Source organism: Adiantum capillus-veneris, chromosome 3 (genome assembly GCF_014529385.1).
Source record: "Adiantum capillus-veneris isolate H3 chromosome 3, ASM1452938v2, whole genome shotgun sequence".
Lineage (NCBI taxonomy): Eukaryota > Viridiplantae > Streptophyta > Polypodiopsida > Polypodiales > Pteridaceae > Adiantum > Adiantum capillus-veneris.
This window is the reverse complement of record NC_140933.1, coordinates 60164517-60236605: the sequence shown is the minus strand read 5'-3', so window position 1 is coordinate 60236605 and position 72089 is coordinate 60164517.

Sequence of the window (72089 nt, the reverse complement as noted above, 5' to 3'; positions counted from 1 at the left end):
AGATCAAAAAGATGTTGAATGTCATTCAGCAAAACATATTCCTTTTTGTTAACTTTGTATGTGAGAAATGTTGTTGTGCAATGCAAAGGATCAACATCTTCATCCTCAATGTCAACATTCTCCACTTTAGTGATGTTTTCTGCTTTAAATTTTGCAATGTCCAGCATCTCAGTGCTTTGTAGTTTCTCTTCCTCTTCATGGAACTCCATCTCTATCTCCTCTTCCTCCTGGTCCTCCTCAGCCTGAGAAATCTGCTTTGGAATCTCTTTGCCCTCTGGTGTTGGGAGTACACTGAAGAAAATGATAAGTCCAAGGTCATACTCTACCAACTGGCAATGCATATTACCATGAAATTTGCAAGGCTTTATGATCTTTTGCCAGTCTGGATGAAGGCTTGACCACTTCTTTACAATACCTGTCCTTGACAAGCTACATGCTTTGCATATATCAACAAAATGAACAAGATTGTCAAGCCTGTGGTCTCTGGTCAATGTTGTATATATCTCTTTCAAGTCACTAATTTGTGTGGAGAAGCCATCCACAAGTGCTTGAAGATCAAAGGCAGCATTAAAAATCTCTTTGACACTTTGAAATCTTGTAAGTTCATTAACTTTGTAAAGAAAAGACATCAGCCTGTCATCAGCGGTCTCTTGTATATCCTCTGTATCCATTATGAAAATCCACAAACGTTCAGCTGAGAAAGAGAAAAGAGAAGTCCATCAAGACATTAAGAAATAGACATGAAATCGTGTGTAAATTTCTTCTATGACTAAAATATATAAATAAACCACTCTTCCTATAATGGAAAAAACTAATAATGGTTTATAAACAAGTATCCAAGTTGTAAATCTAAGCAAGCAAGAAATAATTACATCAAATTGTGTCACATGCTACGTTTGTCACTTGCTACGCGAGTTGTGAGGGTTAAGAGAAAGTCGGCACTCACTAAATACGCGCATGGCGTGACACTTGGTACGCGATTTCCAATTGCTAGGAAGAGGTTGACAACTCCAAAAATCATGCACGGGGTGTCGCGGGGTGCTGCTTGGAGGGTTGGAGGATTTATTTTGAAGCCTTGCGAAGCACAATAAGCGGAAAAACGGGTTGGGTAGGTTGTTTTTATGGCCAAAAACGCCGCCTCAGGGGGTGTGCAAAGTAGTTGCCACCTCGAAGTGTGTGCCCAACGGCTAGTACTGCGCCTAGGGACTTGTGCATAGCGCCCTATATAAACCCACGAATCTCCTCAAAACCCAAATCAAATGCATTTTGAAGGAGGTTTTACCCGGTTCTTGCTCTTCCACAACCCGATCCTTCCAGCGCTTTGGCCGTCACCCCGTGCACGATCTTCGTGAGTGTGAGGACATTGGGCCCTTTGTCATTTTGCGTACGGGGTGTCACCACAATGTGTGCCACTATGTCCACAAGAGGGAGTTTACCATGTGTACCGCAATGTGTGCCACTATATCCACATGCAATGTGTGCCACTATATCCACATGCAATGTGTGCCACTATGTCCACAAGGAGGAGTTTACCATGTGTACCGCAATGTGTGCCACTATGTCCACATGCAATGTGTGCCACTATGTCCACAAGAAGGAGTTTACCATGTCACATGCAATGTGTGCCTCTGTCTACCGCTTGTCACTCCGTGCGCGAGTTGCTTGGACGGTGAAAACTTTCAGTGCTACTATTATCGCGCACGGGGTGACAAGCGGTAGACAGAGGCTTTTCTATTGTGCGTTGTGAAAGTAATAGTAAAAATTATATATACATCTTTTACATTTTTTACTAATGTTTGTTGTCTATTGTGAAGCAATCATTCCTATCCCTTTTGAAGATGGCAAGGACCAAGAAAACTGCAAGGAAGGTTGACAAGCCTCTATTCAAAGATGAAGAAGAAGTTCCTCAGCCTAGCAAAGCTTCAGCTGGTACTTTACCAAACCAACCATCCACTTCCAAAGCTCGTGGCAAACCAACCTCTGCTGGCACAAAGAAGATCACATCTCAGAGGAAGTATTCTTCTCTACCTGACCCTAAACCAAGCAAAAGGAAAACTACACATCAGAGGAAAGCTTCCAAGCATCTGCAGCTTAAGCCTCTCCTTACAAAGAGAAAGTTCAAGCAGGGGGTCAAATGTCTAAGAGAGATAAGGAAGGCCATAAAGGCCATCAATCTTGCAATTCCCAAACTGCCCTTCCAGAGACTATGCAGACAAGTTGCAGAGGAGTACAAGATTGAGATGAGGTGGACTAGAACTGCATTGGCATGTATCCATGAGGCTTCTAGGGACTTTGTGATTGAGCTTTTCCAAGATGCCTATATCTGTGCAGCTCATGCCCATAGGGTTACTTTGATGGACAAATACATGATCACTCTCAGGAGGCTGAGATATAGGTTTTCAAAAATGTTGGAGCCTGTCCCTATGCATGATATTAAGGCATTCAGTATTCTCAACATTCCTCCATGGAGGAAGCCCAAGGAGCCTGAAGTAGGAGTTGTTGATATTACTGAAGAAGAGGAAAAGGAAAGGAAAAAGAGAGCCAAGGAAGACAAGGAAATTGCATAGAGAAAGGAGCTTGACCTGTTGGAACCTTAGCTAGTGCCCCTCTTCAGGAGTGTCAATCCTACTGGTTTTGTTGTCACTCTATTCAGTGAGGAGGATCCTAGGGAGGATTACAATTCACTTGACTCTGAGACCTTGGAAATTCTCAAGGACTGGACCAAGGAGATCAATTCTCCACTCCTTATCACATGCCTCAGGTTGTTTTTGTTTTCCTCTGTATTTTTTTTATAGCAAGAACTCTTTATATAACAATATCTTGTACCAGGTTAATGATGCATACATATGAGCCAGACCTTCAACAAAAGGTGGAATTTTTAGACCCTTCTATCTCCCACTTTCTCAGGATAGAGACAAACATTAGAGAGCTCACAAAGTGGTTGACTCATGTGGACTTGGAAATCTATGAAATTTTCTTGATTCCTTATCATGAGAGGTAAGTTTCCTACCTACACCTTGTGAAGAGAATTTACTAATTCATGTTAGAAGGATAATTGAGGCTTGTTTTTATAGCTCACATTGGAGTTTAATTGCAATTGATATTGTGAAAAGAAAATGCTACTTTGTCAATTCTCTTGCTGGAGTACATGGTCAAGCAAAATTGTAAGTATAGCAGCAGACACATTTTGTAAACCACAAGCACATACTTTTAGTAAAGCAGAACCTCGTTTATAAAGAATTTTGGACAGTGCTGCTACAAGATTTATAGAGACACTGGAGAATTGTCCACCCATGCCAAAGATGCTGAATGAAATCCCATTTTCAGTTGTGAAGGTTGGAATTCTTTATGCTTTGTTCACTTCAATGGATTATCCTCAAAGATTTTTTCCCATAAATACATGTAATGAATTGCAGGTTCCAATCCAGCCTGAAAGCCATTCATGTGGATGGAGGGTAGTGACAAATGCCAAGCTCCTCTTGGACTTCATATACTGCAATGACAATCAGGATATAGAAGTATAGCATATTTCATATTTTATAGCTATATTTTTTCTCATTTTATTGTTCCTAAAACTTGCTTTCTATTGCCTTGTATAGATCAACAGAGAGTGCTATAGTGAGAACCATGTATGGTTGACAAGATCAAGGATTATCAAGTATATGATTGAAGCAAATGGAGAACTGCAAGAGGTATTTAAAGATGATGATGTTGAAGAGAAGGGGAAAGCAAACCTAGAAGAGGAAAAGGGAAGTGAAGAGGAAGAAGAGAGTGGTGAGTGGGAAAAGGCAAGTGAAGAGGAAGAAGAGAGTGGTGAGCAGGAAAAGGCAAGTGAAGAGGAAGAAGAGAGTGGTGAGCAGGAAAAGGCAAGTGAAGAGATGGATGATAAGAGAAAGAGGAAGCAGCCTTCAAGCCCTCCTGCCAAAGAGCCCTTTTCAAAAAGAAAATCTCCCAGGAATAAGAGCCCACAAGAAAATTTCCTGCAAAAGCACCAACCCCATTAAGGAAGTCCCCTAGGGGCAGGAAAACTCCTGGCAGAAAACTATTCTAGCTTATTGTAGCCCACTTGTATCAAGCTTCCCAGTTCTCTATTGTATCCAATTGTCTATTCTATAGCCCACTTGTAACCAATTGTCTATTCTATAGCCCACTTGTATGGACCCTTGTATGTAATTGCAAATATTTGAAATTGAATACATTTTGATCACCTTGTTTTAAGACTCTGTTACAAAATCAAATCATTGAAGTAAAATAAAATCATTGGATGTTTGGAAAAGTTGCATTTTAATAACAAAATAAAGATCCTTTTAGATCATGTGATACAAAATAAGATCCTTGCAGGTCATGTGTTACAAAATTGCCTTGAAGGATGTTTAAGGCACCAAATGTACAATGCCATCCAAGATGTCCTTGCACTGTAGCCTCTTTTCATTCCTTTTTTATACCTACAAAAATAGTCCAAGTTAAATAAAGAACCAATAAGAGAACAAGAGACTTTTAGGCATAGCAGTTACCTTTCCACCATTTATTTGAAAGCAAAATGTTGTGGGCAGTTCAATTTCATCATTTTGCAGGTCCAATCTCAATTGTTGTAAGCTACACATGCCTCTTATCTTTACAATTTATAGATGCTCATTATTTACCCATATATCAATGTCTTCTATTGGGCTGTCAATGAAGTCCTCCATGTCTTGATCAAGTGGAGTTAGCTGACCACCAACATAGTGCCATCTTCTGTAATAAAATGACATAATGAAGTTTTGTGTCCCTATCATGTATTTGCAAGCAATTGAGCCAGCTTGCACATTACAAGTGATTCCATTCACTGTTTTGGTGTTCCAACCCTCATCCACAAATTCAAGTACATTTACTGAGTCTAAAGTCTTCACTAAAAACATTGTTCTAGATTTTCTGACTTCAGCATTAGAGAAGAAGTCTACAAAAACTGTAATGGGCATGAATATAGAAATTCTACTCTGTTTGCTTGCTATGTTTGCTTTCAAACACTTTTGAATCTCACAAAACAGTTTGCACTTGTAGCCCTCACTTGTATTTGAGCTAGGGAGTGACCATTCTCTACTTTTGAAATCAGGCAAGTCTAGCTTGGTTGTGGCTCCAAGTTCTCCAGTCCTTCTAGGTGAAACATAATAATGGTCAAAGAAGAATATTCCATTCTCTGCCAGTGAACCCTTAGTCCTTCCCTTGTATATTTCTTCACCAGTTGATCCATGACACACATCTAGAATATTTATAACACATTCTATTGGCTGCCATTCCATAATGTTTGAAGGATACAAATCTGTACAACAAATAACCTTATACAACATGCATTACAAATAAGGATTTAAGTTAAGAGACTTACATTTTGGTCTATGTAATGGCAAAGCAGAACTCTCTGAGTCAATATGCAGATCTTTATGCATGTACACATGCTGCACCAACACCTCTTTGATTGATTTTTTGTTGTCGCCAAAGCTGAAATCTTTAACAATACCCTTCCATCCCGCCAAGAAAGAGTTTTTGGTGGAAGACTTTATTCTCTTGTTCTGTTGCATCAGTATCCACGTTCCTTTGTGTATAGTTATTGGAATCCATTGTCCATTTTGATCAGTCGTGTTGTAAGTGACAATGGCTTCAATGGAAGTTCTTGGTCATTTTGATCGTGATGAAGATTCCATGGTGAAAAAAGAAATGAGCAGAGAAGTCTAGTCTGAGTTCAAGAGAAGAATAAGCAGAATGTGAAAAAAACGGTTCAAATCTGGAAAAGATCATGAGATAGAATCCAAACGTTGTTTTCTGACGACGACGTGCAAAATGAAAACAATATAATATGAGAAGTACGTCTTTCTAAAAGCGACATCTATTGAATGCATTTGCACTTTTACTTGTTTACATTGCTATTTACCAGCTCAAAGTTGCAATAAAGATAGAATATTTTCTTTTTTTGTGAGTTTTCAAAAATAGAGGTTCCGTAACGGAAGCTCTTCAACCATTGGTTGAGACCTCTCTCTCTCTACACGCTAAAAGTCACAAAAATGACCTCAAAATTCCCCTAATGCAAGACGTATGTTACCGAAGTAGATCAACGCTCACAATGGGAAAAGTACTTACCTCTTGTAGAGTATGCTTACAATAATACTGTACATACTTCTACGGGAAAAGCACCTTTTGAGATCATTGAGGGAAGACCTAAAAGTCCCTTGCTACTCAAAGTACATGGGAAGATCTTCGCCGCCGATGAGTATAGTCGTGACTTACAAGAATCTTTTCAAAAGATTAGGGAGGCTATATCCATCTCTCAACAAAGGCAAAAAGCTATTGCTGATAAGGACAGAAGAGCCTTAATGTTCAAAGAAAATGATTGGGTCTTACTCAAGTTTCCTAAGGCTCGATTAAGGCAAACGACGGGCAAAAATCTTGCAGGCCATCAAAAGTATTGTGCTAAACTAGCAAAAAGATACTATGGTCCTTTCCAAATCTTGAAGCCCATCAATGAGACGGCTTATCAACTCAAGTTGCCCAACCATTGGCTCATACACAATGCCTTTCATGTAAGCCTACTTAAGCCCTATAAAGGAGAGCCACCAACTGAACCAATCATTGAAGACCCTCCTGAAGTTGAAGACCAAGAAGAGGTGCTACAACCCGAAGCTGTCCTTCGGCATGAAGACAAGGTACTACGACATGGTAAGATTATACGACGGTATCTTATTAAGCTCAAAAATTATCCTTTTGAAGATGCTAGATGGATGCAAGGAGTACAGCTTAAGGATAGTATGAACCTTGTCAATGCTTACAATGCTACATTAGAGTAAGAAAATGTACAAATTTCTTTTAAATGACTCGCGTTTTTGTCTTATAAGACTAGTCCTCTTTTTAATTGTGCGCAAATTTAATTAGTATGCATGCTTAGAATCATGTTTGTGATGACGACGTCTCTCAAACACCAAGTAGAATTTGTCACTCTACTTTGGGAGAATGAAATGGACTAAAGAGCAGACATGTTTGCGGCAGCTATGTCTCCCAAGCACCAAATGGATTAGTCATTCATCTTGGAAAGATGTCATAGGGTAAAAAGGGATCCTCTACCCGCTAAGTCAAATTGACTAATGACTAAGGCTTTATCTCTTCTACCTCATAGTCGAGGACGACTATGATTTCAAGAGAGAGGTAATGTCATAAAATCTAATATCTAACCAACCCAAATGATTTTCTCATATTAAATTGATCACTTAATGTGGGAGAATAAATGGGAACAAGTGTTAACACTAGGTTGGTAATGGGACACTTTTATGTCCTATTAAGTGACCATTTTCCTTGAATTATGTCAAGAGTTTCAAAATGGATTTTGAGGTGCTATCTATCTAGAAAGTTGTCTCATGAGCTGAAAAAAACTCGACATTTTTTTGGAATATCAATTCCATCTTTAACCTTGTCCTTGCACAACATTTCACAACCTAAACTGTGTGAAAAAACGGGTCCTGTTTTTGGCTTTTTTTAACTTTTTGCAACTATACCACTCTAGAATTCATGTTTGTGAGGTCTATAATGCTAGATAACTATCTTTAGTAGTCCTCAACATGTCCTGATGCTTCTAGGGAGAAATAAATGTTAAAGTTGTAAGTTATGACCAAATTACAAAAATTGTCAAATCCTGTTTTTTAGCCAATTTTAGCTCTTCTATGATTTTTTTGGTGGCTTTCATGATATCCAAATGTAGTTTTGATTTTCTATGTCCCATATTGTAACATAAAGCTAATATTCCTTGAGTTTTGGGGCACCTAATACCCTATTTTTCATAGTACACAACGATGGTTGATTTTTTCTATTATAGAAGAAAACGAAACATTCTAGTATATCAAGTATAGCTTTTTCAATATTGCTAGTTTCTTGTGAAAACTATATGCAGTTTGTAGGTAGTAACCATATCTAGTCATAAGGATCAAATTTTGCTAGATATTCAATAGTTTCTATGGGATTCTACAACTCATAATATTGAACCCAGTTTTTTCATGTTTGCTGAATTTAGCACTTCATCTTTGTCCCCAAGATTCCCGTTGGTAAGAGATGTATTATTCTTTTCACATGCTCCATGGCTCCTTATGAACCTAAAGGACAATAGGGAACTAAGAAAACATGCATATATTATTTGTATTCAGCGTGGCTATAGAAACTTTGACGATAGGTTTGCAGAATGGTAAAATTCAACTTTTTTGTACCTATTTCTTTTCGCAAAACAAAACATAGTGAGTGAAAAGCAATCATATGTTCTAATCACCAACCCATTGAAGTTAACTAGGGAATTTATCTCAAGTCCTACAAAAATCCCTAATCTTATTTTTATACAAAAAAACGTAAGAAATGACTTTTTTGACGAACATGTACTGGTCCATCAACTTTGGAGGCTTGGTGTGACCAAAAGATGAGAAATTTTACAAGTCTCTTATTTTTTCCATGTGTAGTAGGCCCTGAACTATAACCTCATGAAAGGATTTTACAAAATGAGTGGATCTACTATGGTTTTGGAGGTTTTTTTCAAAACCCTGAAAGGACACTTTTATGTCCTGTTAGGTTACCAACCTAGTGTTAAGATATAGATATATGCTTATAGATCTATCTCAACATGGGGCCAATAGTAAAGGGGCCCAAATGAGAGATGGTCTATCAAAGAGCAAGGCTAACTAATGGATCATAAGACCTTAGGGTTAGCTTCATTGAACACCTCCAATAATGTGTGTAAAACTCCTTTGACCTTAGGTAAGCTAGGGCTGAGCTTGAGGCAGGAACCCGGCCCAAGCTCAAAGTGCTTCTCTTGCTTGAGGTGCTTGTCATGCTTGAGGTGCTTGATTAAGGTTCTTGAGGTGCTTGAACTGCTACATGCTTGAGGTGCTTGACTTGGTACTTGATTAAGGTGCTCGAGGTGCTTTGACATGCTTTCCTGAGATGCTTGTGGGAACACCCCTAGTTCAAGTGCATTGTCATGCTTGATGACTAAGGTGCTTGAGCACAAAAAGTTAAAAGTATCCCTACAAGAGGGGGGGCAAACCCTTTTCCTAGGGGATAGAGAGAGAACACACACTCACACATACAAGGAAGGCCCAAGCTTGAAGAGGCAGCATGGACACATGTGAGGCCCTACCTATGTTACCTTCATGAAATGCCTGAAGCCTATTGGTTGGCCACCCAAGGGGTCCAATAGTAATTTAGGAGATTTAATTAATTGATTTAGCATTTATCAATCCCTCTCTCTCAAAGGGGAAAGGGGGACACTTAACCCTACTGCTTGTAATGCCTCCTGCTTATGATTGGCTAGGCCTGGAGGGGTCCAATGAGCTTCAAGCATGAGCTACAAGGAGGGGTCCACCCAAGAAATCTAGGGGGTTTCTTAGGGGGTATACTCACCCACACACACTCACAAACACTCTCATTGTGTGCTATGCAAAGTGCAAGAGCTCCCTCTCCAAGCAAGTAGAGGTAGAGAGCCTACACCAACACTCTTGGCTATGGAGTGCAAATCCAACCAAGAGCCATGCTTCAATGCTTAAGCTTGCCATCACCTTCTTCTTCATTACTATGCTATTATGTATGCTAGAAACAAGAGTATGATAAGTGAGGAACTAATTCTTTCTCCTACGAAATGTTTCTTCTTCCTTTTCCCTACCCTCATTCCTTGCTAGCTCTCTCCACCTTCGAAGGTGTTTGAGGTCTTGGGACTGAGGCTTGGGATAGTTAAAGCTTTCTTCAAGTTTATGTTATGTTTGTGATGCATGAAGTTTTCCATCTTCATTGCATCACCTAGGTCACAAGGAACACAAAGATTGTATTGTAACAAGTCTCTCCTAATGGGAGAAATCATAATACAAATGCCTATTGGAGGGGGGATCGGCTCCACATAAATCTGGTCCTCAACTGTTGTCATGTTCTCTAAATTCTCTCTCTTGCAAATGTATTGTTCATGCCAAGTTAACTAATTTCTATAATTATGTTACTATCTTCAATTATGTTCACCCGTTATGCTCGCAAAGTTATTTCTCAAAAGTACTCTCATTAATTTCCGATACTCTCAAGTTAAATAGGCCAATTCCATTACACTAAGGACCACGATTTTGGGTGTAGAAAACTGTCAAGCACAGATTGATTATGAGAAGAAGATAGAATCATATAATGAAGGGATGTACCCCCTTGGGTTGGCATTTGAGATAGGCCGGAGTCCTGTCTGAGTGTCGGTCCCAAGTGGGAGGGATACATGTAGATAGATCTATGTCATTTCTTGGGACGGTCTGGAGGAAGAAGGGAGCTAAGTAGGGTCGAGTCTGGGTATAGCCCTCTCAAGTGGTATCAGAGCCTAATTTTGAATCTTGGACCCTCGAATTTAGAATTTTGGATTTAAAATTAATACATGAGAGAAAACACAACTCAGTCTAGCACCCAAATTTCAATTATATTACAAAATGAAGTCTTGATGTTCCAATAAATTATTCAAAAGTTTTCAAGATGGCTTGGGATCTGCCATAAGAAATTCAACGGATTATCTATGAGAGGATGGAAATTGCGATGCTAGAGCGAAGGCTCGACTATGCTGGAACATTTTAGGAAGCTCATAAATGAGAGATTTATGAAGATTGGAATTTATCAGGATTGAAAGATTACATGGAATGGCAAGGATGGAATTTTTGTTTACATCAATACAATAAAAAATTGAGTACTTATACACTGAATTGAATAATTCTTGTTGAGCGCAAGAGTTGCGGATTTTACAAGTTTTCTATTGTTAGGACTTCATGAGAATTCAAGGTTACTGTAAATCGTACCAAGATAATCTTCAGACAGAAGGATTTCTTTGATCAAGTGAAGAATTGGATTGGCAAATTACACGTCATAAGAAAGAATCTTAAGAGTGCAAGTGATGACCAAGTGTTTTTTTTTTAAGTCCGACCAAAAGAAATGCCTTAAAGATAGGAAAGTGCAAGAGATAAGCTCACAAATTCTGCGGATCATTCAAAGACTTGAGAAGAATAAGAGAGCAAACTTATGAGTTAGCCAAGAACTCAAAGTTGGAATTTTTACTCAAGGCTATCATAGACAGAAGACCCTTTGTTGAAAGCACTAAATAGAGATTTCCTTAAGAATTTAATTAAAGAGGAGAGACTGACATTTCAAGACAAGGAAGTATGGACAATACTCAAATTTTTCAAAAAAAGGTTATTTCTTCAATTAAAGCCAAAAAGGATTACAAGAGAGGCAGGAAGTAATTACATGGAGAGGCAAGAAAGTTTACAACTCATGAAGATCTTCTAATATATGGTCACATAACCAAGTATCACAAGCGCCACACATGTTAGGACGCTCACCCTCTGGAATGGCTCTACGAGAAACAGCTTGAGCAATTTCTTGTGTATGAGCAATTTCTCCAGATGGTATTGAGGTACATCTTGGAATGGGGATAAACTGCACAAGCAAGAACAACCTTGCGGAGAACCCAGGATCTCGTGTCCTTTTGACGTAGTAGTATCGAGGGCCAAGTCTTAGAGCCTCTGTAACCATAGCAAGTCGGGTATTGTTGCGGAAATGGTCTCTACCGAGAGAGTCACTCTTGTGAGATGTCGCCATGTCTTCCATATCATCTGTCCAACATAAGAATTTGGCTGAGGGAAGAGGAGATCTTTGTATCGCTCTAAGAACTATCTTTTAACTGCCTCATCTGCACTCTTTAAGTGAGAGATGCATACAGAAAGAACCAAGTTTTCTTGGCAAGACGCCATCAGATAAGAAAATGACTAAGTTACAAGAGAGTAAAGATCGCAAAAATAGAGGATAACAAGTGCTGATAAAGAAAGGATTACCATTAGCTTATAAAGAGAAAGTAGCGTATGGAAGAATCCACAAACGCGATGACTTATTCAAGAAGATAGCTTACTAAGAAAGATTTCCCATGAATCCAATATTATATTAGCAGATTTTTGGGAATGAAGAACTGTATGAGAGAAGTCAAGTTGAAAGCATTAACAAGAAGTTAAGTCTCAAGACGTATCCAAGAAGCTTCATTGCTTACGTATTTTATTTGAGTTGAGAATAGCTCTTTTTTTTTTGTTGGGGAGAGATGCTGCCTTCAATAGACTCAAAGACCTCTTGACCAACAATCCTGTCCTCATCAACCCTGAGTAATTCACTCCTTAGCTCTTCTTTACCCGAGGAAGTTCAACAAGAAATTCAGGTAGACCCTATTTTAGACCTCTTCTACAAGAGATTCAAGCTCAGAACCCAAGGGAACACTTAACTGACTATACCTTAGCAGATGATTTCTTTATTACCCATAAAACTTCAGCCCCTAGATATTCCTCAGATGAAGTGGGAATTTCTGAGTATGGACTTTGTCACTGGTCTTCCAAAGACAACTGGAAACTATGATTCTATTTTTGTCGTAGTAGATAATCTCACTAAGGTGGCTCATCTAATTCTAGTCAAGCAAACAGCCACCGCCATCGACATAGCCCAAGTACTTGTCAAAGAGGTAGTAAGATTACATGGAATCCCTGCAAGAATCATCACTGATCGGGATGCCAAATTTACTTCTAAGTTTTGTCAAACTATGTTTCGATCTCTGGATACCCAGCTGAATCTGAGCTCAGCTTATCATCCGGAGACTGATGGTCAAACAGAGCAAGGAAATCAAGTCATTGAAGATATGCTTCGAGCATACTGCAACCAACAGTACCATCAACAATGGATCAAGTTTCTTCCCCTAATTGAGTTTGCTTATTGTATCCTTGAAATGTCACCCTTTAAAGCCTTGTATGGTCAAGAATGTTTAGTACCTCTTCGATTAGCTGACCTAGCTCTTCATGTTCTTGCCACTAAGTCTACCCTAGAAGAGATAGATCATAAACTTCTAGTCATTAGAGACAACCTGAAGAGAGCTAGTGATAGGCAGAAGAGCTACGCTAATCTTCACCACTTCGCTAGAGGCTTTAGCGAAGGTGAACAAGTTTTCCTCAGAGTCAAACCCAAACTCAGCTCCTTAAAGCTAGGGACATTCCGTAACCTTGCATTCAAATATTGTGGACCTTTTGGAATCAAATCAGTATCTTTCTTTTTGTCCAAACCCTTGATCATATTTTTGGTTGGTTCTTCGGAACAACTTAGAATTATTATTCAAGATATATATGAAACTTTTGATGTAATTTTTATGCGGATGTAATCAATCGTCATATTTATGGAATTCAAGCATCTCTAGTCAGTCAATTCTTTAGAGATTTAAATAATCTATGATGTTTTACAAGTCTAATTTGTTATGATACATGGAATATCTGATTACCAAGTGAAAGATGAGACAGTAAGCTATAGACAAAAGAGAAAAAAAGGATGGACGAAATAAATTGGGTACACAAGGAAGGAGAAATTGCAAGGTTAATTGAAAGATCAGTATGAAATCCTTTAACTATCAAGAACATGGTATTAGTTGGACGATATTAATAGAGATATGAGTCAACACTCAAAACAAAAAAAGTTAAAGTCTAGGTAAGAATGGTAAGATTTTTACAAAGCGTATTGAGGCTAGATAAAGAGTGAAGTGAAGAAATGACCTTTAGACCTCACAAGAGAAACACAATCCGGTCACACCAAAGGAAAAATACCTAGTTGAGTAAGATCACATTTAATAATTAAAGTAACCTCGAGTCATTAAGACTTCTTTATGATTAATACTTTTGAGTCAGCGCTAAAAATGGAAGAGAAGTGTATTATTCAAGGTCCATACCAGCTTCACTGTCCTTTAATCTAAATATCCTAAAGTTATCGATCATCTTCAATCATAAGTTTACAGAAGATTGAGTATGACTACTCTCTAAAGCATGCCCCGAGCTGAGGATAACTCTTTCTTTTTGTTGGGGAGTTTGTAAGGTCCCTCCCTAAATCCTAAAGCCATTCAAAACATTTTTCAACCTAGAAAATAATTTAGAAAAAGCAAGACTGACAAAGACGTCATGCGAACAACAAGACATTACTCCAGAATGAAAATACAAGGATATTTCGGATAAGAAATTACATCATCCCTATATTTTTCCAAAAAGATTAAGATTATTTTTATACTTCTTCGTCAAAAGCCGCATGGGAACTGATCTAGATCGAGAACTGGGGGAAAAGGGGGCTAACTTGATTGAAAGATAAAGTTAAGAGATAAGAATTAATAAGAAAATTGGGGTCCAATAGGAATTAAGAAGAGAATTGGGATCCAATAGCATTTGAGAAGAGAATTGGGGTCCAATAGCATTTGAGAAGAGAATTGGAGTCCAATAGGAATTAAGAAGAGAATTGGGGTCCAATAGCATTTGAGAAGAGAAATGGGGTCCAATAGAAATCGAGAAGAGAATTGGGGTACAATATGATTTGAGAAGAGAATTGGGGTCCAATAGGAATTGAGAAAAGAATACCCACCATTTCCTATATAAGCACCCCCTCTCCTTTGTAATTTTACACACATTATTGCTAAACTACTTGCATACTTGCCATGCTCAATATTATGCTTAAGTAAATCAAGGTCTCCATTAAACCTTGCTCTTGCTCTCTCCCTCTCTTGAAGGCCAAACCCTTGAGGGTTTTGTGAAGAAGCTTCTCTCTCCTTCCTCTTCATCCTAAATCCCTTTCCTTCCTCCTTGAGCCTCACATCTCTTCAAGAAGGACTTCAACCCCACTTCCCTCTTGTTTAGAGGAGGCAATCTTCATTTCTAGTAGGTTTAATTAACCATGTGTTTTAATACTATGAAGGTTTATGTGCATCATTTTAAGTTTAAGCTTTAATGGTAACCTTGGAATTAGGGTTAAGTATTCATGGTAGTTATGCATCATTAAGTTAAGCTTCAAAGGTAGATTTGCACTTGTAAGCTAAGTTTTAATGGAAACTTCACACTTAGGCATAAGCTTTAGTGACTACCTTGCATTTTTAGTTTTAAACTTTGATGAAAATCTTACAATTAGGGTTAAGTGATAAGAGTATCTATGCATCATAAAGTTAATCTTCAAAGGTAGATTTGCACTCATAAGCTAAGAATTAATGGTAACTTTGCACTTAGGTATAAGCTTTAGTGACTACCTATTATTTTAGGTTTAAGCTTTAATTGAAACCTAACAATTAGGGTTAAGTGATAAGAGTATCTACTCATCATAAAGTTAAGCTTCAAAGGTAGATTTGCACTCATAAGCTAAGCATTAATGGTAACTTTGCACTTAGGTATAAGCTTTAGTGACTACCTTTTATTTTAGGTTTAAGCTTTAATGAAAACCTCGCAATTAGGGCTAAGTGATAAGAGTATCTACGCATCATAAATTTAAGCTTCAAAGGTAGATTTGCACTCGTAAGCTAAGCTTTAATGATAGCTTTGCACTTAGATGTAAGCTTTAGTGACTACCTTGTATTTTAGGTTTAAGCTTTAATGGAAACCCCACAATTAGGGTTAACTGATAAGAGTATTTACGCATCATAAATTTAAGCTTTAATGGTAACTTTGCACTTAAATGTAAGCTTTAGTGACTACCTTGTATTTTAGGTTTAAGCATTAATAGAAATCTCGCAATTAGGGTTAATTGCTAAGAGTATCTATGCATCATTAAGTTAAGTTTCAAATGGCGATTTGCACTCTGAAGCTAAGAATTAATGGTAACCTTGCACTTAGGTGTAAGCTTTAATGACTACCTTGTAGTTTAGATTTAAGCTTTAATGGAAAGCTCAAAAACTCCTAAATTATAGGATGACCTTCTATCTTCTTAAATGGAAAGCTAGGCAACATAAGAAAAGAGTAGTTGTCCAAGCTCGATAGAAGTAATTCAACTTTTGGTATTAAAGAGTATTTCTAAAGTTGTCAATTTCAAGTTTGTTTGCAAATACGGAATGGGGGAGATAGGAGATAACTTCGCGGAATTGATCTCCGTGTTGTTTGAACCAAAAACTCTTCAAGCTTCCATGGAGATTCCCCATGGATGGCAAAGGATTGCAAAAACCTGGGAATCATATAAAATGGAGATTGAACTTAAAAAAAGTTATCATTTTCGAAGAGACATTAACCATCAAATGACTATGGCAAAAACTCGCTTGTATTTTCTAAATAAACTTGGCTGGTAGATAATTAATGAAAATAGGAATTAAGGTTGATAAATGAATGAACCTAGAAATTACCAACTAGGAGTTAAAAGGAATCTCGAGAGGTGATAGGGATAGCCCATGGCAAAACATAGATTTAACTAGGAGTTTTGAAAATTGTCTGGAAATGACCGAAAACCAAGATGGATCTTCTTGGGGTGAATTTGATTGAAAGGCCGGTCCATTGAGAGGATTCTCTTGGGGAACTTGACGGAGATTGGCCCTTTTTGGCTACGACAGCGTAACGGAAAGTTGTTATACCTAGGTCATTCATGCCCGAGGGATAAGGGATGAATGGTTTTGTTTTTATTTTGCCCGGCCGGGTGAAGTACTCGCAGTATCTTATTGGAAATCGGCCATAATCCGGGTATGGCCTGATGTCAATAGTTGGGTGAGAAGGTCATACTCAGGGAGGATGATGTGAATTTGATTGGGGAAATTTGTTCGACTTGGTTCCTTAAAAAGGAACTCGAAAAGCTAGAAATATAGGGGCTATCCTGTGCATCTGTCACCAGATGGTGCTATAACTCTCGAAATAAAATACTTAAGAAGGAATGATTAAATTACTTGATGAGCCTTTCCCAAACACTTAATTCTAGGAAATATTGTGAAGGTGTTGCCATTTTGATGGCTTGTAACCGATTATCTTGGCCTGAATGGGGAGGCAAGATGAATTGGTTGAAACTAAATGTGTTGTCTGATTAGTTAGGAAACTAGTTACAAGCTAATTATAGTAGATAAAGGAAAGGAAATGAATTAAAAGTCTCTAAATAAAGATATGATGGGAACAACTAGATGGATTTCCCCGAACAAGGGTATACAACAGATTGCATGCTGCTTGTTTTTTGATGATGTTTGATAGATTGCTCTCTTCCTAATTTTGTAGTAGTTAAGTACTACCTCGGGAAGGGATTTTCATTAAATGGTTTGGTGGGTGGGCGGATCCGGAGGGTCAGATGGACGGATGTTGATGAATTTTTTTTAATGTTAAATGCTAGGACTACGTGGGATAAAAATGGGTAATCGGGGACGAGCGAGACCAGGTAGGATTTCAAGATCCATCTTCTTAGCGGAAAGTGATAACTGTTGTGCCTGCTTGTCAGGAAAAAGGGGTTATCGCCATGAACCAAGGGAGAACAAGAAAGCAAGAACAGATCCTCAAGTTAAAGATCAAGAGAATCAAGACTAAGGACCACGATTTTGGGTGTAGAAAGTTGTCAAGGACAGATTGATTATGAGAAGCGGATAGAATCATTGAATGAAGGGATGTATCCCCTTGGGAGAACAAGAAAGCAAGAGCAGATCCTCAAGTTAAAGATAAAGAGAATCAAATCTAAGGACCATGATTACTGGTGTAGAAAGTTGTCGAGGATAGGTTGATTATGAGAAGCGGATAGAATCATTGAATGAAGGGATGTATCCCCTTGGGTTGGCATTCGAGATAGGCGGGAGTCCTGTCTGAGTGTCGGTCCCAAGTGGGAGGAATACCTGCAGATAGATCTATGTCATTCCCTGGGACGGTCTGGAGGACTGAGGGAGCTAGTAGGGTGGAGTCTGAGTATGGCCCTCACAAAATTGGTGTATTCCAATTGTAATATCACTGGCAAAGATATGCAGATCCACCAAGTCACACCAGTGGTGATGGCTATCGATGATAATCATCTTGGAGTAGTATATGCTATGCTTTCCATCTCAACACTCCCCCTCAAGATCAATCCCATATCTTGTATGCCAAGAGCCCTTCAAAAACTACCAAAAATTTGTCACTCTAAGGGCCTTTGTGAACAAATCTACACCCTCTATCTAATGACGTGGTGATGCATCTCAATGTCTTTCATCCTTGCATGAAGCAATAGGTTATGAGCCAACTATATGCTACTAACATTGTCATAGTAGATGACAATCGGCCTCTCTACCTATTCTCCAGATTCCTAAAGTAGAAATCCAAGCCATGCTACCTCACATGATGCCATTAAATCACCTATTTACTCTATCTCTATACTCAATCTTAGTTTGCTTTTTGTTTGTCCATGTGATAGAAACACTCCTAAGTGAAAACATGAATTCATTGATCTACAACCATATGTGCTACAAATCCAATCCGCCTCTATGTAACCATAGAGTTGCAACTCAAAATCATCCCATAAAAGAGTGCATGATCCAAAGTAGTAGTCACATAGTGCAATGTGTGCCTCACTACATCCAAGTGTGGCTTCCTAGGAGGCTATATAATTTGACTCACTGATCCAACTGTGTAGCTCAAGTCTGGACGTGAGATAGTTTAGTAGATCAAGCTATCAACCATCTTCCTCTACATGGTAGCATTCTTGAGCACTTGACCTGCATCACTTCCCAACTTCAAATTTAAATCTAAGGGACTCGCAATTGGCTTTGTAGTCAACCATATCACACTTTTTTGACATGTCCAAAGCATATTTTCTTTGTGACAACCATATACCCTGTTTGGTGTAGATAATTTCAATTCCCAAAAAATATCATAGGTCTCTCAAGACTTCATCTCAAAATCTTGCATAAGCAGAGCTTGTACACCCTCTATTCTAGCCACATTATCACCTCCAATAATTAAGTCATACACATAGATGCATACCACTACAATTCCAACCTCATTGTTTTACTGTTGAAGGCACAGACATTCAGAATAGACAAAACACAGAAATCAGAATGGAACTGGAACTGAAACAGAACACAGAAACTGACAACAGACTAAATCCACCATAACTTCCGCCTTCACATTCCCCAGAAGATACTGATCGACAGTTACATACTTCGATAAGACTAATAGGCAACGCCCTTTCCCAAGAACACCCCTTGGAATCCCAAAAGTACAAAAGTTAACATTCCAACTTCCACTAAGGTAAAACATCCCAAAATTCCTAAGCTTAACACTTGGCACAGCCCGGTGGCTCGAGCCACAGGCTGACCTGGACCCACAATCCGTTGATCAAACAACCTGCTCCCCAGCATCCCCTTCTGCATCTGCCTTTTCTGCTACAACATCCGAATCCGCTTGCTTTTCCCCCTCTGCTTCCACCTGCTTTTCCACTTCTGATTCTCCTCCTCTTCCTACAATCCGATCTGGTCCCAAAACATCACTGCTCAGCTCTGCCGTCCACTTACTCACTCCCCCTGCATTCACTTCAATCTCCTTACTTTTTTCGTTCAGCTCTTGCATCTCTGCCACTAATTTATCATTTTCCACCTTCAAATTCTCATTCTCCCTCCTAACACTCTCATTTCCTGCTAGTTGAAACCAATTTTTGAATATGTCCCCGTCGACACCTGCGTGTGTTCCCTCCAAAGCCTAGTAGCTTTATTCCACATCTCTTGTGTATACCTGCTTCAGAACATCCGCATCCAAATCTCCAACCAAAATATCTGTCGTTCCCTAGTTCTGCAATGCGGCCTTCTCCATATCCATCAACAGAGTCAATCTATTAATCAGGAAAATATTCTTAGTGGTCAACTCAGCCACTTTGTCTCCCAATTCTTTGAATTGTTCATCCACTGTAGCTTTAGTCCGTCTGCCCACCTAATAAAATCCTCAGCTACACTCCGAACTTCAGCATTTCTCGCCATAGCTTCTGCTGTAATCCGTTTATCTTCTTCCTGTAGTCTTTCTTTATCTGACCTCTCCTGAAACAACTGCATCCGAACTTTCTGCATTTCCCATTTCGGGATAGCACTGCATTTATGTTCCATTTTCTCAGCTTCCATCACCCTCAGAGGTGCATCTTGATTATGCATAAACTCATTCAGTTGAGTCAAATTGTTAGCTGCCTCTTCCACAGAAAAAATCCCCTTATTCTCATAACTGTCATTGCTCCCTGCTTTAACTTTGAAAATTTCCACAGCAGTCTTCTCCAAACCTCCATCCATTCCTTTCATAAACAACGTTACCTTTTTTCCTTCTCGAAACCTCCATCCATTCCTTTCATAAACAGCGTTACCTTTTTGCCTTTGGACTCCGATTTCTTTGATTCGGATTCCATTGTGAAACTGTTCGGCTTTGATTCCGATTCTTCCAAACCCTTCCAAGAGACTTTGAAAGGTGATTTACCTTTTTCAACTGTTGGAGAGCCCAACAACAATTTCCTTCTCTTACTTCCATATGCTATTCCCTTTTCTTTTGCCACATCTACCACTAGTGTCTTCAAACCTGTTGCTACCGTCGAAACCTTCAGAACATACTAAAAAATTTACATCCAAATAAGGTGCTACTATGCTCACTACTGGTGTCCAACGTCGGCCTCTTTTTCAGTTAACTGCATCTGATCATACAGAACTGATGCCCAATCCACTTTAATGCCTCTCTTCGCCTGAAACAAAGGTGCAAAATCCTCCTTTGACATGTAGGCGGTCTTCTGCAAGATACACACGTTTTCCAAATACCAAAACAAATTTGAATCTCTGTTTCCACCCGCATTCTTCACCATGTAGTATGCCTTCGCTCCTACCGGATTTCCTAATTCCCCTTTCATCTGGGAATTGGTCAGCTTCCTCGTCTTAGCCGACACAGTTAGACAGGGAACCTTGAAGACTTTGGACACCAACTTTGGTGTCAAGCGCACATCCGCTGTAATCATTCCATCACTTTCCTTTATCATATTCCACTGCTGCTCAACGAATTCATTCTTTACCCATGTATCCCAAGGTAGGCATGCAAATTCATAAAGACCTATACGCTTGAGCCATACCTGGGTTTCCGCCTCATTAGGGTCAAACTCTACCACCGCCATCTCCACACTGCCTTGATCACTCAGAGATTCAGTCTCATCGCTTTCCACTACAATATGCTCTTCCTGTTGTCGTGCTTTGAATAGCTTCTCCGTCGCCATCTTCATCTACCTAGTATTCGGCATCGCTTCTAACGTATCCTCTTGCATATCCGCCATTAGCTTGCCCTTAATATTTTCAAAAAAAAAAAATTCCCTTCTTGCCTGGCTTAACACTCACTAAACTGCGATGTTCACACACTTGGATGTGATCCCCAACTCCTCTCACCACCTTACTCTTATGATGATGAATTTTTTCCTCGATTCGGGCACGCCATGCAGGATTCGCCCAAAAATTATTTGTCCTTAAGTGAGTCACATCAGCACTAAGTAAATTTTTTGCCTTAAAATGAGTATCCCCACTTATTAGTACCTCTGTACACTTTTGCCCAATTCCATTCCTCCAACTTTCCACTTTCGAGACTTCAAATCCGACAGTCCGATTTCCAACTTTCAGTCTGCAATCCGAATTTCGAATCCCAAATCCCTTGACAAGTTTTGAATTGCTAGAACAAATTGCCAATTCTACCTCTGAACATTCCACTGCAACTCCCACAACACCAACTGTTAACAATTTACTGCCAATATCCTGAGCCTTATTGACCATCCACTTGGGAACCTCAGGCACCTTTCCATAAAATTTCTTCAATCTGAATCCATTCACAGGTTTCACAATCTTTGTTCCAAAGACATTGTTTGGCGGACGAAGCAGCGGTTTCCAGAGAAGGAGTCACATTTTTGTGGGAAACCCTTGTAAAATGCTTTTGTAAGATAGCATCTCTAAGTCGAGAACTTGTAAAAGAATTTATGATTATTATTTTGGGAGCAATTGTATATTAGAGAGCCAGTTAGAAGTTTAGGAGATTTTGGCCGGACAAGACATTTGTAAAGACCTAAACTATAAAGGTCAAGTTTTGTAATTTTTAACATCATCTTTTTTCTGAGAAATTGAGAGATAGCGTATGTTTGAGAGCTTTTTCTTACTCCAACTTGTAATCTTCGCTACGGTGGCTACGGTAATCCGAATTCAGATTCGTTTATTGCATTGTGTTCCTCTTACTTTTCTCTTCCATTCAAGTGTAATCATTCAAGATTCGGTGTAGGTTTTCAACTACGTGTTTGAGACCTTAAATCATTGTTTTGAGTGATTATATGCATATTTTATGTTGTTTTGACCCTAGGAGAGGCTTGAGGGACCCTAAAACGACCCATTAGGATCACCTATTCGCTGTTTTTGCTAACTTTGGGACGAACGATCGTGATCTTTGTACCTCTCTAGAATGTTGTGACAGTGATAGGATATGCTCTTGATAGTCCCCTGTAGCTCCCCTTCAAGTTTCGTGCGAATCCGACATGATTTGCATGGTTAACGGGCATGATGACTGTAGAGCTGTGTAGAAGGACATAGGCAGATTACTTGGATTTAGTGCGTAAGATTTGCTTGCCAAGTTAGTAGTTTCATCTCATCGAATTCACTTCATTAGGAATGACACCCTAGTGAGTTTCCATGCCTCATCTTGGTCGCTTCCCTTGTATTGATATTTTATGTTGATGCGTGAGAGCTATGCTATGGACGTCCATCGCGGCGACCCGTCGGGGAATGCACCTTAGGTGATGAGTGACCGAGTGCGCAGTTAGATTCCTTAAAAGAAGATCAATCCACAAATCCATTTTACACCTCGGTTAAGCTGCTAGACAGGGGTTTAGAGCTTAGTGGAGTCTAGAGTCTGTGGACCGTGGCTAGATCCTCTCTTAGGAGATTTAGGGAGCTGTGAGTGAGAGTGTTCAAAGCATTTTTGCTCTTCAATTTCTCTAATTCGATTGAGTACTAAAATCTCACCCGAAATCCATCTTGTTTGTTTTGTTTTTTTCATTTCTTTATGTTCTTTCATTTCTATACTTAGGAGTAGGATAAGTAAGTCACATTCCAGTCAAATTTGGGGCAAAAGTTAGAGTCGAGAAACCAGAAAACCATAACTTTGGAAAAAAGGCCATAAGACTCTGAAATTTAGAAAATCTGACCAAACAGGGTTGATATTGATTCAAATCACCAAGTGGTAGCACAAAACACTATAAAACACTTTACAGAGGTAGTAGACTAAATTTCATCAGATTTGGCCCAGGTAGTACGATCGCGATCGGTGTACCTCAGTGTCAGAATTGTACAAGATTTGACATGTGCCTTCATGATAAGATTCTAAACAAGTTTGTCTAAAGCAACCATACCCAAAAACATCAAAAAATCAAGGAAATCAGGCCACTTGGGTAAAACTAGCCTGACAAACCCAGAAACTGGAAAATCTTGACTTTTGGTGATCCAAATGCAAAACGACTTGGGGGATAGCCATAAAACATTAGTGTCTATAAGCATACCAAATTTGGTCTAATTTGAGCATTGTACTACGATTGCAATCGGTGTACCTCTGTGCCAGATTTTGACCAGATTTCATATGTGAGATCCAGTGTATATGTACATAAAAGTATATAGGACCAAGAGCCAGAAACCTCAAAATACCTGTCAAATCATCTGAATACAGATCCAAGTCAAAAACTGCTAAACTGACACAGAAATTGACTTTCATCAGGATCATACACATCAAAGCTGGGAAGAAACCATATAGAGGGAGAGCCTGTACATAGGACAACCCTAGATAGCTCTCAAATCCCAAAACAAATACCAAAATCAAGTCAAACTGACAGATTCAAGAAAACAGACACTTCCAACCAAGAACTGGTAAAAGCTTGATTTTTTGGGGTCTGAATACAAAAGTATCAGGTGGGTAGCCTTAAAATAGCCTAGTGAACAAGTTAGTGAAGTTTCATCAAATTTGGGCATGTACTACGATCGCGATCGGTGTACCTCTGGCCCATATTTGACTCATTTTTGACATGTTCATAGACCTAGACTATTTAAGATATCAGGAGTTGTCAAAGCCCAAATTGGCCATACTGTCAATAATCTGCAAGCAACATTGTGTTGAAGTCATTGTGAAATTGTTGAATCTGCTGACAGTTGGAATTATACAGTGATCTCATAGCCATCAAGTGTATTCATTTGCAGAGACCGATCAAGTAACAATCCATGCAGTCATGTGAGTTGGAAGATCACTCCATTTCGACGTAAGAGGTTTGGATTCAGTCGGTAAATTCCACTTTCTTCATGTTTTTGAGATCAGGAAAACTAATCAACAACCAACACCGAAGTTTAGCGGATCAAGCAAGTGTTTTATCAATTGAGGAGAGTGTAAACCAAGGTGTAGTACGACCGTTAGAGACGATCCCTGAAGAAAGTATTTCCGATACTTCTGTAGAGAGACCTTACGAGTATTTCATGGAACACTTGGGACATTTAAACCTAAACGGAAGAGAAAACATGGCAGCAGGACCATCAAACCCTTCGGCCACAATGAAGCTATTGTTCATCAAGTATCAGTATGACAACAAGCAAGGTGCCAAGATCTACAAAGATGGTATGGACCGCTACTGTGTGAAAATAGAAGATAGACCAAGTGAGTTCAAGGACTTAGTGCGTATGAGCTATAGCAGAGATAGGTACCTAGATGACGAAGGTATCATGTACTTGGTAGTCCTGAATCCTAACATTGTGGACAAGTGGGGTTTGATGGGCACGAAAGCCAAAGTAGATGAGGAACCGGCAGAGAAAGAACCAACAATGAGCTTCCCTAATGCGAGATTAAGGCGAGAAAACAAAACTTTGAGAATCAACACAGACAACGTCTACGTGGGGTTATACAAGTAAAATAATGGAGAGGAAGATCTCTATTTTAGATGCGAGGAACCCTACGTCGATGAGTTGATGGAGCGGAAAATACTTTATGTCTTCACCTACATAGAGGGATCAGAAACGAAAATTGTTGCATACGACAAATATGGAAGACGATACGCAGCAATTGATAAAAAGGAGTTGGAAGGATATACGTACTTTGGGGACCACTCCACCATTATTATGTCTCTCTAAGCCCACTGAGACCAACACCTACACATGTTGAGGCGATCTGGGGCGGGCAACAAGAAGAGCAACCTCTAGACACCCTTCAAGGCTCCCGTGCTACTCAATGGGGCTTGGGCACAACACAACACAAACCAAAACAACAAACCCTCAGCCAAATCCCAACTACACAAGGGGCACCACCTAGTTTAAGAGCGAACTAGGACGCAAAAGAGGAGAATCGTTAGAGCAACCCACAAACAAGCAAGGAATTTACACTAACCCTAACACCAATGGAACACTGTCACACACTAAAACACGAGAGAGAGAGAGAGAGAGAGAGAGAGAGAGAGAGAGAGAGAGAGAGAGAGAGAGAGACAGAGAGATGGTGCTCGGGCTGCTTTGAAGTGTATCATGAATGATCAAGCAAACATAAATATATATATGTAAGAAAGAGAGAGAAAGGGGGAGGGGGTGCTTGTTGCATTAATACCTTCTTACAAATCTATCATGACAAATCAAAGTGAGATTAGTATGTGTTCAACATAGCTTGCGTAAATTTCACCACAACACATCACAAGAAAAGCCACCCCAATCACTGTCTTAAGGCCAGGGGAGTCCTCTCCACCCTGTCGCCCTCTTACAGTATGTGGGATTTATGGCTAGATTGATGAAAACACCAGAGACAAGCTATCAAGAACTTAACAAAAAACACCAAGACACTTACGCATCATTGTTGTCCATTACTTCACGTTGGAAGGGAGACAAAGTATCCAAGATTAGTCTAGATCCACCCTCCTTGATTCAGCAAATGTTGGGCTTACACTAGTAGGAGAAATGATAGATTTCCTACTCTCAATTAAATGATCACTCTCTCTCTTACGATGGCATAGAGTTCCCTTGCTAATCCCCTATTACAACACATGCACATGCATAAGACAATGAGCTTCCACTCAAGAGCTCCTTCTAGAGAGGTTGAGCTTGGCTTCTCAAGCTATAGCATAGTGCTCTTGCTTATGGCTCCCCCTTTTGTGCTAGCTACACCCTCCTTTTATAGCAATTTTGAAGGCTAGGGTTACTTCTCTAACCATGTTTGGGTTAGATTTTCAACAATTTATCTAATTTCTTTTGCTTGGAATTATCAAGATGTTGGTGGGGAAAGAGAGAGGAGAGAAATGGAGGTGATAGGACTTTTCATAGTGGGTTAGTGCTAGTAGAGTTAGTATTAATTTACAAATGGAATTGGATATTTACAATGGGAGTATCCATGTAGGATACAAATAAGGAAGAAAAACTCTTAAGAGGTAAGAAAAGGTGGATTTCTTACAAGGTTGATGCTCCAAGTATCTTGAGTAGGGCCAATTTTGACGCTTGTTGACGGTCCACTAGCTTTGACGGTACATTTTTTCTCCACGCTTGACCTTCCTTGAGAGACAAGGTAATTGAAGAGAAGAGGCTGAATTTTGTGGTTTTTTTGATCGATATGGGTAAATTGGAGGAGGAAAAATGAGACTAGGTGGTCAATTTTGGAATGGAATTGTGTGTGGGAGGTATGAGTTCACCATGGTTTCTCTTATTCTTCAAGGTTGAGGAGAAGGTGAGTAGGGTGCAGAGAGGAGTGGTGAGAGAGGTGGGGATGATGAGTGGAGAAGTGTGTGTGAAAGAGGAAAATGATAAAGTGGAAGAGAGAGTGTGGCTGCATAGCATGGGAAAACTGGGGTCCACTAATAAAATCATAGCTCACAGCTCGTAGCTCAAAAAAATATGAAAAAATTTGAGGCAAAAGTTCAGCTCACGAGCTACAACTTTTGTTTGTATCACCTTTTCAAAGTCGGAGAGCAAGTGAACTTTAAAAATTCAGCAAAATAGACCGTTTTTTTCCACTGCACAAGGTCCTTGTGGGGTCCTTCTTTGGATGATTCTTTTGAATACCTCCAAGAGTGAGCCCTCCATAGTGCATGTATGCATGCCACCTACCCTTGACCTTATTTGGTAGGTCTATAATTGAAGATATTTTTGAGATTATGATATAAGTGAATAGTACAACTAAGAAAATCAAATATTGAGGGTCTAAAAAATATGTACATGTCAAATATAAATAATATAAGTGGAAAAAATATAAAGGGGTCAAAAGAAATCTCTCTCATTATGAGGCTACCATAAAAAGATAAATATTTTTGGTGTTCTAATTTTTTAGAAAAAAAAAAAAAATAGATGTAGGAAGGGAAAAATCACAATAGTGAAAAATAATACACATAAATAAAACTAGTTTTTTTGGATTTTTGTTGGGGTGGAGTTACGCCAAATATAAGAGAAGCTTACATGAAAATATTTCTATATGGAATAAAGAGTATGAAAAATGGTAAGAAAAATTGTGGTAATGGTAAGGCAATGTACAGAGCATAAATAACACACACCTAGGTAAAAATATTTAAATAAATACCAAAATAATTATGAAAAAAATCTTTTATTTAGGCCCTATATACAAAGAAATATTTACATACACATGGGCCATAATATACTTATATATATATATATATATATATATATATATATATATATATATATATATATATATTGGCTCAACTAGCCCAATGACTAGCTAATTGAGGGTTTTTTAAGAAGATATGGGAAAAGTCCCGTGACTCACGCACGCCTATGTACAGTGAATTGGTAGGGATAGCCACAGTGTTTGGGTGATTTTGGTAGGGTGAGGTAACTCACTGTGGCAATTACAAAGAGCCAAAAAACGGCTATCATTAGCCCTCCCCCTGGATGATGGTATATTCATGTACCATCATAGAGCATCTTTTCCAAAGAGAGTGCTTCAGAGTCCTTGACGAGATCTTTATTGTTTGGCCCCTCAGAATTTTGGCTAGAGTTACACTCATGCTTCATGTAACAATACTTACATGAGACAGTGGCCTTTTGACAGATCTTTGGTAGATCCTTTGGTAGAAGGCGACTCAAATAGGGCTTCAAGCAATACCCGTCTACTTTCCTGGAGTGCTCTTTACCATTCAAGTCCATAAGCTGATAGTAACTTGAATTGAAAGCCTTCTTGACTATGTATGGCCCTTGCCATCTTGTTTCAAATTTGGCATCAAAACAATTATCGAGTCGATTGTCATACCTTAGCACCAGATCTTCTTCATTGATGCCTTTGTCCTTTAGTTTCTTGTCAAGCTTCTCCTTCGCCTGCGTAGCTTTCCTCTTGTAGCACTCGTATGCTGCTTCTCTTTTCCACTCAAGCTCAGTTAAGGTAAGAAGTCGATCCATCCATGCTTCTTGATCATCTTGTGCTGCTCCCAATGAAGTCGCATTGTTGGAATGTTGAGCTCAATTGGTTGTAAAGCCTCTTGACCATAGACCAAGTGAAATGGTGTGAACTCCGTGGCTTCCCTATATGTGGTTCGATACGCCCACAAGGCACCATCCAAGAAGTCATCCCACAACTTTGTCTTGTTTTTCACCATCTTTCTAATGATGCCTGCAATGACACCATTAGCTTTTTCTACCAAACCATTTGATTGGGTATAGTAGGGTGTACTGTGACGATGTAGAATGTGAAGTTCTTCACAGACTTCTGTGAGGAATCCCTTTCTAAACCCTGGACCATTATCAGAAACAATCTCCAAAGGTGTGCCAAATCTACAACAAATGTGAGTGTAGACGAATTTGCTCACTGTCTTCTCATTTACCTTTGCCACACTTTGTGCTTCCACCCACCTAGTCAGATAGTCTACAGCCACTAGAATGTAGAGTTTACCATTTTTTGTGCTAGGCAGAGGACCCATAGCATCAATGCCCCACTTTTCAAAGGGTCCATTTGCAAGAACGATTTTCCTTGGACCATAAACCAATCTTCTATTCCCATTTACCTGACAATTGTGACAACTTTTACACCAATGTTGGACATCCACATGCAGACTTGGCCAAACATACCCCGCAAGCAAAATCTTCTTCACAGTTAATTCTTGGGCAAAATGACCACCACATGCTTCTTCATGCAAACCTTTTAGAATGGCTGGAATTTCCTCAATAGTTGGTACTCTTCTGCATACTTGATCCCTCCCTCTTTGATAGAGGGAGCCTTCTAGGAAGAGATATGCGCTTGCCTTCTTCATGAGTCTCCTCTTCTGAGTCTTCGTGAAGTCTTGTGGAAACTCACCCTCCAAAATGTAGCTAATAATGGGAGTCAATGACTCCAATCCCTGGTATCTCGGTTGCTTGACAGTTGCTGCCACCATGACCGCCCGCACTTCTTTCTCAACACATGTAACTACTTGCTGTGCAAGTAAATCGGCATCTTCATTCTGTTTCCTAGGAATATGATATAGTTGCACTTCTTCAAATTGATTAAACAATCTACGAATGGCATGAACTTTTGTCCGTAAGCTTTCATTCTTGCATGCCCAAATGCCTAAAATCTGTTTAACAAAGAGAAGTGCATCTCCCTTTACCATGAGGCGTTGTATCCCTTGGCCAATGCACATCTTCAAACCATGAATTATTGTGTCGTATTCTGCTTCATTGTTGCTAGCTGAACTTGGTAGATTGAACTTCTCTTTCATGACCACCTCTCCACTTGGGTTGAGCAACACTAGCCCTCCCCCTGCTTTTCCTGTGGCTCGACAAAAAGCTCCATCAAAGAACAAGGTAAAAGCATTAGGAATACTTTTTGGTGGTGGCAATGGTAGGGTCTTTACTTCAGGCACCTTAATCTCCTTTTCATGCACCCTATAAGTGAGAATCCTTGCCAATTGTGCACGCACACTATCTTCTACCTTGAAAGAGTATTGAAACTCTTGCAACTCCATAATCCACTTTGAGATCCTAGTACTAAGATTCATTTGAGATGACACCCAAGGGAACAAATTCTCTGCAGTGAGAATTACAAAAGGTTTTGGTAGCAGGTAGGATCTAAACTTTCTCACCGCAAACATGAGAGAAAGCATCATGAGTTCTGCTTCTGTGTAGTCTCTCTCCAAAGCATTCATGACCCTACTAGCAAAGTAGATGGGTCGCATCCTTGTACTGTGGGGATCTTGTTGTAGCAACACAGCACCAATTGTTTCCCTTCCAACACTAGAGCTAACAAAGAATGTGTACTCCCAACAAGGAGGCATGAGTGTTGGTAGCTCTGACAAAATGACTTTAATGTTACAAAAATACTCTTCAAGCTCATCAGACCATGCAAATTCTATTTGTTATGTCAACTTTTGCAAAGGATGAAGCAACTCCGAGGCTAAGTGAATGAAGCGTGACATGTACTTCACCTTCTGAATGAAAGAGATGACCTCCTTAAGACTCTTCGGTGATGGGAGCTCAATAAGAGCATTTGCCTTTGAAGGATCCACATCAATGCCTTTATAGGAAACCTTGTGACCGAGCAAGATCACTTCATCCTCACCTATGTGGCACTTGTCGGGGTTGAGTTGACCTCCCATGTCGTAGAGCTTCTTTAAACCTTCTTCTACCCTTTGTAGATGCAATGATTTTGAGCTATAAATGCAGAAATCATCAATGAACACCCTAATTGACTTTCCAAAGAATGCTTGAAACACCATGTTCATGAAACGTTGGAATGTTGCAGGAGCATTTGTCAGACCAAATGGCATGACTCTAAAAGCATAACAACCCCAAGGAGTGATAAAGGTTGTTTTCAATTGATCTTCCAATGCGATACCTATTTGAAAGTAGCCTGAGTAGCCATCACACACAGTGTACTTCTCATGACCAGCTACCTCATTTAGTATCTCATCCTGAAATGGGAGGGGAAAGTGATCTCTTTTTGTTGCCTCATTGAGTGGATGGTAATCCACACACACCCTCCACTTTCCGTTTTTCTTAGGAGTGACAACAAAGGGAGAGACCCACTCTGAATTCTCCACTGGGTAAATGAAGCCTGCTGCTAGAAGCTTTCTTACCTCCTTGAGTAGAGCCTGCTCCTTAATGACTCCTAGCCTTCGTAGCTTTTGAGCCTTAGGTGTGGCCTGGCTTCAACTCAATCTTGTGTTGAACAACATCTACTCCACGCACATCGGTGTAGTCTTTAGCAAAAAGCCTCGGAAATTTCCTTAGCACACATTTGAACTCCTCTCTTTCATCCTTTGTAAGTGTTGTAGACAACATACCTTCTAACATTCCTTCATCTTCCACCTTTTGGTTCTCTTGGGAACCTACCTCTTCCAAACCTCAAGAAGAGATCTCCTGGTTGTTTGGCTTAAACCTTACCCCCATGACTTCAATGGAGGACTCCTCTTCAGTAATGCTACCACTACTTTCTTCTTCTGAAGTGTTTTCAGTCCAATCTTCTTCCATCTCACTTCGAGATGATTCTTCATGGAGCTCCTCTTGGCGTTGCTCCTTCATGTCAAAGACAACCTTCTTGTGATTGTCATTCCTGCAAATTAGCTTTCCACTCTCCCAATCCTGCAAAGTTCGCATTTTCATTAGCCATGGTCTTCCTAGGATAAATGGGTAACCATTTCCCTTGGTAGACATGACATAGAAATCCACTGCCTTCTTAATGCCAAAGGCCTCCACAAAAACATTTTTACAAATGCCTACGCACCTAGCCTTGCTATTGTTTCCATTTTCACTTTGATTTCAGGTGTCTCATGGATGTGCATGCCTAGTCTTTGCATGAGCCATTCTGTCATGATGCAAATTTGTGCACCCCCATCCACTAGACCTTTCCTAACCAATCTTCCTTTTATGTAACAATCTAGCACAGGTGTAATATCCTCGTTCATTTCAGCATGTGCAATTTTTACAACAGGAAAACTCTCTTTTACCTTTCTTCTAGTGCTAACTGCCTTTGTTAAATCCCTCCTAACTTGTGGGCATAATGCAAGAAACTGAGGCCATGAGATATCAGGACCCTTACCTCGCATGTCTTCCAACAGGCTGTATGGAGCCATACCATGTCCAAGAGGGAATTCTTGGAGATTGATACGACGTCGAGTCCTCTTAGCTTCCTTGGTCTCCTTTGCCTTCTTGCCTTGTCCATGGTCACTCTGTGATGGGACACCCTCTTTCTCTTTACCTTTTCCTCGGCCACGCTTAATGCCATTTGCTTCCATGTCAACCTCATTTGAGTTTGTCACCTCTACCACATGCACATTTGGAACTGGCAAAGGTGGAACTCCTTCTACCCCTTGTGGAGGTGGTCTTGGTCCATTTGGCCTTTGTAGAAGCCTTGGTTGTTGACCAGCTCCTTCTCCTGCATTCATCACTGGGTAATTCAAGTTAGGTCTCCCTGGCTCTCCACGGGGCCAAGGACAATTATACATCCCATGTCCAGACTCTCCGCAATTCCAACATTGCAAGACTCTCCTAGTTCGTGGTGGATCTCGCTCTTCTGACTTCTTTGCTTGTCCCTTTGGACCTACAGCTTGTGCAAGGTGAATTGACAGGCTGCTTAAAGATTCATTTAACTTCTCAATCACTTCAGCCGTTACCTCAGGAAGCTCCCTAGATGTTGATGCTTGTGACTTACTTTTGGGTCTAAGACCTTCTATTGGAACCTCTCCCCTTAAGCACTTGAGTTTCCTATACTTCTCAGCAGCCCTAGTTTCCGCTGCATCAAAAGTAGCAGGTGCACCCGCCTCAACTTTTACCTTAAGGTCAGGAAAGAGTCCGGCTATGAACCTCTCCTTCTTTAAAAATTCTGCACCATCACCAGGGTTAGCAACATTTCGTATCCATAGAGCCCAAAGACGTAGAAACTCTTGCTTGTACAAGTAGTAGTCATCTAAGTCTTTTTGCTTATGAGAAACAATGTCTTGCCATAGTTTTTGAGAGTTTTGGGGATCAAAGAAGTATCTCTTAAAACGATTCAAAACTTCTGTGTAATTCCCCTTAACTTCCTCAGGCAAAGAGTCAAACCATGCAATAGCATCTTTCCTAAGGACCACCTCAAACATTTCTACACGTTCTTGATCGGTTACTATCCTCTTGATATGGCAAGACATCTTGAAATTTGCTAAAAATAATTCTGCATCCTCTCCAGGCTCTCCAAAGAAAAGAGGATATCCAGACATTTGGCGTTGGCTCTCCATTATTATGAAAGATTACAACACGAGTTACAATAAGGGATACAATAGAGATTTAGAACCACTCGCCTGCAAATGAAGAAGTAAGAAAATACCACTCTAGGTTTTCTTCTTCAGCTATCCAAGCTTCTTCAGCTATCCAAGCTTCAATGAGGTCTCGATTTGTTTGATCAAAACAAAAAGGTAGACTATTGATGAGCTCTAAGAAGGGTTGAAATTCTTCAAAGCTAAGGCGATAAACAGAAATCTCTAGAACTTCATTTTCTGGATCCAAAAGAGCAACCACGTCCCAAGTGATAAAATGCACTTGCTCTACAATTCCCAACGCACAAGCGGTTTGTATAAAAACTAGATCTTCATGCTCGTCGAAGGCCGTGAGAAAGTAGCAATTGACTAGGAGCTCCTTTCCTTCGAGTTCCACACAGTCGGAGTGAGGCAACCTTCTCACAATTTCATAAAGAACATCCTCATCAAGTCCAATCAAGTTTGCAAGATTTAAAGACTCCACTTGTGCTACAAAATTCCTGGACAAAAACTCCTTAGGATTATGGTTAAATCATTCAAAAGCATAAAGAGATTTACAATGTCTCTATGAACAAAGTGTCATAGAAAGTAGAGAAGGATGAGAATTTATACAAATTTGCAATCTTCTCTATGCTCTCTTTATTAAGACAAGCTCTGAATAGCTCCCTATCTCCTTTGTTGAAAGCGAAAGGAAGACTATTAATAAGACGCAAATGAGGGAAAAATTCACCAAATGTGAGTCTATGAAGCATGAACTCTGGCCGCAAGTTTCCTGAAGAGTCTTCCTCAATGGTGAAATGCACTCGCCAAACGCCAAATTTCACTCTATTTACCAATCTTAGGGCACACACTAGTTGGATGAATGCGCGGTCTTCCTTAGTGCCCAACAACAAGAGGAAAATGGAATCCACACGTAGGACCTTCCGTCTTAACTTCACCACCCTCTTGTTATGAGGGAGACGCCTTACTACTTGCTCCTGCAATTCAATTGGTAATAGAGCTAGATCTCTAAGGATTGAACTTTCACTGCACACACATTCCCAATTAGAACAAATGATCGTTTTTTTGTTTCTTGTAACAACTTGGACAAAGAAAAAACAAACATACACACTATTTTGCCGGGCTGCACTTCATTTTAAAATAAAATGAACACATGTACATCAAAAGAAGTGTGGTAGTTGATGAGAGGTAAAATGACAGGGTTTGGTGATGCAAGAATTTCTCCTACTCTTTGGGCACCAAACATGAACACCATACGTTGTTGAAAATGGATTTTCCTACTAATTGCAATGTTTATTCTAATGTGTGGAGTGAAATGGAAGGGGAAAACCTCTATTCCTGGGCCATTATCCATGGTCTATGCATGACCTAATGCTTAAAACAAAACAAAAATATAGACGTCCAAACTAAGGTCGTACCTAATAAGAGGCAAAATAAAAGGATTTACTGAAGCGTTTATCTCGGCCAACCTAAGAGGACCTAAAATTCTACGAATGACACGTTGAAATTGCAACTTAGTACTAACAATTATGTGTACCTTTTGCCTTGCAATGGGAATGAAGGGATCATACAAATTCTCGTGATTCATGCAAGATACTTGATTATGCTAAAGGTTGAGCCTTCACAAAACATACACAAGCCTGTCCTCCGTGGGGGCACCAATGTGAGGCGATCCGGGGCGGGCAACAAGAAGAGCAACCTCTAGACACCCTTCAAGGCTCTCGTGCTGCTCAATGGGGCTGGGGCACAACACAACACAAACCAAAACAACAAACCCTTAGCCAAATCCCAACTACACAAGGGGCACCACCTAGTTTAAGAGTGAACTAGGACGCAAAAGAGGAGAATCATTAGAGCAACCCACAAACAAGAAAGGAATTTACACTAACCCTAACACCAATGGAACACTCTCACACACTAAAACACGAGAGAGAGAGAGAGAGAGAGAGAGAGAGAGAGAGAGAGAGACAGAGAGATGGTGCTCGGGCTGCTTTGAAGGGTATTGTTAATGATCAAGCAAACATAAATATATATATGTAAGAAAGAGAGAGAAAGGGGGAGGGGGTGCTTGTTGCATTAATACCTTCTTACAAATCTGTCATGACAAATCAAAGTGAGATTAGTATTTGTTCAACATAGCTTGCGTAAATTTCACCACAACACATCACAAGAAAAGCCACCCCAATCACTGTCTTAAGGCCAGGGGAGTCCTCTCCACCCTGTCGCCCTCTTACAGTATGTGGGATTTATGGCTAGATTGATGAAAACACCAGAGACAAGCTATCAAGAACTTAACAAAAAACACCAAGACACTTACGCATCATTGTTGTCCATTACTTCACGTTGGAAGGGAGAAAAATTATCCAAGATTAGTCCAGATCCACCCTCCTTGATTCAACAAATGTTGGGCTTACACTAGTAGGAGAAATGATAGATTTCCTACTCTCAATTAAATGATCACTCTCTCTCTTACGATGGCATAGAGTTCCCTTGCTAATCCCCTATTACAACACATGCACATGCATAAGACAATGAGCTTCCACTCAAGAGCTCCTTCTAGAGAGGTTGAGCTTGGCTTCTCAAGCTATAGCATAGTGCTCTTGCTTATGGCTCCCCCTTTTGTGCTAGCTACACCCTCCTTTTATAGCAATTTTGAAGGCTAGGGTTACTTCTCTAACCATGGTTGGGTTAGATTTTCAACAATTTATCTAATTTCTTTTGCTTGGAATTATCAAGATGTTGGTGGGGAAAGAGAGAGGAGAGAAATGGAGGTGATAGGACTTTTCATAGTGGGTTAGTGTTAGTAGAGTTAGTATTAATTTACAAATGGAATTGGATATTTACAATGGGAGTATCCATGTAGGATACAAATAAGTAAGAAAAACTCTTAAGAGGTAAGAAAAGGTGGATTTCTTACAAGGTTGATGCTCCAAGTGTCTTGAGTAGGGCCAATTTTGACGCTTGTTGACGGTCCACTAGCTTTGACGGTACATTTTTTCTCCACGCTTGACCTTCCTTGAGAGACAAGGTAATTGAAGCTGAGTAATCAACCACCATGATGCTGTCTTTTAAGAGAAGAGGCTGAATTTTGTGGTTTTTTTGATAGATATGGGTAAATTGGAGGAGGAAAAATGAGACTAGGTGGTCAATTTTGGAATGGAATTGTGTGTGGGAGGTATGAGTTCACCATGGTTTCTCTTATTCTTCAAGGTTGAGGAGAAGGTGAGTAGGGTGCAGAGAGGTGGGGATGATGAGTGGAGAAGTGTGTGTGAAAGAGGAAAATGATAAAGTGGAAGAGAGAGTGTGGCTACATAGCATGGGAAAACTGGGGTCCACTAATAAAATCATAGCTCACAGCTCGTAGCTCAAAAAAATATGAAAAAATTTGAGGCAAAAGTTCAGCTCACGAGTTACAACTTTTGTTTGTATCACCTTTTCAAATTCGGAGATCAAGTGATTTTTAAAAATTCAGAAAAACAGACCGTTTTTTTCCACTGCACAAGGTCCTTGTGGGGTCCTTCTTTGGATGATTCTTTTGAATACCTCCAAGACTGAGCCCTCCATAGTGCATGTATGCATGCCACCTACCCTTGACCTTATTTGGTAGGTCTATAATTGAAGATATTGTTGAGATTATGATATAAGTGAATAGGACAACTAAGAAAATCAAATATTGAGGGGTCTAAAAAATATGTACATGTCAAATATAAATAATATAAGTGGAAAAAATATAAAGGGGTCAAAAGAAATCTCTCTCATTATGAGGCTACCATAAAAAGATAAATATTTTTGGTGTTCTAATTTTTTAGAAAAAAAAACAAAATAGATGTAGGAAGGGAAAAATCACAATAGTGAAAAATAATACACATAAATAAAACTAGTTTTTTTGGATTTTTGTTGGGGTGGAGTTACGCCAAATATAAGAGAAGCTTACATGAAAATATTTCTATATGGAATAAAGAGTATGAAAAATGGTAAGAAAAATTGTGGTAATGGTAAGGCAATGTACAGAGCATAAATAACACACACCTAGGTAAAAATATTTAAATAAATACCAAAATAATTATGAAAAAAATCTTTTATTTAGGCCCTATATACAAAGAAATATTTACATACACATGGGCCATAATATACTTATATATATATATATATATATATATATATATATATATATATATATATATATTGGCTCAACTAGCCCAATGACTAGCTAATTGAGGGTTTTTGAAGAAGATATGGGAAAAGTCCCGTGACTCACGCACGCCTATGTACAGTGAATTGGTAGGGATAGCCACAATGTTTGGGTGATTTTGGTAGGGTGAGGTAACTCACTGTGGCAATTACAAAGAGCCAAAAAACGGCTATCAATGTCATGCCAGACCCGATGCTAACAGGTGGAGAGAGGACTCATGTAGCTGATTCTTTCAGTCGACCTCAATATTCCATGCCAAGCCCCATGGGAACATTATGTTCCAGAGAATCAATGGCTACGAATCGGGGTAGTGTGGTTCCTATCTCTACACATACCGCAGTAGTTCCAACATTTGCAGCAACACCATCACATTTGCCTCCTAGTAGTAGATTCGTGGCAGGGGAGCCAACGAGAGCAACCCACGACATCCATGATGTACGAGAACGATAAGGTCGAGACACGGGAGCATTGAGATTGGTCGCAAACCAGAGACGGATGAGGCCATCCCAGGTAGCAAAGTGCATGCCAAAGAAGTATAGCAGATTAGGGGATCCATATGCCCATGTGTCGCTCTTCAAGCAATTCTTAAGAGCAGAGCAGATCACTGATTTCCATACTCAATATGAGGGATTTTGGTCTGAACTTGGAAGGGACGTCCTTAACATGGTTTCAACCTTTGAACCCTGAAACTTGTCCGAATATTGAACATGTATTGCGGGAGTTCACGGAATAATTCTCAAAACGAGGTATAAAGCATAATATTGTATCACAGATATATGCTTTTAAACAAAAGGAGAACTAAAAAGTGAAGGAAGTATCCTTGAGATTCAAGCAACACATCGAGAGGTGCCCACGGAGAGAATTACCGCAGGACGAGAGATTGTCTGTGCTCTTCATTGAAGGACTTAGAAACGAAACCTTGAAAAAGGACCTTCACTTGAAAGACTATAGCACATTTGAACAGGTTACAAGGGAAGCGTTATCTCAGGGGGTTCACTATGTGTAAAACTACCATATCATGTGCGTTCAAGACATGTTTGTAAAACCCCTTATCTGTGAATTTTGTTAGGAATATGATGTACCCTTTTCTTTTAAAATCTGTAAGTTTTTTCAAATTTGAAAAAACAATTCCCTTCTATATATATATTTCTATAAGTTTCAAGAACTTTAAATACCCTTCTGTTGAACTCACGTGATAGGTTACATTTTTATTAGGTGACCTCCCCGGGAGTGTTATATCTTGTTGACAAGTGCAAAGCATATGGAAAAGTGTCAAAGGATAGTGATTCAGTAACCAGTGGCTCTTCATCTATTAAGAGTGAACCCTCTACCAAGAAAGATGCTCAGGCTTCTTTGATACCGACAACGGACCAAATGATAGAGGAAGTAACGAAGAGAATGCAGCAACATATGAGATCAAATCCGGTGATGAGACAACCTCAGATGAGGAAATGTGACATATGTGGGGGGGATCACCCGATGCCGTGGTGCACACAACATCTGAAAGCACCAGTTGCAAATGGATGAGTACTGAAATGGTGCGCCATAGAGAAAAAAATGGACGAAACATGGCACGGATGAGTGTTTTTACAACAAAAACTATGTGAGGGAAAGGCTGTATGGACCTCCATCAGGACCACCCCAGCCACCTCCTCGAAGATATCAAGTTGGACCAAATGTGATTATGGTAGCAGGAGCAGACAGACCTCAACCTGTGTTGGGTCAACAACCTCCATTATCACAGGAAAATAGGGGTATTCTCAACCGTACGAAGCATCACCAGGAACAAATAATACACCTCAAATTTCTTATTACAAGGAACCGAATGAGCCTTAAATAACTAAACCTAAACCACGGATGTACGCAGACAAAGACTATCAAACGTGGGGAAATAACGAGGATATGGCACTGACGGGAGCAAAGAGAACCCCGAACCCCCGACGGCCTCTAAAACACCGGGGACCGAATGGCGCGCCTTGAGCAAAACCTCAAGCTTTATTTAGAGAATAAGGCGATGAAATGGGGAGCATAGGGTAGGGGAATGAGAAGGGAGAGAGTGGTAGAGCACATGGCGGATAGGTGGGAGTTGATGGCGAAGACTCGCACGAGGGTTATGGCCATCATCCTTCATTTAGTTGCCCTTCATCTTCCATAGCCCAAGGGTGTAGAGGTCATGCTCAAGACAAGCATGGTGATTGCGGTGGTGGTGATGGTGTGGGTGTGTGTGTGCGCACTAGGCACACACAGTGCATAGTGCACTCTTTGGTGATGTTGTGTGTCCTTAGTGTGATGGTGTCCCCTCTTTATATAGGGGAGGAGGGGGGAGAAATTCTAGAATTTAGAAATGAAGAAATAATTATCTACATAGGCCATGTGACTGTGTACCCCACTTGTTTGGCTGTGTGTATATGTGCCAAAACAGCAGTCTCATGAGAGAGAGACTAAGAGAGAGAGATGGGTTGATGAAAAAAAGTGAGAGGTGACATGGAGAATAAAGTAATTACAAGAGGGGAGTGTGTTCAGAGGTGAATCTGTGTGCAGATGTGTGTGAACACAAGAAAAATCAGGTAACCACCGGGTGAGGATGGGTCTGTGGGCACCTTTTTCAGTGAAATTGAGTGTGTGTGAGTGTGGGGGAGGTTATTTAGCTACAACACAAGAGACATGGCGCCCTTTAGAGAGAGAGGGGGGTATTTGGGTCATGGGATATGATAGGAGAGAGAAAGAGGGGGTGGGGTATACTATTTTGGAAGATAGGGTAAGTTGCATGTGAGTTAGGGTGCATTATTGGAGAGTTATAATGCATTATTGGTGAGAGGTGGGGTAGCTTCAGGGGAGAGAGAAAGGAGAAAGGACAAGGGGAAGAGAGAGGGGGTTGACCTTTTGAGTGGACGAGAGGAAAAGGGACACCCGGCGGGGCAACAGTGAAGAAAAAGGAGGCAAGGTGGGGATGGGCTACCCCGCAGGCATGAGGTGGCCTATTTTACCTTTCTTATATATTTACATAATCATACTTGATTTTTTTTCTTACTTTTTCCAATGCATTTTATCACTCCCTCCCTAAGAGGGGGTTTTCATGGGGTGGAGACGAGAGAAGAGGGGTATGGGAGCTTGGCTTGTGAAAAGCCCCCATCCTTAGCCTTCCCCTTTTGGCTAGAGGCATTCATGTCTCTAGCTCTGTTTCTTCTTCCGTTTAGCTGTAGGATCCGATATCGAGTTTCCTTTTGAACTAGCCATTCCATTTGGCCATTGGTGAGATTTCTAGGATATTCATGAATCTGTAACAGGTCCGAGTGATAACTTGTTCCTTGGAATAGTGTCGGTTGATTAAAGGGGAAGCCCATGGCTTCCATAACTTTGCGTCAATGTCCTCCTGGATCCCAAGTGAAAAATAGGATCATTGTTTGCAGTGTCCGAACAATAAAATTTGCATGCCAAATTGGATCAAATTTGTAACCACCAGTAGCGAGAGGGGAAATGAGCATCTTGGCTCCTGCAAAGACAGAACTAAAAATTACGATTCCCAAGAGTGTACCAAGAATCCACCATATATGGCCGCCTTGTTGGTGTGGTGAGCTCAAGTTGTCTTCAGAATCCTGCTTACTGCCATGACTAGAAAAAACTGCGAGCATATCATGCTTCTTTTGGGTGTGCTCAAACATGTCAGCTTCCTTTACTGATGCTAATAGCAAGCCACCTACCTTGCGGCTTAAATTCAAGCGTAATCCACTTACCTTTCTCCAAAGAGAGGATGCACTATTTGTAAAAAATTGTACCAAATTGCGAATGAGGTCTTCATTCTTGCATTCTATTAGGCTTTTGTCTATCCATGGCTGCTTTGCTCTTATCTCTATGCTGATCTTCTCTCTATATGTTAGAGAAGCTAGCCATAGCCATAGGTTTGATGCATCCCATGCAAACACAATGCTGTGTTGTGGAGGATTTTGGAACATCCTTAAAAGGTTGGCAGCATATTGATCATCAAACTTACTCTAAACACCCTCACATAAACTGGAGGCATTACCCATCTCCAAGTTTATAACACCCTTCAGTAGACTAGAGGCATTACTCATCTCTAAGTCTATAACACTACACAATAAAGTCTTGCTCGGCTGCCAAGCCTCTGGAGAAATATCCAACTCCAAACCTTCAGTCATACTTACCTCTTCGTTATGGTCCTCAAGTGAAACTGCCTTGATGCAAGATTCCTTTAGCTTGCTACACTGTCCTGGGTCCATGGTGGTGCACAGGCTTCCGTTTTCAAAGCCCTCCCCTTTGATTGATATGTTGTCCACCTTCTGCAAAGCCTTGCTAGCACGTTGGTTTTCCTCTTCTCTTGTATCTGTCATGCCCTTTGCATTCCTCTTACTCTGACGAGGCCTAATCAACACTTTACACCTTCTAACGCTTACTGCCCAATGCTGTCGATTGATCGCTTTGGTGCCTATTTCATTCAAGGTTAAAGATGTACTCACATTTGTAACACAATTTTCTTGACTTACCTCCCCCACCTGGGTAGCATCTTTTGATTCTTTAACCTCTTGTTCCACTGCTTCAGTTCTTTGAATAAACTTCTCGCTTGATCCTTCTTCGGTTACCTTCATCTTGATCTCTTCTGCAAGACCAATGATACTTGGTGTGCGGGTACCAATTGATGGTGGGCGTAGGATGATTGTAAGTGGTGATTGTGGCGGTGGTTGCATTGGTGACTGGCGTTGAACTGGTGTGGCTAGCTGTGGTTGCACCGCTGGTGGTGGGATTTAAACACGTGGGAATGGTTGCCTGAGTGGCAGTGGTGTTCTTGGTGGAGAGATCTGATTCTGTCTCCCCCCTCTATTGAAATTCTGCCTCCTCGGGTGTGGGCAGTAGTACATTCCACGGCCATCTTCCCCGTAGTTGTAACAATGGTACTCTAGGTTCTGTCTTTGTTGTCCTCTTCCTTGTTCTGGGTTCCTTCCAGGTGTATGCCCTTGCTGCACCAGATGCACAGATAAACTCTCTAGCTGGGTGGTGATACGACTCAACAGGCCTTGCTCTTCTGATGCCTCCTGTGGTTGGACTCTATGATTGGCTGTTGCAGTCACTGGGGTTGGTTGGGCCGAGCTTGTTTCCTCTGACTCGTTTACTCATGCTTGCATGCGTAGCTTCTTGTCTTTAAGGCGGGCTACTTTGATGGCCAACTCATATGTTGCAGGAAACCTTCCCTTCACCTTCTCTCTAAGCGGCGACCATAAACCAGCAATGAAACGGTCCTTCTTTAGGAAACTAGGCGCTCCTTCACCTTCCTCCAGCGAGGCAACCCATCTCTCCCATAAGTCCACAAATAGACTCATAGGTGGCATACTCCAGCAAGCGTCCCTGCTTTAATTTTGTCAGTAACTGCCATAGCCTCTCCGAGGTTGTGCCTCCACCAAACCTCTTTACAAAAGCAGCCATTAACACATCCCATGCATTCTTGGTGGCCTGGGGCAATGCATTATACCAGGACTTGGCCTCTACTTTCATCAGTAGAGGAAAAATTCTAAGTCATGAAGCGTCGTCATCTTTGTTGGAGACGATACAAGAAATGTCGAAATCATCCAAAAAGTCGGTGGTGAGATCCTCTCCCTTCTTTCCATTGAACATGGGGAAAGAAACACTTGCCATGGTAGTGACTCAGGAAATTACAAACCTCTTTTTGTTTTTTTCTTTTTTTTTAAACATTACATTAACAGTAGCGGCTCATAGCAGCTTTTTACAGGGGTGGGTAGATAGGTTAAAACAAGATAAAAATAGAAACATTAAAGGAATTATGGTAATCTAATATGGGGAGAATGATAGGGTTTGGGGAATTGAGGATTTCTCCTAGTACCGCCGCACCGAATAGGTGTACGATCTTCTGTTGGTAGAAGACTTTCCTATCTACATAGATATTCACATGCATATGCTGCAAGAATCTGAACGGGAATGCCGTTGGCCCGTTTTCCATCATGCATAGAGGATGAAATACTTACTTATACTCTTACCGTGCCAGTGTTGATGAGTCGGCACATCCACAAGAGGTCGTCGCCTTTCATGGGCTCTACCTTTCCTTCGTTTCTCAGCACGTACGGGGTGATGGCGACGCGTCTGACCACTCCCAGCCTCTTGGCTAACAGAAATTGCAGGTAATTTCCATAGTCGGCGTGTTGCATGAATTCTACTCCATTCAGTTGCAACTCGTCCCTAGCCCACTGGGTTTCTCCCGTGGTAGAGAACTTCTTCAGGATAAGTTGTACAGGGAGAGGAGGAAGATCCTCCACTCTCTTTCCAAAACAGCGAGAGCAGTAGCCGAACCACTCTTCTCTAGGACATGGGAATCTTCTTACCACTTCTTCTTCTGGATTGTTGAAGTGGATTGGTAGCACTCGCATGCATCGTGCAAATTGGTAAGCGACCTTTCGCCGCTTAGCTTCGGATGACTTCCTCTTTGGAAAACTGGGTACAACCCGGCTTTCTAAGCTTGAAGCACTTGCTTGGCCAAATGATTCTCCCTTTGGGGTCATGTGTTTCCAGACTGGCTTATCTTCTCCTTGCCTTTGGCTCGAGCAGCCCCTTTAGGCCACTTTGGAGTTATAACTTTGACTGTAGTTTCTTTAGGGAAAAGAGGTCTCACCATTTGCTTCCCATCCTTGATGTGAATGACTTTTTGCGATGAATGTCGATGTAGATGACTTCAGCCCTTTTGCTGCCTTCGTTGCTGGCACTCATTGACAGTGTGCCTTGGTTGACAACAGTGATGGCACTTCACCGACCTCCCACCTAATTCTCTCAATTTATAGTTAGAACGAGTGACACGAGATGGATAATTTACCTCTTGAATGCTGACGACACTGCAGCCTGGCAGTAGCACCTCAATGTAGGTGGCTAGTGCCTCCTTCGTCTCTTCTTCTTCCGTCCTCCAGTTAAAAAATTCCTTCAGCCATTCGTCCATGATTGATAGTGGGCGTCACTTTCAGCATTGTAAACTGAAGGGTCTTAGAAATCCCTCCTCAGTGGGGGCACCAAATGACGGGAGCAAAGCGAACCCCGAACCCCCGACGGCCTCTAAAACACCGGGATCGAATGGCGCGCCTCGAGCAAAACCTCAAGCTTTATTTAGAGAATAAGGCGATAAAATGGGGAGCATAGGGTAGGGGAATGAGAAGGGAGAGAGTGGTAGAGCACATGGCGGATAGGTGGGAGTTGATGGCGAAGACTTGCACGAGGGTTATGGCCATCATCCTTCATTTAGTTGCCCTTCATCTTCCATAGCCCAAGGGTGTAGAGCTCATGCTCAAGACGAGCATGGTGATTGCGGTGACGGTGATGGTGTGGGTGTGTGTGTGTGCACTAGGCACACACAGTGCATAGTGTACTCTTTGGTAATGTTGTGTGTCCTTAGTGTGATGGTGACCCCTCTTTATATAGGGGAGGAGGGGGGAGAAATTCTAGAATTTAGAAATGAAGAAATCATTATCTACATAGGCCATGTGATTGTGGGCCCCACTTGTCTGGCTGTGTGTATATGTGCTAGAATAGCAGTCTCATGAGAGAGAGATGGGTTGATGAAAAAAAGTGAGAGGTGACATGGAGAATAAATTTATTACAAGAGGAGAGAGAGGGGAGTGTGTTCAGAGGTGAATCTGTGTGCAGATGTGTGTGAACACAAGAAAAATCAGGTAACCACCGAGTGGGGATGGGTCTGTGGGCACCTGTTTTAGTGAAACTGAGTGTGTGTGAGTGTGGGGGAGGTTATTTAGCTACAAGACAAGAGACATGGTGCCCTTTAGAGAGAGAGGGGGGTATTTGGGTCATGGGATATGATAGGAGAGAGAAAGAGGGGGTGGGGTATACTATTTTGGAAGATAGGGTAAGTTGCATGTGAGTTAGGGTGCATTATTGGTGAGAGGTGGGGTACCTTGAGGGGAGAGAGAAAGGAGAAAGGACAAGGGGAAGAGAGAGGGGGTTGACCTTTTGAGTGGAGGATAGGAAAAGGGACACCCAGTGAGGCAACAATGAAGAAAAAAGAGGCAAGGTGGGGATGGGCTTCCCCGCAGGCATGAGGTGGCCTATTTTACCTTTCTTATATATTTACATAATCATACTTGATTTTTTTTCTTACTTTTTCCAATGCCTTTTATCACTCCCTCCCTAAGAGGGGGTTTTCATGGGGTGGGGACGAGAGAAGAGGGGTATGGGAGCTTGGCTTGTGAAAAGCCCCCATCAGCACCACCAACGTATGTAGCACAACCTTCGAGGGATCAATATTTGGTGGACGAAAGAAAACTAATGTTCATTACGAACCAGAACTACAAACCAAGAGGATATCCTAATAGGGCGGGACAACCTATGGGACAACCTCCTCAAAATCAACCACCAATTGGACCGTGCTATAACTGTGGAAGTTCAGATCATTGGGAGCGTAGTTGTCCTTTCAAAGGCGAAAGAGTAAAAATTTTTGGGTTTTGTGACGGGTGTGGTGTGAATTACATAATGCCAGATTGCCCAAGGAGTCCGGACAACAAGGGAAAAGCAACTATGAATATTGTGGGGGTGTTACCAAGTGTAAGCAGTGGATCAGAGACCGAACCCATGATCCAGATCAATGCGATAACCAAAGCCCAAGCCAAGGACTTGGAGAAAAACAAGCCATTGGAAGAAAAGGTCGAGTTGCCAATACCCACAGAAAACGAGAGTTTATCTGTGAGAACACAGCGGAAATCCTAAAAGGCAAAACGAGACAAAATGAAAGCAAGAAGGATAAAAACCCAAATTGCCATGCAAAATGAATTACATAAAACGAAAGAGCAACTGAAATAAGAGAGAGATAGTAAAACTGCTGAGGACAATAACAAGCCGAGGAAAGCATCCTCAGGGGGATCAGTCTTGGTCAAGAAAGTAGTAGAGCCTTTAGATGCTCTATTACAAGTGTATGAAGCAAGGCTAAAAAAAAACCAGACCTTAGAGCAGAGATGGTTGACTTATCCTCAACAAAAAGTGGAAACGAAGCGTTTGGAAATGTGTAAACACCTCATTGAGACAGCCCAGGCATTGATGGAACCTAATGTAATTAGAACCCCAGAACAAGAAGTACTGATTCACAAAGAGCGAGAAAAATTGAAGATCGATGAATCAGAACATGTAAACGGACATAGGCCTGAAACTATATTGTCATTGGATCACCGAGTGGTGCCAAACACCGTAGATGATGCTAAGTCAATGACTATGATGCCAATTCCAGAAGTGGAAGAACCATGGCCACAACACTTATGGGAAACCATTAGAAATAGAAAGAACGGAAGTGCGACGTTACAGTCTGCACCAATTTCTGAGGTTAACATGGACAATGAATTTTATCCTGAAGATATACAATTGTTGTATGGAGATGCCGGAACGGAGGTTTTGATGGAAAGCAAAGCTCAATCCTTGAAACCCTGCCTTCATTTATAGGTGAACACGAGGCACAATCAGAGATAAGATTAGTTCCATCCCATATGAGAGCTGTGCCACAAATGATGGACTCAAAAAGTCTTCAAGAGAGGCTGTCGACACCTGTAACATGCACAATCACACTGTTAGAACTCTTGAGAGTCAAACCACACTTATGGAAAGACATGGGGAAACATTTAGAGAACAAAGGAATAAAGATTCCTCTTCAGACAAACCCTACGGTAGAAGAAAACAAACGGGAATGTCAAACCCAAAGCCCAACCTGTGCCCATAAACAAGGTCAGAGATTACTGTGAAGGTGAGGAAGGTAATACAACCTTACCTGTCGAATATCAGGATATAAAGACAATAGCTATCCTAGATAGCAGAGCGGGAGTTGCGATTGCTACAAAGAAAATCTGGGAGAAATGGGGCCGTCCAGCTCTTAGAAAGACGAGAATGAAACTGCAACTTGCAGATGGGTATGTAGAGAGACCATTGGGAATCCTCGACCAAATAGTTGTAACTTCGTGTGGAATTAACTATGAGCACACCTTTGCCGTGGTAGATTTTGAAAAAACGAACAACTTTGACATTATTTTGGGGTGACCTTTTATGTGTCAACTCAAAATGATACAAGATTTGGGGTACGACCAAATTTACCTTAGGCATGAGGAGCTAATAACAAAAATCAACATAAAGGATAATATCTATAGAGACGTTGCAAAAACACCAGTACAAGAATTTGATTCAACCACAGTGAACGGAAAAGAAATACCAGCATGGTTACAAACGAAAGCACATGTTTGGATGTGTGGAGCATCTGATAGTGGAGACTTAATCAAAGAGGAATGTGTGTTGGAAAGGTCCGTAGAAGACGAGGCTTATCTCCCAGAACCTTTCCCTGAACATTTATTTGAGCCATTTGGGTGGACTCAAATATTGTTAACCTTGGATGTATGTGTTAACGAATGCATGCCTATAAAATTTTGTGAAAATGAGGGATACGACCTAGTAACGTTGCAAATGGCTAGCATCATCCTTGAGTCAGGATCAGAGAGCGAGGAACAAGAAGAACCACTACGTGAGACTGAGTGTAAAAGAATAGTTGATGAGATATCTGTAGTGGACGATAGGAATCGAACAGAGGAGGAATTCACGGACTCACTAAGCGATGACCTTCCACCACTGGGTGATGAAGTTCAAATGATAGATGTTGATGACAAAAGATCAAGTGGATCGGATACGAATAGGAAGTATAAGTCAAGGCCGGACAGGTTTTACGAGTTTCCTAACCAAAAACCTAGTCGACAAGAGCGGTATAGATCAAAGAGAAGAAGGAAATCAAGAGTGAATAAGCATAAACCCATGCCTCTTGTCAATGACAGAATGGGATATCTAAGGCTTGTAAAAGCAGATGATTGTGTCAAAGACAAGGTCACTAGCCGGTTTATCAAAACTAAACCATGGAAAAACAACAAGAAGAACACGCACGAAAAGCAAACGACTGAGACACGTAAGAAGGGGGAAATGGGGTTTAGAATGACCAAAACAGAGAGGAAAATAGAGTACAATAAGCTCAAACGGACCCTCAAAGACATATGGACAACTGAAATGGAAACAGATGAGTACATGAATTCTAACAAGATGGGCGTGCCGTCCCATTATATTAAGTATACCATAGAAGATAGAAAAATCATAGTGCAACAACCGAAGAGAGAATTGAGGGAACCTGGTATATCATACGACGGTCCTGAAAAAGCCAAACGAATAGATCTAGCGGAGCCACGAGAAGATCCAAAACCGGCATATATTGCCATGGATCTTACTGAAGAAGAGAAAATGCTTTTGATAGCTACTCTAAAACAGTATACAAATGTGTTTGCATGGTCATATAAAGATCTTAAGGGGGTGGATCCAAGTATCTGTCAACACACAATACCTCTTAAGAATGACGCCAAACCAAGCAGACAACGTCCTTATACTTACAATGAGACGTTTGCAAGGAAGATCAAGGAGGAGATAGATAAGCTGAGAGAGGTAGAGTTTATTTACGAAATTGATCACACTAACTGGGTTTCACCGATTGTGGTGGTCCCGAAGAAAAATGGAAAGTTGAGAGTGTGCGTCAATCTCAAGAAGGTAAACGCTTCTACCATTCGGGACAACTATCCCCTCCCCATTACTCATCATGTAATAGAAAGAGTGGCAGGAAAAGAAGCGTACAGTTTATTAGATGGCTTTTCAGGCTACAACCAACTCGCAATAAAGCCAGAGGATCAGCACAAGACAGCTTTTGCAACTGACTGGGGCATTTTTGCATTCAGGGTAATGGCTTTTGGCTTAACGAATGCACTAGCCACATTTCAAAGGCTGATGGGTCATGCTTTTAAAGAATATCTAAGACAGTTCTGAAAATTTACATGGATGACTTGTGCGTTCACTCTCTCGTAAGATTGGAGCACATAGAGCACTTGACCAAAGTGTTTGAAAAATGCAGACTGTATCAGATTTGCCTGAATTCGGAGAAATGTGTCTTCATGGCAAGACAAGGCAAAATATTGGGACATATAGTGTCCAAAAATGGTATTTCGACAGACATGGAGAAGATCAAAGTAATTATTGATCTACCACGACTAGTAAAGGTAAAGGAGGTACAGGCATTTATGGGCCATTGTGGATATTATCACAGATTTATCTACTCATACGCTATAATTGCAAAACCACTTTACGCGTCGATAACTAAATTTGAGTGGACAGATGAGTGCGAGGAAGATTTTCAAACTTTGAAGCAAAGATTGATATCCGCTCCAATTTTGAAGGCTTCGGATTGGGAAAAGATATTCCACGTCCACGTAGATGCATCAGCATATGCTATAGGATGCATACTTGCACAACCTGGAGAAAACAACATGGATTTTCCAATTAGTTACTCCAGTAGACAACTAAACAGTGCAGAGAAGAATTACACAACAATTGAAAGGGAGGGTTTGGGTATGATCTATGTTGTGAAAAAGTTTAGACATTACCTACTTTCCAATAAATTTGTATTCTTCGTTGATCACCAAGCACTGCTGTACTTGGTAAACAAACCTTGCAGTATTGGGCGGATTGTACGCTGGTTCATCATCCTGCTTGAGTTTGACTTCACGGTTGTAGGAAAAAAAGGAGCTACACACCAAAGATCGGATCATTTATCTAGAATGGTGCATGGAGAAAACCCTGTAGGAGCTGATGATGATTTGCCAGATGCATATCTCTTCAACATAGAAATGGTTCCAAGATGCAGCGAGGATGTAATTCCTTTGTTGACTATTGGGTCATTGAATTTGACAAGACAACCATCTACCATTACAGCATCCAGATCATTGGTAATGCTGGCTGGAAGGCTATACAAACAGGGATCGGATCAAATCCTTAGGCTTTGTGTTGAATCAAGTGAACAGGACTTGTATCTAAACGAGACTCATGTACAAAAAACGGGGATTCAAAACGGGCATGCACAGACGTATCAAAGATTGATGAGAATGGGTGTATATTGGCCAAAAATGCAACAAAGTGTTCATATGCATATCAAATCATGTGTTATCTGCACTTTTCAAAATCCGATAGAACACGCGACTCTATTCAAATTATCTGTAGCACCCAGATGGAGTAACTACATTGTAGAATATCTCACCACTGGAATACTGCCTGAAGGGATGAGTAAATCAAGTATCAAAACGATCACGAAAGAGGCAGAAAACTATGTATTGATTGAGGACAATCTTTAGAAGAGGGGAAAAGACAATCGATTGAGAATGTGGACGACGAAAGAGGAATACATTCCTATCTTAGAGCAAGCACATGACAGACAAGCTGGAGGACATTTCTCAGCTGACAAAACGGCCAAAACAATTCTTATTACTGGCATATGGTGGCCAACACTATTCATGGACGCTGAAGATTTTGTGAAACGATGTGACAATTGCCAGAGGACAAAGATTCCTAGAGCACGAGATGACATGCCCTTGAGGCCAATGATGGGGGCAAGAGCGTTTGCAAAATGGGGAATAGATTTTGTAGGACCAATTGCGCCTCCTAGATATAAAACGCACGCTCAATACATTATTGTGGCAACAAATTTTCTAACAAAGTGGGTTGAAGTGAAAGCAACCACCAAAAATGATGCAAAAACGACAGCACAATTTTTATATGAGTACATTTTCACCAGGTATGGATTACCAATAGAGATAGTGAGAGATATAGGGACTCATTTCGTCAATGAAGTGATCGAATTCCTATTGAATGAATTCATGGTAATTCACAGAAAGTCAGCTCCCTATCATCCACAAGCTAACGGCCAAGCAGAAAGTACAAACAAAATTTTGCTGACAATTCTCACGAAAATTGTTAGTGAATCTAGAGCCAACTGGGATTAGAAGCTACATTCAGCTTTATGGGCATATAGAGTAGCATACACAAACTCAATCTAAACGACTCCGTTCAACATGGTTTATGAAATTCAAGCAATTTTTCCACTTGAATTTCTTATCCCCACACTTAGGGTAGCTAAAGAATTAGAATGGACGGGCCATGAATTATCCAATAAAATAGATAACCTGGAAAAACTGGATGAAACTAGGTTGAGAGCAGTTGCATCAATCTACACGCAAAACCGAAACATGAAATCATTCTTTGACCAACATGTCATCAGTAAGTAATTTGCTACGGGGGATTACGTCTTAATGTATACACTGAAACAACATTCCCGGAAACTCAAGAAGTGAGGCAATGGACCCTATGTGATTCATGACATATCATCTAGTGGTGCCATTAAGCTTGCGACATTAGAGGGAGAGGAGATTCCTAATTGGATTAGTGGCTGCAGATTAAAGAAGTACAACCTACCACTAACGTCAGAGATGCTTGCAAAAATCCATGCTGCGAAGGAGCACAAGAACAAAGCAAATGAGACAAAAGCTCAAGCACAGGAGGAGGCCAGAATGAGGATTTTAAATCAGAAACAGAAATTACAACAACAAAGACTTCCTCAACCAGCAGATAAGGCTCAAATTCCTCTTTCTATAATTCACACTGATGAGCAATGGGAAATAGGAATCGATGTTTGCATCAATGTCAGACTTTCGAATGGTAGATATCAATGAGCATTGATTGAAACAGGGGCAAGAGTTAATGTGGTCAATTTCTCCACTTACAAGATGCTTACCGAGGAACCCCTAGTGCATTCCACACGATATTTACAAGCCGCAAACGGGGCAAAAATGCCAACATTGGCATAGTAAACTTACCAATCAATATTGATGGAAATAGTTGTCCTCATCAGTTTCTCGTAATGAAAGATGGAGGAATGAGAGAATCAATATGTTTGGGAGTTTCATGGATGAGGACGTACAATGCAGTTACCGAATGGTCAGAACATGCACTGATGTACACACACAACTCCAGCACGTACATGACTCCATTCGCCAAAACAGATAATTCGTGGCCGATTATCCCCATCAACACAAAGCAATCTGCTCATCGTCCAGAAACACCAAAAACGGCTGTTTAGAAAGTATGGAAAAAGAAAACAATCGTGCAGAGCAAACAGAGACAGATATGGTTGCCCAAGGCACAACTCGCGACGACAGCAACACCATATCAAAGACCTTCAGGAGCTAATCCAGAGAGGAAATGGCAACCAAAGCTGGAGACAACCAACAATTTGGCGACCAAGATCGAAGGGAGACCAAAAAGTCAACATAGGAAGCTTGAACTAACAAAATGGTAATGGAAACCTAAGAAAATTCAGGAACCTACATTAAAATCTGCAACTATCAAAAACACTGAATACAAATGGGTTCCAATAATAGTTGCCATCAAAACACCAAGAATCAAGGAGAGAGCAATTGAACTGCAAGCTCTTTTGTTCCATAAACAGCTAGCCTTGCCATCAAAAGCCACTGAAAATTACATTCAGTCCCCGCATCTTGCATAGCACTTTGTTACCCAATGCATTGTCTCAAACATGAGGATACGGCCACATTACACGGCCGTGCATAGACACAGATTTCAAAACCCATGCACATGCACACAACCTTTGTTCGGGACGACTCAGTCTAGGAAGGGTGGAGTAACTGTTGAATCTAGAAGCAGTCAGGACCATTGAGGGGTCCAACGTGTATATATGTACATAATGCGTGTGTTCAATTTTGTTGTTTTTTTTCAATTTTTAGAGTTCAATTTCGAACAAATTTGATCAAAATATGGTATTTTTAGCGTTTTTATCATCCAACCAGCATAATAATGAGCTGTAATGACAAACTCTAGAGCATTGGAATGCTTCTAGTGAAAAGTTATGCTTAGGGGTGAGTATAATAATTGTTGGCTAATTTTTGCTAGTTAATAAGTATTTTCAATTTATTTTGTTTGATTTTCGTTAATAATCTTTCAAAAATTAAAAAATATCACCCACAGTGTCGGAATCAAGTTCTAAATGCCGAAGTATCATGATAGGGTTATGAAGCATGGAAGATATGAAGCTAATTTGAAGATGTCGAATTTCAGCCTTAATGATCATGACCACATTTCGCCAGAATCACATCAAATGGTCATACGACGCCAGAATGATGAACGGTTCGACCCACAGATGGTATGTAGATTATATCAGGATCAAAGGTAAGGAAAATCAACCCTATGTCACGAAAACCTCGGGAAGATATGGGTCAGGTAGGCCAAATTCTAGATCATTGTTCATTTTCACATTTTGAGAGAGAAGAAGAGAGCTTCTTGACCTAGAGCGAGCTGCCACATTTCTACCCCGTACGGACGATCGGAGCCAACATTTCATACCAGATTTCACAGGTATGTTCCTTATCAAGTAAAGATCAATTCCATTATGCATGCAAGCGCGAATCATTGCACAAACGGGCGAATGGATCAAATCAAAGTCGGATTGAGTCAAATAGGTCAAGGGCCCTTAGAGGCATCATAACAAAAAAAAAAATCAAGCACAAAACTTTTTTCAAGCACAGAACACATCAATGTGCTCCACAATGTCAAGAACAAAGCCATGTGATCAAATCTCAGTTTGGTGGTGGTACAACGATCGCGATCAGTGTACCGCACTGACCAAACTTGGCACAGAAATTGCAAAAGGCATCGCCTCAGCTTCGCCAACAACCTGCAGTATCAAAACTCAATTTGGGAACTATGCAATGATCGTGATCGGTGTCCCCAGATGCAGGTTTTGCAACTTTTGTCTTGGCCCAGGCTTAGAACTCAGTGAGGGATACACTCTCTAGAATTTTCATGGAAAATGCACAAATTTTGCTCATAGAATGGGCCAAATTTGTCAAACACACCCGAATCGGGAAAATTTGACCTACAACTACCAAAATTTGACTGAAAATTATGACGGATGGTTTGAAAGACATACCTTTCCGACTAGGAGTCAGCATAGTAGTAGAAAACCCTGAATGGAGCTCAGAATATCCTATAGGGGCAGAGATGACCATTTCAGTCTCGAGTGATCACACAAGGGAAGAATTTGGCCGAACTAATGTCAAAGACTAAAAGGAAACTTAGAGATGCCCAATTATCCCATTGGTATCAAAAGAATGCCTGAAAAATGCACAAGTCTGGAAAATCTTCAAAGACAGGGTAAAAAGTGTCTGATCAAGTCAAAATCAGACAGTGGAGTAGGCTGATGATAGCAACACATCATGGAAGCAGTAAAAGCTCAAAAACTAACATCAACTAACTCCAGGCTCCAACGAGAATCCATCAGGAAAACCCAATATGGTTAGACTTAGTAAAATAAGGTCAAACAATGAAAAATTGCCCTAATTTGTTCATTTTAAGTCCAAACTTGAAAATAAATCATTAGTGGGCTAGGCAAGCATAGGGGACCAAAGCCATCCAGTTTTCACCCAAAAAAACCCAGGTACTACAATCGCGATCAGTGTACCTCAACATCAAATTTTGACCAAAACCTAACAGATCTCTTGTACACATCTTGTTCAAGTCAACCATCAAGTTTCAAGCCAACTAGACATCAAAAACCCATGAAAAATCAAAGTCCAGTCCAAAACTCGCTTGTAACCCACAATTGGGACTTATAAACTCAAAAGTGGTTCAAATAAAAGACAGAGTGGACCAAAATGACCCTCTAGCTATCAACAAACCACTCATGTGATCAGATCTGTACTACGATCGCGATCGGTGTACCTTAGGCCCATATTTGTCTCAGATTTCAATCAATCATAGCTCTAGCCTTCCTAGTCCCACTGGTAAAATATGGACAAGAATGGATGAGATTTGTTCAATTTATGATCAATTTTAACTTTTGAACTACTTTTTACTAAAAGTCTAAATGCTATTGGTTGCGAAAGAAAAATCCTGACAGCTTGTGATTCTAATGACACAGAATGCCTCGCCAAAAGCAAGCAAGGCAGTGGACATCAGCACCATATGAGGTGGATGAGCTCTCTACAAACAAAAAAGATCACATCTCGGATGAAATACTAGCTCAGATCCCTGCTCACATTTTCATCGCGAAGTTTAGTGATGCTGATGGTGATATGGTAAAGACGACTATCATGGCACGGGAAATATGGAATCTCCACCAAAGTCCGGAGGTCACAGAAGCCGTGCGGGCTGTGCATTTGGAGCAATTTTTTAGATTGCAGCCATGGGGAACAGACTACATGAGGGCCCACGAGCTCATGAGCTTGATACAATATGATGGGAAAGCAATGCTCATTGACAAGGATGGATCAAAGGTGAAAGTAAATATCACAAAAGAAATCATCAATGAAGCTTTGCATTTCCTTCCAGGGCAACACGACTTGCTAGCAAAGACCAAGTCACTGGATAACGAGAAGTCATTTATCAAAGCAAAAGGAAACAAGTACAAATACAGTGACATGATATACGGTGAGCTAGAATTACCGATGAGATTGATCTCTCAGCATTTCAGGGTACAAAAGCCTCCTCACTACACCGAGCCGATCCTGCAAATCGCAGTGGTCATGGCTCTAGCAACAACTGAAAATAGAACCATCTGTTGCGATTATGGTTCTTACATCGTGGAGAACTTGGTTGAAGCAAATTTGAAAGGCTTGGCAAAGAACAAAAGCTACATGAGAGCAGGGCCAATGCTAACAAGAATAGCATACCAAGCTTTGGGAATGATTGAAGATCTATCGGTGGCCAGTTCTCAAACGGCCCTGATTCAAAAAGAAAAGCTAGTTTCTCATTCAGTAAGGACGATCACTAGCGCAACATCATCGCGCTCAGCCAAGCCATCCAACAAAAGCTCGAGTGATGAAGAAACGACGAAGACTGAAGACGAAGGAAACTCTCAAGGGTCTAAAGACAAAGGACCATCGGAATTTGAAGAAAGCGAGGAGGAAGACACCAGCACACCACTTGAGAAAAGAAAGAGGGAAAGAAGTACAATTCCGCAGTCCAACCTTCAAAAAATATCTGCAGAGGCCCAACAAAGAGTTGAGGAAAGAAGGACCAACTTGCGGGCTGACAGATTAGCGAGAGTTGCTGCAATACAACAAGTAGAAAAACAAAGATTCGAGAGGGAAAGACAGGAAAGAATAGAAGAGGCAGCTCGATTACAGGCTGAAAAACAAAGGATAGCCGCGGAACAAAAGGCTGCAGAAGTGGATGTATCTTCTCAGTCCACTGAAGGAACAAAAGAGAAAGAAGTGGCTGATGATATGAACCAAGCAGAGCAGCTAAAGAAATCTCAAAGAGAGAGGAATGTGGAAGCACAACGAGCGGTGGATTTGACTCGCCAAAGAATCATAAAGATTTTAAAGAAAAGAAAAGCGGACGCGTCTGCTTCGCAACCAAGGGAAGATGCATCAAAAAAGAGGCGTGAACAAGAAGCGGAGAAATCACCACCTCCTCCCTCGCCGAAATCTCATCCTCCTCCTCCTTCTCTATCAACCCAAAAACCACCACCTCCTCCTCCTTCATCCTCACAAAAAGAGTCCATGCCTCCTACGGAAGCAATAGGATACCAAGAAGCCTGTCAGGCTATTGTTGATTTTGATTATAGGAAAACCTTACAGGAATTAGAAAGACAATTCCAATGCCAACACGTGGTGCTGAGAGAAAAAGAAAAGCAAGTACAGGAGGCTCAACAAAAGCAAGCATCTGGGAAAGAGGACTTAGAGAGCCTACGGGCACAATTGGAGCTCACAACAAAGGAAAGAGACATTGAGCAACAGCAGGCTCAGTCTCTGATCATAGATCTGGTGGACGTCAGGACGGAGTTGACCACCAAGGAAAAAGAATGCCAAGAATTGACAGCAAAGGTACAAAAAGCAACGGAGAAACTTTCTTACAAAAGCGCAAGGTTTCAGAGAGTTAACAATTCATACCTCACTGTCAAAAGTACTCTGACAACCTTGATGGAAAACCAGGAACCTGCTGGAGCATTGGTCTCCACATCAGACAATGCCACAATAGTGAACACCCTAGCGGCGGTGAAAGGGGAGCTAGAGCAAGAAAGACTTCAGAGGCAGTTGCTCTTATCGGGAATGATGGCCCAGACGGCGGCCAACGAGCAAAAGGTAAAAGAGTTGGAGCAGCAACTCGCACAAGCAAGGGCCGAGTTAGAGACTCAAAAACAGATCAACGACACATTGCTGAAAGAAAAAGAAGCATTGAGTTCTCAACAACAAATCAGAACAGTGGAAGCCCAAGTGCAACCGCAACTGCTGTCAGGATAAGAAATGCCTGATTTGCCTAAAACTTCACATGAAGGAGAACAGGGACAGGCCGAGGCAGGCCTAGATATTAGAGATGAGCTCACTAAAAGAATCAAGAACATGCCAGAGGGACCAGCCAAAGGTTATATGATATACGAAAAGAAGATAATGGATTCAGCGGCCCTGGCGTTCTTATAGCCAGAAGAGCACGTGGAGGGGTTTGTCCATGAGTACCTACCTTTTCCCTTGATATGCCATGAAGCAATCCTATGGAAGGAGAAGATGCGGCCGACCCTGCCACAAAACAAAGATGGGGGTTACGAAGGTGTTGCACTGACAGCTGAAGAAGCTCAGGCTCTCATTGAAGATCACCCTAAATGGAGGCAGAAGTGGCTGGACAAGCGGCCACAGGATCTAACCAACTACCACAACGCTCCTCATCACATTCAAATAGATCCTACTTTCTACCCAATCCCTATAAGACACACATGGAAGGAGTTTGCCACATGGAAAGGCTCGAGGCAGCAAAAGATGAACTACCCAGTCCTGACAGCACAAAATCCTCCTACAGTAGCCTATGTAGTCAACACCCTGAATTCAACAATCACCTTGCTGCGGGATGTCCCCGATGTGGCCTATCAGATGCTAGTAAAGATAGCCAGGATGATCGTCACCTGCATCCAGGTGTTCAAAGACACTGAAGGCGACGATCACCCGTGGAATCTGTTCTTAGAAGGGCATCAAGGAAATTGCTGGAATTTGCAAGATTTTCCGCCACGACATATCCTGATGGCAATGTACTCAAGACTAATGTACCTGCCTTCACAATACTTGCAGACAATTGAAGAGGCCTTTGTCACAGGTTTCTTCGAAATCGACTCAAGGATCTTCCATCCTATGGCGAAGGACCTCAAGGCACGGTACGTAGCATACCAGCACACACTGAGTGAAAACCCTTTGAAACAGCATCAAGAAGCCCTGGAGGCGGTACTCCGCACGCGGAGCTTTTCAGCAACACTTGCTTCCTTGGAGCCCCATCAACGACCAAAGCTCTGAACATGCACGAGGGCGTGCAAGGATAAGGAAGGGGGGAGTTTTTGGCGGACGAAGCAGCAGTTTCCAGAGAAGGAGTCACAATTTTGTGGAAAACCCTTGTAAAATTATTTTGTAAGAGAGCATCTCTAAGCCGAGAACTTGTAAAAGAATTTATGATTATTTTTTTGGGAGCAATTGTTTATTAGAGAGCCAGTTAGAAGTTTATGGGCTTTTGGCCGGACAAGCCATTTGTAATGACCTAAACTATAAAGGTCAAGTTTTGTAAGTTTGAACATCATATTTTTTATGAGAAACTGAGAAGACAACGTACGTTTGAGAGCTTCTTCTTGCTCCAACTTGTAATCTTCGCTACGGTGGCTACGGTAATCCGAATTCAGATTCGTTTATTGCATTGTGTTCCTCTTACTTTGCTCTTCCATTCAAGTGTAATCATTCAAGATTCGGTGTAGGTTTTCAACTACATATTTGAGACCTTAAATCGCTGTTTTGAGTGCTTATATGCGTATTTTATGTTGTTTTGACTTTAGGAGAGGCTTTAGGGACCCTAAAACGACCCATTAGGATCACATGTTTGCTGTTTTTGCTGACTTTGGGACGAACAATTGCGATCTTTGTACCTCTCCAAAATGTTGTGACAACGATAGGATATGCTCGTGATAGTCCCCTGTAGCTCCGCTTCAAGTTTCATGCGAATCCGACATGATTTGCATGGTTAACGGGCGTGATGGCTATAGAGCTGTGTAGAAGGACATAGGCAGATTACTTGGCTTTAGTGCGTAAGATTTTCTTGCTGAGTTAGTAGTTGCATCTCATCGAGTTCACTTCATTAGGACTGACACCCTAGTGAGTTTCCATGCCTCATCCTGGTCGCTTCCCTTGTATTGATATTTTGTGTTGATGCGTGAGAGCTATGCTATGTACGTCTGTCTCGCATCGACCCGCAAACAGACATCTTTCAACAAAAATGTTCCTTGGCCCTGTTCTGATTCAATCTGATAAGGTCCCAAATATCTTAGCTTCAACTTATCCAGATGTGGTCCCAATTTAGAATTGTATAACATCACCAAATCCCCTTTCTGAAAAATTTTGAATTTCACCTGCCTAGACATCCATGCTTGTCTCCTCTTCTGCCCAATTTCCACCAAATAGGCACTCTGAATTCTATCTTCTTCCAATTTAAGAAGTTCCTTCTATCTATAAGAAATTGATTCCTTTGGACTTAACTTATGCTCAGCTGACAACCTCAAGCTTGGAATTACATATTCCATTGGCACCACAACTTCTATCCCAAAGACCAATTTGAAAGGTGTCATTCTAGTCTCCACCTTAAAAGCTGTCCAAAAAGCCCATAGTGATGAATCCAACTTGTCATCCCAATCAGGTCTGTTTTCCAACACAATCTTCTTCAAAATTCTCACCAGCACTTTATTAGAGCTTTCTGCATGCCCATTTGCTTGCGGATGATATGGAGTATTTGAATCACAGAATTCAAAAAATGTGTTCCCTGATCCGACACCAACTCAATAGGACATCCAAATCTTGTCATAGTGTTTTTATATAGAAACCTTGCCACACTTTCTGCTTTATTATTTCTCAAAGCCACTGCTTCCACCCATTTGGTAGCATAATTTGTTGCAACAAGAATATATATGGAACCTGTCCTCTTTGCCCATGGTTTTATTGGGCCTACAAAATCCATTCCCCACTTCTGAAATGGTTCTAATGGCAAGACTGGATGATCCTGCATCCTATCCCCTTGCGTAGGCTACCCCATCTTCTGACATTGAACACACTCCTTGGCAAAACTATGTGCATCCTTCAACAACAAAGGCCACCAAAGTCCAGCTTGTAAAATTTTCCGACCTGTAATTTCCCCTTAGAAATGTCCTCCAATTGATCCCCAATGTTCCTCCTACAACACTGCTTTCTACTCTTCATCCGGAACACATTGTCGTATAATATGATCTTCTCCTCTTCTATATAATGCTCCAGCTATAATTAGAAATGGTCTGCTCCTCAATGCAAACTTCTTCCTCAGATCCGGAGACATTGTCGAAGGTAAAACTCCATCTGTCAAAAATTGACCATTTGATCATACCAATTGTCAAAAAACTGTCCTTCCACTCAGAACAAATCCACATCAGGAAATTTATCCGATACTCCTGGTAATTCCTCCTTATGTTCCAATCTGCTGAGGTAATCCGCCACTGCATGCTGAGTTTCTGGAGTATGAACAACTATGTATTCAAATTCTTGTAACATGAGCATCCACCTTGCTAATCTGCCTTCTAGTTTTGGCTTCTTTACCAAAAACAATAAAGCCTGATGATCCATATGAAAAACCACTTTGTTCCCTAACAGATAATGTCGGAATTTTTCCAAAGCAAAAATCATTCCCAAAGCTTCCCTTTCAGTAACTGTGTAATTCTTCTCCGGTGCTCTCAACATTCTACTAGCATAATAAACCGGTCTGAACCATCCCTTAATCTTCTCCTGCATTAAAACAACTCCTACTGCCATGTCGGAAGTATCAACATACACATGAAACAAAAATTCTCAATTTGGTGGTTGAAGTATAGGTGAAACTACCAACATCTTTTTGATAATCTGAAAAGCCTTCTCTTGAGCTTCTCCCCAAACAAATTCCACTTCCTTCTTAGTCAAATGACTAAGTGGTGTGCTCACATGTGCCAAATACCGTAAATACCTACCATGCCATTTGATCTGACCGCATCACTGCCTTCAAATTTTCCAGAGCTACAACTTTTTGAATGGCACTAATCTTGTCCCCATCAATCGACATTCCTTCCTGAGAGATGATATGTCCCAACAATTTTCCCTTTTGTACTGCACTTGCACACTTCTGGGGATTAAGTGACATCCAAAACATCCTACATCTTTCAAAACACTTCCTCAAATATTCCAGATGCCTGAATTTTTCCCCAAAAAACTGAAAAATCCTCATAAAATCTGTCAAATGTGGCTCAAAGGTTTTAAAAGCTGCCTTCGAAAACAATGGTGGTCCATTCTTCAATCCAAAGCTCATCACTATATATGCAAAAGCTCCCCATTCTGTGATAAAAGAAGTTTTTTCAATATCCTCCTCAACCATTGGTATTTGATTGTACCCTAAAAATCCGTCAAGAAAAGTGTACATCTCATGTCCCGCTACATCATCCAGAACTAAATCAATAAAAGGCAATGGAAATGGATTTGCAACTGTTGCTGCATTCAATTTTCTATAATCCACACAAACCCTTAACTTCCCCAACTTCTTGGGTACCACTACAATTGGTGACAACCATTCCGCCTGATCCACTGGCACTATAAATCCTGCATTCAGCAATTTATCCAATTCCTCTTTCACCTGCTTGGCATAATTTGGATTCATCCTGTATCTTTGCTGAATCACTGGAACAACATCCGTTTTCAAATTTATATGATCCATGCCTTTCAAATCAGAATAATCTCATGCAAAGACATCAATATACTCCAACAGTAACTCCTTCAAGTCCTCCTTGAAGCCTTCTTCCAAATGAACACTAACTCTTACCATCTTTGGATGATCCTCCGTCCCCAAACTCAGATCCTGTAAATCATCCTCCTTAACTCGAGAAACTTTCTTTATCATCTTATCATACAGAGCTTCCGCTCTCTGAATTGCCTCCTTTGGCTCCAATTCTGAATCCTCGATCACAAGTTCCTCTCGGATTTTCTTCTCTTCTAAATTTTCCTGTCCACACCATCTGTATTCCCCTGCAACTAATCAATAGAACAGTCTTTGTCCTTCTCATCACTGTATATAGTCTATCTCTGAAAATTGAAACTAATGACAATAACTGATCCAAGGTAAAATGTATAGAAGAATTAGTTAACTCTTCAAACAAGGCATCCGCCCTTTCTCTTTCCTTATCCTCCTTTTTTACTCCTTTCTCCTTCGATCTAAGCTTGCTCTGTTGTTGATCCTTTTCCATCAAATCTTTAGCTACTTCATCCCGAATCTCCTTCCGCTCCTCCCAATCCAGTGGAGGTTTCAACCTTGCTTTGGACCTTGTTCTCACTAATACATCTACTTCCTCTTGCAAACATTTGGAACAATCACATTCCGGTTGACAATCCATAGCGACTTCATTCACCCCTTGATCCTGAAACGATTCTACTACTATCAGACTGCTTCCAGGCTCTTTGTTTGCTTCAGCTGACTGTGTTGGTGGTGCTGGCAACTGTGGCACTTGCCCTCTTGGCTGTTGTTGATTACCCCCTTGATAATTCCAAACCGGCTGATTCCATCCTTGTCACGGTTGTGGCTGCCAATTCTGCCACCACTGCTGCTGACCAAATCTCAATCCTTCTCCTGAATTGAAATTTCCTCTAAATGGTGGTCCCCCTTGATTAAACTATGGTCTCCACCCTGAATACGGTTGTTGCCTTTGCCACCCTTGATTATTGAACATCCTCTGCCTTCCTCCTGTCTCTGGAAACACCCCATTAGTTTGAGGTCCTTGTTGGTGTATCTTCTGTTGAATCCTTTCTGGTACAACACCCCTGAAATTCGGATTAAACCAACATTCCTTTTTCCAATGCCCATCCTTAACACAAATTTCGCAATGAGGGGTTTTGGATTCCACAACTTTCTGCACTCGCAACTTCTTCAATTTCTTTGCTACCAATTTTTGTACTCTATCCTCTTTCTCTTTAGACTTCTTCTTGCTTTTCTTCTTCTTATCCTCATCTACTTCTGAATCCAAATCCTCACTAGAATCCTCTTTACTATCAGAATCCGTTTTCGTATCTGAATCAGTTCAGTTTTCGAATCCGAATCGCTGTCTGAATCCGAATTATCTGACCTCTTCTTTTTCTTCGGCCTACTTTTCTTCTTTTCTTTAGATGACCTCTTGGCTGCTTTCCCATGAGAGACCCCAAACCTTTTCTCTACTCGTTGAGTTGTTTCCACTAATGCTTGTAATCCACCTACAACATCAACTCCAGCAACAGCATTCTTCAATTCCTTCCTTAATCCATTCAAAAAATATCCAGTAAGCATTTCCTCAGTTGGCCTTTCTTTAGCAGCCAACCTTCTCACATATTGGTTAAACTTTTGTGCATAATCCTCAACAAACATTTTCCTTTGTTTCACTTCCTAAGCTTGGTCAACACATGTGGAGTCTTTTCCTTTCTGAACCTGTTCAAAAATGCTGCTTTCAAACCATCATAATCAGCAAAATGACCTATGGAAAATTATTGAACCACTGCATAGCCTTCCCATCCAATGTAGCCTCAAACTGGCGCATCTTAGCCCGGGCATCGTACACTCCGGAAAATCCTCTGGCCTGCCATCTTGTCTTGTATTGAGATATGTGGTAATCGGGGTCTTCTTTAGACTTTCCTGAAAAGGTCCGGAATTTGACGCGCATATCCTGCCTTGCCGCCGCCATATTTGTAGGTCCACCTAGTTGTACAATATTTCCTGCACTGGTACTTCCCAACGGATCAAAAATCAATCTCCTTCTCGCCACACTAATGCATGCTGAACAACTGCAACTGCCAAGAGCTGCGGAAATATATCATGTTCTTCATTCGCTACTTCTTCTTCCCATCTATCACTAAGATAATCCTCTGCACCATCCAAATCCTCCACAGTATCATCTGAATCTTCCTCTATAGAAACTCGGTGCATCCCAGTATAATCCAAAATTCCCTGCAGTTTCGAACGCTGACCACCTCGCTCATACAACTGCCGAAACAGCCTAGAAACTGACCTTGTCCAATACGGGAATGTATCCTCCTTTGCTTTCTCCAGAGTGCAACCAACTACTTATGTCAACTCACACTATTCTGAACATCCTCCCTCCATTGCCACAGCACTCGCTCCTACAAGAGAAACTTGAATCCATCCATGCTACATCGCACTTACACTGTGATCGCCAAGTGTTTAAGGCACATACATTTAGAATAAAAAAAACACAGAAATCAGAATGGAACTGGAATTGGAATAGAACACAGAAGCTGACAACAGACTAAATCCGCCATAACTTCCGCCTTCACATTCCCCAGAAGATATTGATCGATAGTTACATACTTCGATAAAACTAATGGGCAACGCCCTTTCCCAAGAACACCCCTTGGAATCCCAAAAGTACAAAAGTTAACATTCGAGCTTCCACTGAGGTAAAACATCCCAAAATTCCTACGCTTAACATTTACTCATACAATGAATGATCTACATCAGACATCACAAAGCCTTGGGATGGATCTGGGAAGATCTCATTGAAGCAAGATTTGGAGACATCCCCCTCGCACCCTTACCGCTCACTACCACCAAATGTTGCCACATTGATGCCTCTACCACCAGTGGCCAACTACCCTTTCAATGAGCTGGCACAACCCCTCTTTCTCCTCCATGTTGCACCACCAACTTCCAACCCCTCCTCTCTCAACCTCCAACCTCCCTCTCTTATCTCTCCCCCTCTCCCTCTCCATCTCTTACAAAATCTCTCCAAATTTATTTTCCCTACCTCTCCTTCCTCTCCTCCTCCTCCTCCTCCTCCTCCTCCTCTCTCTCTCTCTCTCTCTCTCTCTCTCTCTCTCTCTCTCTCTCTCTCTCTCTCTCTCTCTCTCTCTCTCTCTCTCTCTCTCCCTCCCTCCCCCTCTCCATTTCTCACACACCCTCTCTCTTGACTTCTCTTACCTCCCCCTCCTTTCTTTTTCCTTATTTCTTAGACCCTTTGTGTATGCCTCTCTCTCTCTCTCTCTCTCTCTCTCTCTCTCACACACACACACACACACACACACACACACACACACACACACACACACATTGTCCTGGTCATAAATCATTGTTGGCATCAAACACATCGACCATATCATCTACTTCATCCATATCTGAGCATTCTAAAGCTATCTCCCATTCCATATCATCGTGGTCATCACTCTCTGTAGCAATAGATTCATCGAATTGGAAGACAACACATTGCTTTTGTGTTTCTCTTGCTGCAATGTTCACTGGCTTCTTTATAGGTCTCATGTTGCAAAAACCATACAATAAACCAGTAGCCCATTTAGAATGAATTTGGTTTGATTTTTTGGTATGCATAAAGCTGAATGCTGAATGGTTTCTCTCGCAACTTCTACTTGATGCTGCAACTGATAAGACCCTTATTGAAATGTGTTGCAGCTCCACCTTCTCCATGCCATACTCCTTTGACCATAGAGGCGCACTTGTTTTGGCAATTGCATCTATATGCCATGGATCCTGAAACATACTAGTTCTATTAGCATAATCAACTCATTGATGAAAAGATACATTCCCATCCTCCTATGGCAAGAGCTGGGAGCACACTGTTTTGAAGCCAGTCATAAATTCTTTGTTGGACAATTGTTGATGCATTTGAAATTTAGGATCCAATACAAATGACACCCAATGCAATGGTGTACAAAACTGCACCCATTGCTTGTTGGCAGCTCTGATTATGACAGATTTGTCCTTTGCACCAAATCCAACATGGTCTCTTACTTTGCGTAAGGCCTTTGACATATACCAATAAATTTTGCCAAAGATGAAATAGCATTTGTCAAGTTTTTGCAAAAGATCTACAAATGGTTTTGCCAAATTGACAATCCTCTCTACAATATGGCAAAAAACTGGCAAGTTCACAAGCTCTACACATCTTCTAGATGCATCTTGATAGCCAGGATACTTGTTGAGACATGCATCCCATCATCTATTAGGTACATTTTCAATCAAGGAAGGCTTCACTTCTTGCAAGGTGGCAAGAACATAATATATGACAGCAAATCTTGTCATACAAAATATCTACAAAGTTTTATCGACGGGTGACTCTGTTCATAAAAGAGCATACAAAAATTAATGCTCTTTGATAAATTTCACCACATGGTTTGCATCCATTAGAGTTTGTTTTATACAATTCATTTTACCAATGTTCTTTAAAAGAAAATTAAGAGTATGCATTGCACATGTGTTGGGGTTCAACAAAACATGAATCTCTCACACACATGCTCTCAAACAGAGAGTAGATACTCACTCCATGATCAGACTCAGCAAAGCACATAATAGATAACTTCAGGTAAAGAAAAACAAAGCCAAGAGAAAGTTCAATCACAACAAGAAAACTTCATAGATAGAGCCTAATAAATCTCGTGTGTGTTGTTCCTTCCTACCCACGACTTCTACTTTTAAAGAGAGTTACAATTGTTCTAACTAAATATTCTTGGCATATACATCCAAGTCAGCAAATTCCGACCTAGCAACGTCCGATTAAGTATAATTCGTATTCGGCAGAATCCAATTCAGTATTAATACAACTGAGCACCATTTTTGCTAATCAATTACCCTTTCAACACATGGCATGTCTCGATGGTGGATTTTGTATAGAAATCCGACCCAAATTTTCATATCCCTTGATCCAAAGTACAATGTGACCACAAAACAAGTTCAAAAAGATACACATGCTACTCGGTATGAAAATGCTAAACCGCTACTTCATTTCTCCATAACTTCAGAAATAGCACCACCTTCAGCTTCAGGAAAAGAAACTTTCACTTGCTCAGAATTATTAACTACGGTACTGCAAAATGTGATATGACATCTCCATTTATGGCTCAGCACTCACCTTCTGTTCTAATTCTTGATTGTCTATCTCTTGCAATGGCTTTTTTAAAAACTCAGCCTGCTCTACATACTGTTGCTCCTCTTCATTTATCAGCTTGTCCTTTTGTTTTGCTTTAAGTTCCTATACCTGCTTAATCCAATACTCTCTTTCTTTCTTGAGTTGATCTACCTCCATTAGCAAATCAACCCCATGGGCACCGACAAAACCAGTTTTCACCATTTCATATGGGTGCTTCAACACAGTAGTAAACACGTCTCTCATTCATTTTCATGCCTCCTACATTCCATTCTTGAGTTGTTGCGTAAACACCTGCACATCCCCTTCTGACATTAACAACCCATTAACATCTAACTCTTCTTGACTCAGCATGTACTTTTCCATATCCAACAAGGGCTTAAGTCTTTGGTCAAATATCATGTTTTGCACCTGCAATTCTACATTTTTTCTAGCCAACTACTAGTTATCCTTTGACACACATTCAAACTTTATCAAGAAGCACAATCTCTCCACATTAGAAGAAATATGAACCTTGCATGGGCCTTGTAAGGAATCCTAATTTTTAGGGATTAAGGCTAATGGTGTGTAGGGTTAAGGGGACAAGGGCATTCAAGAAACTAGTTTTGAGTAGGCTTTTCTAGCCTTTTTTTTAGACACATGTAGGATGTGGACCTAGGAGGTCACCTTCTCTCTCTAGCTTTTTGAAAGTGAAGGGAGTAAAGAGGTGTGGCCACATCATCAAAAACGTGGATCACTAAGAGCCAAAATTTGACTTTAAAAAAAAAAAGTTATTTTTACTTATTTTTGACTTAAAACTCCCCCCCAACATATATCCATATCAAAAAAGTATTTTTTGACATTTTTTTAAACTTACAAGCACTAAAAGTCCAATTTTTCAAAAAAAAACTCCCCCCCAGAAAACAACCTTTCTTCTCTCTTCCTCCTCCCTCCTTTCTTCCACTCCTCTCCCTCCCTGCCCCTTCTCTCCTCCTCCTCCCCTCTCTCGCTCTCCCCCAATGTCCCCTTCTCTCCTCCCATGTTCCTCCTTCCCCCTCCCTGCCCTCTTGTCTCCTCCTTCTCCACTCTCTCTCTGTCTCCCCCACTACCCCCTTGTCTTCTCCCATGTTCCTCTCTCTCCCTCCCCCCTCTCTCTTTTCATCCTTTGCTTCCTCATGCAACAGCTACCATGGTGCTCAAGGACATCACAAATCGTATGCATACATATTTGCTTGTTCGCGACGTTTGCACCGAAGGACGCACGTAAGGGTGAGCAGAGGTCACCCCAGGAACGTCGTACCATCGGTGAGATGAATGTTGATGATTCTTCAATATCTTGCCAATACCATCACATATTTGAATAAAACACCCCTTTATGCAAGGTAACAATATACTTGTTACTTTTGATTGTGTTCTTCTTATCATAAACTTTTAAGTCTTAGGTGTTGCCTCTACTTGTTTTGTAGTGCTTGGCACAAAGGTTGCTTTTATGCACAAATAGTGAAAGGCTGCAGGTTAGAGAGGCCAAGTCTCACCACTTTTCCTCTAAAACAATCTTCTTTGTTACATCTTGCAGGTAGGTGCTTCAAATCCATGCTTATTAGGGGTGGTAGTCTCATCCTAATGTATATTTTTGTATTGTTTATTCCCAGCTAGATAGAAATACTTGCAAATTTGTACAACATATCCTTGACAAGTGTCTTCATTATATAGCTTGCAAATGTTGAATTCACACATGATTTTGTTACAAGGTGACCTCTTGCTATGCTAGTTGAGTGGCGTTGTTTGCAAGAATGGCTCAAGGAACTGGCATAACATGAAGCTTTTACGGTGGCACAAAGCTCTCCTTCACGGCAATGTGGCTCCCACTACACCAAAAATCATTATGCTGACATGAAGAGATCCCTAGTAGGACAATGCAAAAACTTTTCATCAGCAGCAACACACTCTTTCCTAACATGAGGGCACTCCTACCAAAGATATTTTTATGTGATAGGTCACCCCAGGAGCATACCATGTCATGGAATGGATGTAAGAACTATAACCGCACTACTCCTTGGAAAGTGTTCACAGATGTATGTTTATCAAAGTTAATGAGAAGAAATTTGGACTTTTTTGTTTGTTGATGTGTAAGAGCACTCTAGGTCTACCATATTTTAGATTGTTTGATAAGTCAAATAAAATTTGTAGTCATTTAAAGTGTAAGTTTGTTTTTGTTTAGTAAGATTGTACACGAGAAGACATAATAAAGTATAAGAGATCTGAATAAGCCTCGATTAGATTCCTACCATGCACTTGTGACACCATACCTCTCCTTGAACCTTTTGATTTCTATCATTGTGGGAAGTCTAAGGGTGGTCTATTTTCAAATTTTTAGCAATAACTTTTTTTAAAAGGAAATTCTGGTTATTTTAAAGTTTGTACATAGTCTAGGAGTTCATTCTGATTGTTTTCCCTTCAGTTTCAATTTTTGATCGAGGGCACTCCTTGGAAGCCACTTTTGAAGGTGTTAGGGTGAGATTTTGAGAAAGTTTTGTATGTAGGAAATGCAGTCCTTAACATAATAAAAAACATTGGTTCTCTAAGTATTTTCAGATTCCATGGTTTTAATGCCCGTTCGAGCCCGTAGATTAAAGAAAAAGTAAGAAATGTCTGTTTTACATCATTTTTTAAGCAATTGCCAACTTGCACGTTGATTTTTGGAAAATCCGAGTAGGATATGATTTTTTTGCATCACACGATGGTCGAAGAGCGCGACGAGATGAACAAATTTATGTGAGACAAGCCCAGACAGATTCGGAGCCAATTGAACACTAGAAGCTCTTGAAAAAGCCTAAAAGTTCAACACTTCAAAAAAACAAAAAAAGCCTAAACTGTCTGTTTTACATCATTTTTTAAGAAATTGCCAACTTGCACGTTGATTTTTGGAAAATCCGAGTAGGATATGATTTTTTTGCATCACACGATGGTCGAAGAGCGCGACGAGATGAACAAATTTATGTGAGACAAGCCCAGACAGATTCGGAGCCAATTGAACACTAGAAGCTCTTGAAAACAGCCATGAGATAGAATTGGGCAAATTAATGTATTCATAGCAAACTCCCCCCCCCCCCCCCCCCCCCCCCCCCAATGGAAAATAGCTAAACATTGTATCATGCCATGCATTAAAAAAAGCTTGTACTTGTCATTTTAGGGGCCCAGGGACCCTCAACAAGAGGGGCCACAAGGGCGTGCAAACTAGCCATCCAAAAGTTCAAGTACAAGCTCTTTTTAATGCATGGCCATGAGATAGAACTGGGCAGTTTAATGTGTTCATAGCAACCCCTCCCCCCCAAATGGCAGATACCTAAACCTTGTATCATGCTTATCAACCATTTTTTACTTCCTTGTGTCCATCCCCTGTTCTTGGAAATATCTTGGTCCCTATTTGTGCCTGGATGGGCATTCTATGCGCCGTTGTGGTCCCTCTTGTTGAGGGTCCCTGGAGCTTCAAAATGACAAATAGGAGCTTTGTTTTAATGTATGGCAATGAGATAGAGTTGTAGTGTTTGAAGTCCGGAGTATTCACTATGTCAAATTTTCCTATATCATGTGCGTTCACCACAATGGATTGAAAGTAGCCCTTACAGGCCTTACCTACACATGTTTCTATAACTTTACAAGAATATAAATTCCCTTCTGTTGAACACATGTGCTATGTTACATATACTTTAGTGAACTCCCAAGGTCAAAGGCCTCACAAATTTTGTGCACTCAGAACATTTAGCACTAGAAATCAACCAAACAAGGAGCCAATTTTTACTTCCTTGTGTTCACCTCGTGTTCTTGGGAATGTTTTGGTTAAGCCGTTTCTTTGGTATTTAAAACCACATGTGACCCCTATTGTTATAGTATCCGACCAAAGGTTTCTTGATTAGCAATTATATAGGTTCAAGTGATACATATCTTCTATGTTAACAATGCATGTATCTATAATTTATGTTTACACTTTATCTATCCAAATGAGCTACATAGTAAAAATAAAATCCACAATTCAACAATTAAGTTCACAAGGTGATAGCTATTGGTATGATCTTTAGTAATACCAAATAAATAGCTACCAATAGCGAATGAATAGGGATATTTAAGAAGGTTTGATATCAAAAACTTGTCAACACTACTCAAAAAGGTGGAAAGTCAAAGGCTTTATAATATATATGATGAAACAAGAATCAATAATAAGTCACCCCTATATATCTACACCTCCATCTCAAGTTGTCATTTCTCTAAGTCAAGCTTGGCATAGGCATAGTATGGAAACAATAACATTTTGGAAAGCAAGAATTTAGCTTTCTTAACTTTTGAAATGTTGCTATTGATATATATTCAACATCCCCAAATGAGGACATCTTGACAAAGGTTATGGTCCACTTAATAAGAATAACCATTAGTGATTAAACTGAAATCAAAATATTGCATGAATTTCTTCATGGTGGAATGAGTAAGACTTGAAACTTCAAACATCTTACATGCAAATCAGAATATCCAAAAAAATCAACAATATTTCTCAAATCTGTATGAAACTCTAGTAATCTAAATAAAATACTCTCACTTAGTGCGACACCATTTAACAAAAAGAAATATTTATATTGCATTTATAGAGGAATCCAGCCTCATAAAAATAATTACAAATGGAGACAATGTTGTTGCTGTTAAGCTTCTCTTACAAGTATTTGTCTTTCTCATCTAGAGATTCATATACACGAGTATTTGTGTGTCTATGACACTAGGGAAGATAGTAGTACTATAGGGATGGCTTTTCTAAGAGCTCCTAGAGAGTACCTATTGGTTCAAGATTCTACAAAAATCCTACTATCCTTATCAAAATCTTTTAACACGGTAGTGAAAGGTTCCTCACGGAACAAAAATAGGGTGATTTCCATCTCTGCACATGGTTGCTTGCTCATGTCCTCTCAAAACAAGTTGACTCTGTAAGTAAACAATAGATTATGTGAGCACAAAGTTATAAAGTACAAAATGATATCATTCTAATAATCTAATGACAACTATACAAAGAATAAATTATAAGAAAAATCTTTGATGACTCTCCATAGATAACACAACTTACTTACATTG